Source organism: Anopheles cruzii, chromosome 3 (genome assembly GCF_943734635.1).
Source record: "Anopheles cruzii chromosome 3, idAnoCruzAS_RS32_06, whole genome shotgun sequence".
NCBI classification, from domain to species: domain Eukaryota; kingdom Metazoa; phylum Arthropoda; class Insecta; order Diptera; family Culicidae; genus Anopheles; species Anopheles cruzii.
The window spans coordinates 68,381,502-68,450,679 of record NC_069145.1 but is presented as its reverse complement, the minus strand read 5'-3'; the positions used below and the strand labels follow the sequence as shown (position 1 = coordinate 68,450,679).

The 69,178-nt window shown below is 52.8% G+C and overlaps 7 protein-coding genes and 1 long non-coding RNA gene across 8 annotated transcripts in view; 2 read left to right on the top strand and 6 right to left on the bottom strand.

The window, feature by feature from the left end:
• The window catches only part of LOC128272123 (recombining binding protein suppressor of hairless), a 7,983-nt gene extending 660 nt beyond the window's left edge, over positions 1 to 7,323 (bottom strand). The window contains exons 1-3 of the mRNA XM_053009870.1: positions 7,036 to 7,323; positions 3,660 to 4,208; positions 3,030 to 3,572 (exon numbers count right to left, since the gene is read on the bottom strand). Of these exons, the coding sequence (XP_052865830.1) occupies positions 3,030 to 3,572; positions 3,660 to 4,208; positions 7,036 to 7,323 (1,380 nt within the window). The remainder of the gene's footprint in view (positions 1 to 3,029; positions 3,573 to 3,659; positions 4,209 to 7,035) is intronic.
• Positions 1,237 to 2,534, top strand: LOC128272124 (keratin, type II cytoskeletal 1). The gene is made up of 2 exons (XM_053009871.1): positions 1,237 to 1,815; positions 1,894 to 2,534. Exons 1-2 carry the CDS (start codon positions 1,445 to 1,447, stop codon positions 2,441 to 2,443), a joined length of 921 nt encoding a protein of 306 aa, XP_052865831.1. The 5' UTR covers positions 1,237 to 1,444; the 3' UTR covers positions 2,444 to 2,534.
• Positions 7,324 to 14,258: 6,935 nt separating the features above from the next.
• LOC128275111 (ubiquitin carboxyl-terminal hydrolase 14) lies at positions 14,259 to 22,825 on the bottom strand. Its single transcript, XM_053013507.1, has 8 exons — positions 22,697 to 22,825; positions 22,276 to 22,451; positions 22,112 to 22,216; positions 21,661 to 22,055; positions 21,438 to 21,594; positions 21,302 to 21,367; positions 14,888 to 15,182; positions 14,259 to 14,812 (listed from the first exon to the last, which is right to left on the bottom strand). Exons 1-8 carry the CDS (start codon positions 22,710 to 22,712, stop codon positions 14,508 to 14,510), a joined length of 1,515 nt encoding a protein of 504 aa, XP_052869467.1. The 5' UTR covers positions 22,713 to 22,825; the 3' UTR covers positions 14,259 to 14,507.
• LOC128275112 (transcriptional repressor protein YY1-like) lies at positions 17,447 to 19,075 on the bottom strand. The gene has a single exon (XM_053013508.1). The coding sequence runs from the start codon at positions 18,879 to 18,881 to the stop codon at positions 17,454 to 17,456; it is 1,428 nt and encodes a 475-aa protein (XP_052869468.1). The 5' UTR covers positions 18,882 to 19,075; the 3' UTR covers positions 17,447 to 17,453.
• A 1,075-nt stretch (positions 22,826 to 23,900) lies between the features above and the next one.
• LOC128270850 (zinc finger protein 878-like) lies at positions 23,901 to 26,165 on the top strand. The gene has a single exon (XM_053008276.1). The coding sequence runs from the start codon at positions 23,901 to 23,903 to the stop codon at positions 26,163 to 26,165; it is 2,265 nt and encodes a 754-aa protein (XP_052864236.1).
• A 300-nt stretch (positions 26,166 to 26,465) lies between these two features.
• Positions 26,466 to 27,822, bottom strand: LOC128270849 (zinc finger protein 226-like). The gene is made up of 2 exons (XM_053008275.1): positions 27,693 to 27,822; positions 26,466 to 27,614 (listed from the first exon to the last, which is right to left on the bottom strand). Exons 1-2 carry the CDS (start codon positions 27,816 to 27,818, stop codon positions 26,466 to 26,468), a joined length of 1,275 nt encoding a protein of 424 aa, XP_052864235.1. The 5' UTR covers positions 27,819 to 27,822.
• Positions 27,823 to 28,384: 562 nt separating this feature from the next.
• Positions 28,385 to 34,013, bottom strand: LOC128271381 (ets DNA-binding protein pokkuri). The gene is made up of 4 exons (XM_053008873.1): positions 32,645 to 34,013; positions 31,914 to 32,184; positions 31,320 to 31,850; positions 28,385 to 31,238 (listed from the first exon to the last, which is right to left on the bottom strand). The coding sequence occupies exons 1-4, from the start codon at positions 34,011 to 34,013 to the stop codon at positions 30,680 to 30,682; spliced, it is 2,730 nt and encodes a 909-aa protein (XP_052864833.1). The 3' UTR covers positions 28,385 to 30,679.
• Positions 34,014 to 34,091: 78 nt separating this feature from the next.
• Positions 34,092 to 64,575, bottom strand: LOC128274387 (uncharacterized). The gene is made up of 3 exons (XR_008269301.1): positions 64,374 to 64,575; positions 46,083 to 46,168; positions 34,092 to 34,184 (listed from the first exon to the last, which is right to left on the bottom strand). It is a non-coding gene; the product is annotated as an uncharacterized LOC128274387 (long non-coding RNA).
• Between the last annotated feature and the right edge of the window lie 4,603 nt (positions 64,576 to 69,178).

Sequence of the window (69,178 nt, the reverse complement as noted above, 5' to 3'; positions counted from 1 at the left end):
CCACACCTTCTCAAAGATGTACTTTGAAGTTTAACATTTTTGACATCTAATTTTCCAATGCCCACTAGATGCTTTCAGGTGCTTAGCTAAATCGGTTAAGCTACTTTGTATTAGGGCGCATAATAGTGCCAATAAAACTCCTTTAAACTACATTTCCCTTGCACCATACAATGTTTACCGACATAGAAATTAACGATGAATTTGTATCGCATGCCGCTACAAAAAGCAAACTTTCTAAAAATACGGCAAAACATTTCAGGATTTCAGTTAGTTTGTATTAGGTGTGAGAGCTAATTAAATCGCAAAAACACAAAAGTTTTGCATTTCAATCATTTTTAAGCAGCACAAGGGTTAAAAAAGCCCAGCGACTTAAAGACGCAGTCAAGTGTCAATCATTCTCCGTTCCTACTAACCACAGCTCAGCAACCATTGTCGAGCGCAAAAAGTTCAACTTCCTGGGACAACGAAGGAAACCCCAACGATACCATTAACCGCAATACAACCGCCACTTTAACGACTTCCCCAAAAAAAAGCACAGCATAGAAAAAGAAAATGGTGACCACACACACACACACACACGCTGAGCGGGGGCCACTATAGCAACAGGTTCCCATCGTTATTAGATCGATATTATCGAAACAACCGTCCACAGTCAGTCAGTCAGTCAACCCGCCACCATTGCTGCGTCTTTTGAACTTTGCCCTCGACGGAGCAGCCACTTGGCCCCGCCCGGGGGCTGCTGGCTGGCTCAGTGCCACGCGTGACCGTAGTGCAGCGTGATGTGAAATCTGCATCGTGGGCAAAGCTTCGTGGGCTTTTTTTGTTTCTGCGGTTTTCGCTGCGCGAAGCAACAAAGAAGTTCCCAGGGAAAATACGAATTTCATTAGACGTCTTCTTTCGCAAAGAAAGTCACCCGGAGAGGTTGTGTGCCGCCCGATTCCTCCGCCACCATCGTCAGTGCTTGGTGGTGGAGCTCCTGTTGGTGCGCCGTATCACTAATAGCGATAGTGGCACAACCCCTCGCGGGCTGTGTGTGTGTGTGTCGGGAAGCGAGAGAGCCGTGCACATAATCTGTTATGAATTTTTAATTCACTCACTAACTCCCCAACCCGACGACGACAGGTGTGCTGCTGTGTGGCGCTTCGGGGCTTTCGCTGGCTAATATACACAGCTTTTGTAGTGCCTTTGTGCTGCTGCCGACCCGCGTTTCTCACGGCTGCCAAGCCGAGGGCGGTGTGAAAAATGGAATACGACCAGCGATTCGACCACTTACGGCAGATGCGCCTGCCGTGAGAACAACCCTTGCTCGCCACACGCCACACACAGCACGCCAAACAATAGGAATATAATTAGAGCACCTTCGTGCAGCACCAGGGGTTGTCTACTACCGTGACTTGCTTTCTGCGCCGTACTTCTCTCCACGGAGCCACCGGTGCGCACCACGATGGATGACATTTTTGGCAAGAAAAAGGAGGTGGTTCCGATACTGGACCTCTCGAAGTCAACGGCCACGTCACGCGAAGAGTTCAAGCGGATGATCGAGAAGGTGCCGGACTACAAGATTCGTCCGATTAAGGTGCGCGCGGACGAGATCCGGTTCAAGGAGAAGGAGTACGGCTTCAAGATGCCCAAGAAGGAGCTAAGGATGCTCATGAAGAACGGTGGCGAGCGGGACAAGCTGTACACGTACATGGACCCAATCCCGGGCGAGATGCGCAACCTGGTGATCATGGAACTGTGCAGTGTACCGATCGACTGGAAGATGCTGACCAGTCAGCGGCCGAAGACGAAGGTCGAGGAGGACTACTTCAGCAAGTGAGTGTTGGGGCCGGGCGCACGGTTCTAAAGAAACACCGCGTAATAGTTTCTTTCCCCAAACCATATCGGTTACAGACTGGTCGAGCTCGGGAAGTTACAGATAAAAACGATCCAACGGGACAAGCGAGAGAATTTGCTGGCCACCTCCATCCGCAAGGTGAAGAACCGCTCCGGGATCATCGAGTCGCGTGTCTTCACCTGCAACGAGTGTTTGGAGGAGTTCTGCAACGGGAAAACCTGTGCCGACTTCAACTACGACCTCTACACGCGCATCGTACCGAAGGTGCCACTGCTAAAGACCAGCTCCCAGCAGCAGCTGGCATTGACCGGTGGTGCTGGCGGTGCGGCGGGTGCTGGTGCTGGCCGGATGCTTGGCGATATCAATCAAAAAAGCGTCGACAGCAACTCCGGAGGGGGAGGCAGTACCGGCGGTGGGAAAAAAGGTCGCAAAGGGGCCCGCAAGAAGTCCAAATCGAAGGCGAAATCCGTCGAGGCGGATGACGATGGCAATCAGAGCTCCGGCGGCGGTGCTGCTAATGGTGGCGCGACGGCCTCCGGTGGTGGCCCCAGTGGCGGGAAGAAGAAGAGTAGAAGGTCTTCAAAGTCCAAGTCGATGGAAAAATAATGCGACACTTTCGAAAAGCGCTCGTTCCCATGCGCCGCTCGGGGCACGACCTTTGCTTGGCACAATCAGTTGTTAGGAAAATCGAAATAAATGCGTGGCCAGGGTGCTCCCCCTCGTGATCGCTTTTGCCGAGTTAAAATAAATACATCTTTAAACTTGAATTTAAGCAAAGAATTCCGTCAACTGTCAATTCCAATCCCAGATGACGCCCACTGAAGTGTCACTCACAAAGTTTTTTTCTTCAACAGGTTGAAAATGCTTTAACTGAGTTTATCGCAATGCCATTCTCTCTTCATCAAAGATTTGCATTCACCACCAATCCGACGTCATTCCGCTGCGTTCGCGCGCCGTACATCACAGTGTAGATCTTGACCGGAAACGGTACTTCATACTGCCGTCGTTGCGGGCCGGGTGATTAGATACACGTGAGAAAAATCGCAAATTAACTGACAAACGATACCGTCATGCGTCCGTCTCGTGTTCACCGCAGCTACCAGACAACATGAATCACTGTCCACAAGATTTCTATCCCGCGCATAATGCGAAATAAGCTAAGTACTTGGCTCATTCAGTGCCCCTTACTTACCCACGACCATTCGCCGCGGAACTGCGAAATATCTGGCACGACGCACAGCAACGACTCCGCACAGCGGTACATCGTTTCCGCCTCGACATCGCCGAACCAGGCCTGCAGCGAGGGCGTAAAGTTGTCACCCGTAATCTCCAGCATCGCCACATCGGCTCCACCGTTGAGGTGCAGCGAGTTAACGATTGGCACCGGCGTAACCGGCGTCCGGACTGGGCCCATCCCTTCGTAGAATTGGTACTCCGCCTTGTCGGTGGAAATGATCGTCCAGCAGGCACCGTCGTTGATCATCTCCTTGTTCGGTTCTTTCGGGCAGGGCGACGCTTGGAACTGAATGATCTTCTCCTGCGACAGGCAGAGATACATACGCTCCGTGTCCTTCATGTGGAAAGCGCACTTGTGCAGCTGTGACACGGGATCGTCCGCCTCGAGTAGCGCCATCTGTTTGTCCACTTTTCGTATCACGAGCCGCGGCAGCGCCATCCCGGTCACCGAGCAGACCAACTTCACCGTCGCCCCGTAATGGACGTACCCATCGCGCACCTATTGGATTGGGAGCGAATTGAGAAGGATCGCACACGATTAATCGCCTGGCGTGATTCGGTGACGAAAGATTCGAGACCCCCTTACCTGAAACTCTTCCGACTCGCTCTCGTTGTCGTCGAGCAGGTGGATCGTGAAGGCACCCCACTGGGTGGAGCTCGCATGAAAGTGACCATCCTCCACGTGCAGATAGCGCGTCGACACGGTTTGCGATCGTAACCGATTGAAGAGTGCCACCTTCGTGCCGCTCGCAATGCACAGGTCGGCGTTCTTGAGCGATTGCTTCTTCTTCGAGGGCTTCGAGATCACCTTGATGCGCTTCGACTGGAACACGCCGATATCGTGCCCGCTGCCGTAGAACATCTTCACCGAGAGCATAAAATGTTTGCGCTTGTCCGAGTCGGAGATGAACAGTGTCTTTGCCGCGCAGTACTGCTTCTGGTTGTTCAGATCGAGCGGTTGCATCTCCTGTTCCGGGCTGCCGATCCCGATGAAGGCACAGAGTTGGGTGGACTGTTCGCTTTCGCCCCGGCGCAGCATCTGCTCCTTGCGCATCCGCCAGCCTTCTCCGAACAGATAGATGCAGGGTGGCGGACAGAAGAACCGTTTCTCGTTGCCGTACGATTTTTGTGCAACCTGCGTCAAAGAGAAGAAAAGCGAAAAAGTTCGATTAAACGTAGGCCGATATGCGAAGGAATGGTTTCGCTGTTTTATTTTGATAGGAAACCATTTTTTCCACATTTTTGCGTGGATCAACGATCATCAACTTTGCTTCTTTTGTAATTAATGCGTATTTCGAACATCAAACAAATGGCGATTAAACCGGGACCTCATTGGATGATAAATCAGAAAAATCTCCACAACCAGAGGAAGGCAATGTTCGCGCAGCCACTCGATCCTCAAATCGGTCGTAAACCGCCACCATCCGCCGTAGCAGCGTACCATTTTTTTCCTTTATTTAAATGCACCGTCCATCACTTAATTCAATCAGCTCAATCTAATGTCATTTCCTTCTTCGATAAAATTCCCGCAAGTCGCCACCCGAGTTCCCGGTGTCGCAACGATCCGTCGATTCGCTTTCTCACGCTTACGCACACTGGAGCCCGCAGCTAGTTAGTCCCATTCGCTCCCAGCGCGGAGCGGACACATAAAACGATCGTTCCGTATGTTGTGAGAGACAACGGGCCATTTAGAAATGGATAATCTTTCTCCGAAAGCCGTTTCCGAAATATGTAACCGATGACGGCGGTTGGAATGGTTGGATTTGGGTGTCATTTTTTTAGTGTGGAGCCCCTAAATAGCTGTTGACGCAAAATTCACATAAATAGAGCACACACATGTCAGACATTACCAGCCTCAGACAATATCTAGGCCGTGGCCCGAAGGGCATCATAAATCATTTTTGTCTGAACAGGGGAAGTGCTTTTGGATTCATTGGAATGATCAGCAAATTTCCGTTTGAAGTATACGATCGCTATGGCCGTTCGCCAGTGCGTTCGCTATGGCCTAAACCAAGAATCTTCGATTGAACATCTTCCTCCATCGTAGCCCAATAGCGTCTAACGCTAAAAGAGAATCAAAGAAAATTAATTAGAATGCGTCTAACGACCACCGTTTCAACGATCTTACTTTTGGTAACTCTCCCCACCAGATTCACAGACCGTACCTTTTATCTGTCCGGTTAGTATGGAAAATTGGTCGCCACTTGTCGCCAAGCTCTTAAGGTGTGACCCTGAGATCATAACCCAATTTGAAGTACCATTGGGCCCGCTATGAGCGTTCTGACCTTCGAACAAACGCAGCTTCCTCGCAGCATAAACCAACCAGTTCCCGAGTGTGATCGACGGTGTTATGTTACGATCGTCAAGATTGCCGACAGCACCATCATCACGATACCATACCATCGCCGGTAATAATGATCGTCATCGGTAATCGGTCATCGGTTCGTTACACCATTTCCCGGCGCTTTGCACCGTCCACGGCCCGTCGCGCCACGGGAGGTACCGAGTGCTTTCCCAGACGCGAACGCCATTGCCATCAGCATCATCTGTGGATCATGGTCTGAGGTTGAATGGTTGGGACAAGACAAGTATTTAGAGAGGAACGCACCGAAAACAGAGAGGGCCAAAGCAAAAGTTGTGCCAATGAGTGAGTGCGTCTTGGGTGCGTCTCGGGGCGGCTGTTGTTGTTGCTGCCGCTGATGCTGCTGCTGCTGTTGCTGCTGTGTGATGATTGAATTTGGTTTAATCACATGCCATCACACGTCGGTGCGTTACACACATACAGCCAGCTGGTCTCGCTTCATCCGCTCCCTTTTGGTTCCCGCTCGCGATCGACTTGATTGGAACTTGGCCTTTCTGGGCAACATTTTCCCACGCTGCTCGCCGCCGACAGCCAACAGTTAGCGGGGAGAAGCCACAAAGGCTTAGGCTGAGTTCGTTCAGCACAGACGGTTTTCTCGTCATCACCACAGCCACAGCATCGCCGTTTCCCTCCCGAAAAGCAACCGACAAGATTCCCATGACGGGGCGGCACATTTCTTGCGAACCCCTCTTCGATCATCACTTTATGATCGACGCCAAAACGGAAGGCTCCTCACGCCGATGAGAAAATCTTACGCAGAGGCTTTCTTCCGACTTTTCCATCGACAAAAATTGACCACTACATCTCGAAAACCCGATGAAAGTCGGCTCGTCCCAAGAAGCTGTTTCCGTTTGGTGACAATCATAATCACGCGGTGAAACATTAGCCGATCTGCGAGTACAAACGATAGTCTAGATTGGCCGCACCTGCTGCTGGTATGGCGGGTGGTCAACACAAGCTTGAGACTAACCTTATCAACCGAAATGCCAACGAAAAGGTTGGATGCATGGTCACTATTAACGGCTGTATTTGCAACCAACCATCAACAGTTCGATCCGACATTTATTAGCTATGAACCAACACCATCCGATCTTCTAATGGACAGTTCGTGCGAACCTAATTTCGTGACACAATTTGACGTCAAATCGTTAATCGATAATGTGCAATTATTACAGGAGGAAAAAAAACAACAAATTTTCGGCAATTTTCTGTCGAGAGGCTTGAAACACAACCCGAAAAAGGAAAAACCGATTGACCTGGCCACTCGTGGCAGAGATCGTGGGAAACACGATTTTTGGGGTGGTTCAATGGCCCCACCGGCATCACGATGCGCCGCGGATGATGACAAAACAAACGAAAAATCATTAAAAACGAATCATCCCTCGATGATCGGGCGCGCGGAGACGTGTCCAAAGGCAAGCCGGTGTAATGGGAATTAGAGTTTGGGAGAAAACCACAATAGCATCCAAACACAGGGGGCAGAACGAAGCCGATGATTGACTGTGCACCCGAGACTTAGAAGCTTAGATGATCGTTGACACCGGAGGAGGGTAGCGCACTCGGTTGCAACAGTGATATTCGCTCAAAAGCTAACAATTACCTTCGCATGCAGTATGACAATGACCATGTTGTTGCGATCGCGCAGATACTTCTCCATCGCTTCCCGTGTCAGCCGGCGTTCCTCGATCTGTCCGCGGAAGATAGGAGAACCCGCCGTGGCTACTGTCGACGGAGCCATTCCGCCACCGCCGCCGGTATTGTTGGTGGACCCCACCGGTATCACGGCTCCACCGCCACCGCCAAGCCGTGGCAGCAGGGCGCCACCGTGGTGCGAGGGAGGGCTCGGTGGGGCCTGTCCGTAGCCCGGTAAGCCGTACTGGTGCGGCATCGTTTCGTCCAGATTGTGGATTCCTCTTCTACCGATGAGAATGCTAAAAGCTCGTCTTGGCGTCGAATCCCGCTTTTGGTTTTGAAGCCGTTCAATCGCTCCCCTGGCAGTTCTAGTTCCGGTGGGCAATCATGTCGTGGAATGGTGGGTGAATCGAAACGCTGAACGCCGATGTTATCATTATCCGGCACCAGGACAAGGACGATCTGTCGTTTTGTGTTATTTTTGGCAAAATTCCGAGGACGGTAACGGTCGCACCAAGGTATGTAAACAGATCTTAGTGTTTTGACATTTGGCATTGGCCCGATTTGCAGTTTGTTTTTGTTTTGACTCGCGTCCAATGCATTGCGTGCGTGTGTGTAAACGAAAACTTCCGAAAGGAATGCCTGTTATTTGGATCGGGTATTTGTCGTAAAATTACACCTTCATTTCACGCCTTCGCTGGCGATTACCCTGTTTACGGTGCGGCGAGGAATGGTATCATTATTATCACAACAGTATTATGCTCCGCATATTTGCTGCTCTCACTCTTCGCGCACTTATCGTGGCTCACTTCTCTCACCGCAGCGAGAAGCAGACCATTTTCGTTCGCTCGCCGACATCTGACACCTCACCGACAAATCGGCCGCACTCACCACCATCCTTACGCACACTCACGCACCAACGCACTCACACACCGGCCCAGTATAGGGAACATTGCACCGTGTAACGTGGACACGATTATCCTTTTTTCGAAACCAACTTCACGAACAACACAGCAATCGGTTGTCACAAATTAGCAGCGAAAAGGCTGGCGGAGGAAGCGAGTTTTGCTTTCACGACGCTCTCACGCGAAGTTTCTCATTCATCACACCGCAAACGGACCGTTCTTGGCTCACTTGGCGTTCACGTTTTGGGCAAAAGCAGAAAAAAGTAAACAACGTCCCAAAGAGCAACACACCGACATAACCTCACTCGGTTCGATCTAGCAATTGCTGGGACGGGAATCGCGATTGATTAATGAGCAGGCCGGCACGCACTGCGTAACTCCCTGGCGCGCGTCCTTTGCGACAAGTCAGCGACAGCTGTGTCCCGTCCTGCGGCACCCCGTACTTTGGTATTGCACTCGCGTGGTCACGTTAGAATTGCACCGAAAGAAGCGCAGATACAACGCACGCATCTATTTCGGCGGAGGGCCCACACTCGCCAGCAGCAGAAACTAATCGTCGGACCGATCCGATCCGATCCGCTCGTACTCAAAATCGATTAATGAGCAGGCCGGTAACTCCCGGGCGATACGGCGCGCGTCCTTTGGCGACAGCTGTGTCCCGTCCCGCACTTTGATATTGCACTCGCGTGGTCACCGAAAGAAGAGATTTTTCGATTTTACAGACTTTCGACGCCTAACATTCGTCTCTTTTAAATTCTGTACTTTATTTCTAATAAAAGTATCTATCTTAACTTTTGTTAATTTGTCGAAACGTCAAAACACGAAACGTCAAAATATTTTATGAATGTTGTTTTTATGAATTTGAACCTAACATTGACACTGCAAACCTAACTTTGATGCCGAACCTGACACCCGAGTCACTCACAGTTCATCTGGCACTCAATTTCTTCCTCGTGAATTTTGTCCACAAGAATGAATTTTGTCCGCAAGAATTCATTTTGTCCACAAGAATGAATTTTGTCAGCAAGAATTCATCCGTAAATTCATTACGTAACTCATGAATTCATCCGTCACTCACGAGTACCTCGGGCACTCAATTATGTTCACTGGGTAAGAATGAATTAGAACGAAAATGAACACCTGTGCGTTTCCCACGCACTTTTTGAAAATGAACGGTTCGGTGCCGAGGGCGCGTTTATAGTGACGGGTTGATACTCAACGCATGAAGCGCAGAAGAAATTTCAATTATGCATTGCGCTCTTCGAAAAGCTATTTTATGTAGTTTTTACGTACATTTGGTTATTCCTTTTGGTACTATGGTGATTTGACTGTTTGACGTTGTTTTAGACATAATTGATGACGCTTATTTTCAGTTTACATTTTTATTAATTACATTTTATTTTTATAAATGTCAATTGAGAGATAAAATAAATGTATCCAGTTTTAACTTCCGCCACAAGGGTTTCTACTAGAACTTTTTGTCCATTGCACAGAGAATTGGTTCTCCAGCCAGCCCAAAATCCGCTCTCGATGCCGCCTCATTCAATTAACAAACACCAAGCCTGTGGCGTACCGAGTAGGCCAAGTAAGTGGGCAATAAAAACCAATTAGGAGATCCAAATACTACATCCATACTTCCGTTGTAATGCACGAACGCGCCTAGGACAGTAAGGGGGACTAAAATTTAACAACAAAAATCCTATCTACCGGAACACCACCCTCTTTGGTCTGTCCGAGGACGAGCAACCAAAACCAAAGGAGAAAATATATTAAAAGAGAAGTTAAGAATCGAACTACAAACTCGCACACACTCAACTCGAGGCGCCCGAGGAAACCGGGTCCGCAGCTATCCGGGTGCGCAAAAAAGGCGTGGGAAAATATCAATCTCCCGCACATGTGTTGCGCCGGAGTCGTTGTGTCTCGTTCGCGTTGCCGTCGAACGCTTATTTGTTCTTCGCTCGCTTTCCGGTCCGTCTGCTGACTTCGGATGGATGGATCATGTCTTGGAGTCACGGAGGCACAAAAACCGGTCTGCCTCATCTCCTCCTGGAGCTTACGAAATTCTCTGATGGAAATTACGCTTTGGTCGAGCTCGCGGTGGTATCCGGAAGGAGCTGCATTTCCCGTTGCACTCGTCCTCTGGGTGTAAATGCGCAAAAGAGCACCAGGAGAAGGATACCAAAAATACAACAAAAACCCTAAGCTCCCACAGGCGATTGTGGACAAAATTGACGATCCTCTCATGCCGTGTCCGGACCGCCAGTTCGTCCACTGGCCATCATCGGCGAACGATGTAAATTACTCTGGGACGCTAATGGACGCCGGCAGAGTTTTCTCGTTTGCAACCGATGCGGGTTATGCGCTGGCCCTGTGTGTGGTGGTCAGAGCATAACACATCATAACATCATCTGGATGCAGCATGGCCCGCGAAATGTGCAACTTTTCTCATCGCCCATTTTGAGCATGGCCTACCGTACACCGCGGATCCCTAGGAAAGATGCGCGCCCGGCACTGTCCTGGAACGCGGCACACGTGACGAAACCGCGGTCCTGGCCAGGCTGCTCCAGACCGTGTTTTGTTTACAAACAAACGCAAATGTGTCCCTTTAAAATTGCGCCATGTGTAGGTTCCGGTGTTCGAAAGACCATTGCATTGTTTTCGACCCCTTTTTGTCGACTTTCTTTGTTTCTACTTCCTCCTCCTTAAAAAGGGCTCCTCAAGCACACCAGGAATTGGTCTTTGTTGTACACCCGGCCCGGCCCCCAGCCTAACGCGGGCTGCGTGCGAAGCGAAGGGTCTTTAATTTTTTAAAAGGAACCTTCCTTCGGCCGCTCCGACCCTTAAATTATTTATTCATAAATACATCAACCTCTTTGGCAGCTAGTTTCCCGGAGCGTTTTCTTCCCCACTCTGCGTTGGGTTCGCTTAAGTAGAATTGACAAACACAAGAAACCGGCCGCGTGGGTCGTTCTGCTCGGTGTCCCTCCGCGGTTTCCTTCGAACATTCCATTGTGTCTGGGTCGCAGGGCGATGGGCGCTCCGAACACACATTTTCCATTTCGATTGCCTCGGCCCCGTGGTACCGCTATCTGTTCCGACCATGACGACCTTCAGCTTCCTATGGATTTTCTTTTTCCCTCCGCCAAGAACAAGTTTCCGCGGGCCGCATCGGCGCTCTGTCTCCCTCACTCATCGGTACACACACACATACGTTATCCTGCGAACGCACACCGCGGCGACCAGTTGCGGGAGTTCCCACGGTTCCCACAATGTAAATTTATACGCCACGAATACTTTACGGCGCGAAGCCAGCCCGCGAACGGGCGGGAAGAAGCAATTGATGATGATGGGGCTTCTCCTACTGACGATGATGGTGGTGGTGCCCGGTTTCGATCCCGTCGGTGATATGTTGATGGTCCGTTGTGGTTAATGTTGCTGTTGCTCTCTTTTCCGGCTTTAATGTGGCATCGATGATCGATACGTTATTACATATGCAAAACTTCACCCTATGCTCCCGGACGGAGGCTTCGACTACATCCAGAGGGAAGGACCTTCTTCGAAAATCGACCACCCTCATTTACTCGTTTCACGCTGTAACTAAAAGAGAAATAATAGAATATTTTGAAAGACGTTTTTTACATATCACTTGAAGAAAGAGAAATTTTGTAGTTTGTAATGAAAGAACGGAAATTTGGTGGAAAATTCAATCCATTATTCGGGTCAACCATATTTGGGATGTTTGATGTATTATAAATGATTATGTACGAAAAGTTAAAAATCCTTAATTAAAAGTTCCTTTAATGAACTTTCTTCTAATCAGCAAAGGATTTTAACACCTCTGGGAGCTGTAATGATTATCGATGCATCGGCATGATGCCCGACCGATGTCCCAGCTCGCCGCCAGTGGCTGGGTCATTGGCCATCTCCAGCTGTAGCTTTTCCGATTCGCAATTTTCCGTCAAGTGGACGGCGGTTTGGGTACGTAACTAATACATGAAATTTCCTCCCCGATTGGCTTTTGCCCTGCCGAGCATAAGCTGTGCTCATGCATAATAAAACGCCACTCAAGCGTGCCCTTTTCCCCCTTTAAGGGTCGAGGGATCCGTGCCCGGTCCCGACTTCCGGATGAGTGTTTCGATTTGCCGCGATTATTCATTTGTTATTGCAGCCCGGTTCGACCCGCTTCGGTTGCATCTGCATATTTCATTGCGGAGCTCCGGCAATGCATCCTGTCGCCCTCGCCGAAGATTGCTTCCGGTGGCTGCTGTGGAAGTCAAATCCTTGCCTCGCCCGTAAGCATAATCGATACATCAGCTTTACACCGAGAGCAGCATCACCACTAAACCACCAATGTCGGCTACAATCAATTCAAATGTGTTACAAATTGTGTGACCAAACCATAAACCTTAGAATTAAATTTTGAACGCTTTGTTTGCTTATCTTTTATTTTACTCTAAGCATTTTTTACGAAACATTAACAAACTGGATATTTTGTCTTGAACTTGAACGTTTTCCTTGTTGATTAAGGCAGGATTTCTCAAAAAGGTATCCAAAATTATTATACCGTAATATTCAGTTCCTAAAAGAACAAAACAATTTATTTACCTTTGCCCATCATATTAAAAATGATGCAACAAGTTACTGCTGGAAACACAACCATCACGCAAACACGAAAGCGTACGGGTGGTTTTGCGTCCGGAATTGCACGATTCAGTGCGTTTTTCTCACGGCATTCGTCTTAAGAAAACCAAAAAGAAAAAAATGCCCAAGACAATCTTTTAAGAAACCCTTAATGAGAGGTCAGAACCGCGCTGATATGTAGGGGTGGCGTTGCGACTCCTACTGCGGCGCTTTCTTTCTGCGCCGGGCGCAGAGATTTTCTCATACCGATACGAATGGTCACACCTGAGGGAACACCAGCCAAGTCGAGGGGCTTCCTTGGGGTCGGTGAAGAACAAATCGGTGCCTGCTCCCGGCGCTTCTTGAGGTGTAACTCCTTGCCCCATCGTTTCGTGATTTTCCCTGTTCCGGATCACTGTTTTGCTCCGTTTTCCTCCTTCCACTTATCGAGTGGGAAAAATCGGAAGCTAAGAACCCTGGCTTTGGTCAAGGAAGTCCAAAGGAGGGGGATTCAACAATTAATAAACCCATCATTGAGAGCCCTTCCCCCGGAGGGAAATTAAAAAGAAAACAGGCCGGGCGATAAAATAACACCCCGTGAAGGTGGATCGCGAGTTCTCACATTAATTGCTCCGTCTTTCCTGCATGCTTGGACACATTGAAACTACCGTTTTCTTAGGTACGTTGATTGAAGTGAAGTCAAGAAAGTGGTCAGTGATTTTATCCTTTCGAAAAGAAACTGTTTGTTACCTTTAGAAAAGATTCGCAGACAAACGACAATATTTCAAGAAAAAACGTTCAAAATCTTGATTGTTGACCCTAACACCCAAGAAATCTGCAATTACGTTTTGTATATTACATTACTTTCTGCACCATCTGTGCAGTCTTTTTAAAGCACCCATCGCCATTCTTAAAGTTTTCTTGTCTATGTTTTGTGTCACGCTTCACGGTTTCAGTCTGTCGTGACGCTGACCACTCGAAAACCATCTGAATATCAAGTGTCCCTATTCCGTTTAATTTATGTTTCGTGTTTTCGTCTGAGCGAAGGAATTTTAAACGCGTTCCGCTTCGTAACGATGGATGGCAACTATTGATGGACACATCGCTTTTGTTAAAACTTCGATTTCCAAGTCTCTTCCAAAACGACACAACCATTTTGCTACGTTTAATTTCCTAATTTGCAAGCAGGTGCAGAATTGTTTTTAATTTGAGTTTTACGGATACAAATTGCACGTTTTGTTGCATAAATCTGGTTAAACCTCCAATTTTAAAAAATTGTCTCAAACTAAAATAAAATTTAAATTAACTGCTTTATGGCAATCTGATGTTTTATAGCAACCCACTATAAAGCAACGCCACTTTGACGTTTCAGCCAAAGTTGTTTACTTCGCGTCTCGACTAGCTTGGCTGTATTATCCCCGTGAAAAAATTTCTTGCAAATTTATTCCAAAATTTAAAAGCAAGGTTCAACATCAACGAATAGTAATAGCATGGAGTAGATAAATCAAATTATGCAAGTGACCACGTAGAGATCTGGAAATTATCATTCCCGAGAAAAACTTTACTTCTACTACTTGAAGGAGTTTGAACCTTACCGTTGAAGTTAAGTGTGCACCACGAGAAGAAAAGGATACCAAACGATACATGTTTGTTACGAAGGATTGGAATTTCACGATTCTCGTTTTTTTATTTCATCACACGGCCACGACGACGTTGGCGTTGCTGCGAAGTCAAGCCACACAAGCACGTAACTCGGGCCAACCTTTCATCCAAAACGATCATTCACCAACAAAAGCCATCATCATAATATCGGGAATATCCGGCGTAAAAATCATCGTTTTGTTTAGAAAATTAATAATAGTCCGACATAAATGACCGGAAGGAGCCGCTGGCCCGGCCCACGGCACCACACACTCTACTCATCAACCGTCATCTTGTCGCTCGTTGCTTCCGATTCCGCCGGTTCGGCCCCCGATTCGATCGGCAGTTCCAGTATTTTTGGGCCATACACCAACACGTAAGCGCAGTGCCAATCGCCGCCACCCGAGAGCTTGAGAATCGATTCCTGGTCAACCGGTGACACATGGTCATCATCGAACTTGATCCAATGATCATCCTTCTGGCGTACCCAGCTCACGTAATGACCGGACGAGCTCGAACGTCCCTGGTGCGTTAGGACGGCTTGCAGCGTGTAGTAGCCACTATTGTTGCTGCCAAGGTCTAGAAGGAGCCAAAATAAACATGAATTAGCATTTTTTCCTTTTCATTCTATTGTAACGTCACTATAGAGCCTACCATCCTCGAAGCAGTACGGCTGAGCGACAGTCTTCGGTTTCTCCTTCTCCAGTTCGGCCTTGGATTTGTTCTTGCCCTTGAGGGCGCGTTCTACCTCGGCGTTCTGCAATGCCTGAAACTTTTCCCGCACCGGGGCCAACTTCTCCTGCAGTGCCGGCGTGCACAGCTCGAACGCGTCGAATTCGACCGGAAACTTGATATCCTTCAGCACCTTCGCGTTGATTCCTTCTTTGCCCTTGTACTGGAAGCGTACAAACTGCACCGTCAGATAGGCCGGCAGCCGGCTTATCAGTGACTGCGGGGCGACAGGTTTGAAAGCACGGAAAGCGGTTAACGAAGGGACAATATTTCGCATCGCAGCGGAGACGGACCCGTAGTGGGACGAAACAGAAACGCGGACGACCAACAGCTACAAAGTAGTACAGAACATAATTCCATATTTTATTTCGTTACATTACTTTCTTTACTTTCTCCTTCTTTCTCCTTCTTTCTCTCTCTCTATACCTTCGATATATTAAACACTAGCTTTTTCGCTCTCTCGCTTTCATACACGCACACGCTTTCTCCATTCGCATTCATCTCTAATCCTTCAAACGTTACGGATAATTCAAAAAACCTTACCAAACTAATTTTAGTATCATCATTACACGGTGTTTGTGTTGTGTAAGACTACTAATGCTCTCTTTTTCACCACCCGGGGGAATATCTGCTCCGAAGAGAGGGTCGCAGGCAAAATTGGCGAATAGTGGCCACACGCATCGTTCCTCTCCCTAGACACACCTACTGTACATACATACACACATGCACACATACAGCCTTCCGGTTCCGCAGTCAGTGAGGAAAGTGACACAATCGTCGAATTGTTTCTCGCGGATGTGTCTGAGGCAAGCAACCACAAGGAGGTCCTTCGACGAACTACTCTCCGTATATTACTACAAAAAGCCTAATAGAGGATTCTACACGACTAACTGACTGCTGCCTCTGTTCCACTTGGATCTGAACCCGTGGGTTTGTTGTTGGCTCAAACCGTGTCTGATACTGCATCGGGTCTCTGGGATACCACCTATTTACAAGCTTATCGGATAGCTATCTTAAAAATATACACGATTTCTTAGGACCGATCGCGCAGTGTTTGGTTGATGTCGGTTTTGGGAACGAAAACGGGGACCCAACGATCATCTCCGATCGCTACATCGCTTCGTATCACGTGGTTCTAGCCGTTATTGTTAATCGTTGTTTTGGGCCTTTGCATTTGCTCTGATGTACTTTCCCTCCATTGGCAGATAACCAAATAATCTAATAGGGCGTGAAGAACCAAGCGGTGGCCCTTTCTGGCTTCGAGAGTTTGCGGTTTAAATCGGGGTAATTTTGTTAAAAAAATAATAAAAAAATTCTGCATTATTTGCTTAATCGCAACCCAAAACGCCGGTGGGTCGATTTGTGAGTTCTATGAGTGGCTTAAAAAGATCAATAATTTGTTAGTGAATCATGAGAAACCAAAAAAATAAATGGAAATGAAAAGCAAAGTTTTGAAAAATTATAAAAACAACCATAATTTCATGTAAAATTGTACAAATTCGAAGCTTCCGCGGCACTGATGGCCCGTACATTTTATGGGGACCTAATGCGATCGTAAACGGACCTGTGCTAACGACGGGCCACAACAAAATGTTCCGTATCGGCCACCGTTTGATCGAGTTTCCGCACAAATAGGATTTGAATTGTCCTGAAACAGCTGGATGGATGATCCCTACATTCCTCTGGGTGTCCCGTATTTGAAAAAGTGTTGTATTTACACCTTACATTCTGGAATCCTTACAAATAATGAAGATATTCATAGTAATGAAAAATGACTAAATAAACTGTCGTGTTTCCAAAGAAAGGATTCTTTGGGCCCTCTTCCAGGGTTCAGTACCTTTGTTGCGATCCTCACGTGGGATTGCTTCGTTGCTTATGATCAATATTTCAAAAGAACCGAATTACCGTGACGGGGAAAACGCAATGCCCAAATCTGACTGGATCGTGCGGCGCAAGTCCATCTCCCAACTTCTCCAAACTCTTATGAAAGCTTTAGACCGAGTATATTAACTTAAAACAAAATACTTCCGATAGGTGTTTGTTCCCTGCGCTTCTCTCTCTCTCTCGCTCGTATTAATTGCATCTCATCTAAAAAGCGTAAAAAACGTATCGCTATCTCTTATCCTGAGCATTCGAGCCGCGGTCCTTAATTCGGCTGTCTGACCTAAAAGCTACTACATTCGGTGTCGGTGTATCGCTCGCTTTCGCCCTTTCAACGAACGCTGGAGCTCCTTTTTATGGCAATAAGAATTGAATGGATGATTGATTGGAAAGGTAAACAAAACTGGAGAGTACAAGCGGCCTAAGGAGCAACCGGAAATGCATCGTATTGCGTTGATCTCTGTGCTTGGTCCATGCGTACGCTCTCCATCACTCGCTTCTCCCCCTTTCTCTCTCTGTTTATGGTATCACAGGACGGACATCATCGCCGGACACTGTCCGCCCGCCCGTCCGCCCGCCGCGCCTAAAACTCCACCCATCCTGTCCCTTAATCCGTGTAGATGATGTACTGATTGGCATCGTTCTCGATCTCCACCGCTTCCATCTTCACGTACGACGGTGGCCCCAGCAGCGGGTGGTGCGGCGAGGACGCCGCTGCCGCTTGCTGCTGCTGCTGCTGATGGTGCAGGTGGCTGTTGTTGCTGTTGCTGTTACTGCTGCTGTTCCGACTGCTGCCGCCACCGCCGCCATTGTTGCGCTTCGCTTTCGCGTGCGTGAGGATGTGAGATTTGAGGTTGGTCGATTGGGCAAACTTTTTGTTGCACCCATCGAACGGGCACACGTACGGCCGATCGCCGGTGTGTATCCGGACGTGCGTCCGCAGGTTGAAGTCGAGCGAAAACCGCTTCCCGCAGCCCTCGAACGTGCACTGGAATGGTTTCTCGCCCGTATGCACCAGCTGGTGGCGCTTCAGTTTCGAGCTTTCCACGAACGATTTGCCACACTCGGCGCACACGTGCACGCGCGGCCCGTGCGTGTGCAGGTGCTTGCGCATGGCCGAATTGTCGCGGAACATTTTGTTGCACCCTTTGTGCGGACAGGCAATGTTGCGTTCGGTTAGATCCGACGACGAGTTGCCACTGGTGCTCCTGGCATCGCCCACAGCGCCCAGCGCCAAGTCTGATCCCGACAGGTTGCTCACGTTGAGTCCGGCCGACGGAGAGGACAGCATCTTTCCGCCGCTCGAGCTTTTCGTTTTGTGCGCCGGGCGGGCAAATTCGGACAGTTGCTTCGCGTCGGACAGATCGATCCCCGGTATGCAGTCGGACTTTTTGCCCGTCCCGCCCGTCATGTACTCGGTGTAGTCTGGGTCCGGTTCCGGGTTCGAGCCATCGTCATCGTCCGTGCCGGAGGCCCACATCGTCACGCTAAACTCGCCTTCCATCGTCTTGATCTGCACCTGTTTCTGCTCCCAGCGGCGCCGCTTCGTACTCACTTCCAGCTGCTCGACCGCGGTCAGGCCTTGGTGGAGACTGTGCCGACTGTGGTGGTTGCTATGGTTGTTGCCATCGTTCACCCGAATCCGGTTGCCCATACCGAACGTGCTTCGCGGTTGTTTGAGGGATTTCCGCTTCCGCGACGATGGTCCCGGCGTCGACTCGATGTAGATCTCGTTCTCCAGGTTGATGTCACTGTACACACACATCGGATCACCGGACGAGTCGAGCACCTCTTCGTGCGTCTGCATGTCCGCCTCGTGGTGCATCATCTCCTCCTCGTCGTCGTCCGGGTGCATCCGATGGTGCATCAGCGAGCTCTCCGTTTCACAGGTCACCTCCTCGTAGTGGCCATCCCCGACGCCCACCTCGTACTGATCGTAGTCGATGCTAGCCCCGAACCCGCTGCTATCGACGACCTCGACCATTCCTGCGTCCGGTATCTCCACCTCACACATTATATCCTGATGCGAGGACATCCCGATCGCCTCGTCGTTGCCGGCACGGAACAACGGTCTCGGTCGCTTGTCTTCGTAACTCCAGCTTCCACGTCCTTCGAAGGTCTCTTCCGCCGCCGCGTCCGCCTCCCGGGGTGCTGCAGGCGAATCGTATCGTATAGGATCAAGTCGCTGCCTAGTGCTGCGGCGCTTCGAAGCAACGCTTACCCTTTTCACTCGTGTTTTGTTCCTCAGGCCCGATGGCTTTCACAGGCACCAACACACACCATCAGCAAAAGGCCACTGTACGCGCGGCGCGCAATGTACACACCACTACCGACGAGAAGGGAGTAGGGACATAGGGAAAAAAGGAACCCTCCGCCACACACAGCGGCTGCCACGGCGGAAGGCAGGCTACGCTTGAGTCCTTCCTTCCTTTTTTATCATCGACACGACAGCTGGCTCTCGCTTTTCCTTTGTGAGCCGCCGCAACGTGCGTTGATGTGTGTGTGTGTGCGCCAGTGGCCGCTTTCGTCGCAGGCGATCGAATGTTTGTGTTAGGGGTTGGTGGTTGCTTGCTTCCTTTGACGGCGTTTCGAAACGGGCCCTCAACTTTCGCGCACTTGCACCACGGTTCGTTACGTTGGGGCGAAAGTCCTGCGGCCTCGCTGCTGCGAACAGCGCTTTGTGCAAAATTTGGCTCCTGCAATTCCGGCAAAATCCTTGCACAACACAAACAAAGCTCACGCAGGTTGCTGCGATGTGTCTAACGCGTGCCTGCCCCTTCGTTCTCGAAACGTTCAGAACGTTTCGGGGGCTGAGAATGTATCGGCCGTCGCTGACCACACGCACACACACGCACGCTGGCGGTGGATGCGGGAAGAATTTGCAAAGATCCGGCGCCCGGAGAAGTACACTTTGCGCGAACTTTTACGCGTGTGTTGTGATGTTTGGAGTGCCGCTTTGATTGTGCCTTTCGCAAGTTGTACTTTTTATTGTTCCTTTATTTCCACTGGCAGATCCTGCTGCGCTGATACGGCTCTTGCGCTACGCTCGCGAAATAAACACTGCGTTCCGACGAGACCACTTGTCCCCGCCGCTTGCACGCTGCTCTCCTGCTCTTATCGAAGCGACCACCGCCGAAAAGGGGGGAAACTTTGTCGCCGCCGTCACTGGCGAATTTGCGGCCACTTCAGAACACTTCCCACAACGCCTGTCTCTGTTGCTCGCATGCTCTCTTTCGCTCGCTCGCACTGCGCTACCGTTCGATACGGTTCACTTCGATTTTCTTTAATGTGCCCTTCCGGAAAAATTACGCATCGCACGAAACCGCTGCCAACGCCCAACCGTGGCCAACTGCAAACGCAACCGGATGTGAACACTGTTTCCGATGTCCGCGTACGCCAATTCGTCACAAATTCGTCCAAAAATTTTCACGTTCTCAAAATAAAGATGTCTGCCATGAGGATAGAATTCGTTCCTCGCTCACGATACGTACGATGAGTGCGAACGGACGGGGAAACTAACAAATATGGCGTCCGTTTCGAGCGGGCGAAACCGGGCGAATGGGACAATCAGAAGCAGTGAGAACGAGATGAAATGCGAGGCAGCGCGCCGCAGAGCGAGATGACAATCGTGACTTCGTTACTGAAAACTGCTCGAATGAGCATTTCGAGCCAACGGAGGCGACTCCGTGGGGAAAACTGCATTTGTACAATTTGCTCGTTATTCAGATCAATGAGTCAGCGATTCGGAAATGTCAGTCAGCGTTGCAACGTCCGCTTTCACAGCAATCATATCTAAAACGAGCGTCATCATTGGACGATGCATTTTTTTTAGAAAAACACCAATCTGCAGGTGTTCGTTTATCGACGGTAGGCGCCGAAAAACAGTGAGCCAATTTCGCCCCTCGAGTCTGGTGCCGTCTCATTCTTACGCCGTTCTGGCTCGATTTCGAATCCGCAAGAAGGCGATCGGCGATTGTACATTCGCGTTCGAAATCAATATGGCTTCATGTGTTGAATGGCTCACAGCCCCACACCCCCTTCGGAGGGGGCAATGTTTTTAATGTTGATAATTTTTAAATCTCAGGGATATTCTTTCTCAAAGAACTATCCCAATGCAGTGGCTGCACTCCCGCATCGAACGCGATTGTGGTTGCCATTGCAACAAACGATTTTCATCCCGTATTTTAAATATGCCGGATCGACCCGGCTTCGGCCCTTCGCGGAAAGATTTGTTTGTTTGCATGCACAGCCAGCAATGGCCGCGGGCCAATGTGTGCTGGTGTGCGTGTGCCAATTGGCCAGCGATTGTTTGCCCCAAAACATAACCAAAATAAGCCGTCATTTCGAACTCGAAACTTCGCCTGTTTTAATATGAAGGTTCAAACGAAAACATTCCGTTTTTTGACAGCAAAATCTTGACAAGGAATTGCAGAGCCACAATTTGCTTTTACTTACCGATTTCGAGTACACAGCATCACGCCCGAGGGTTGAGGACAATTTGGTTAACTGTTCCTTAAGTCGCTGTTGAGAGCAATAAAACGGAGCATGATGCATACACACAGGCACAAACCGGCCATTACATTACACGTACCAATCGCAATCCCGAGTGCATGTACTTGACCTCGGTGGAGATGAAACAGCTGAGCTGGAGAAAGTTTTCCTTCGATTTGCTCGTCGGCTCGTTTTCCGCTTCGGTGCACTTCATCTCGACATCGAACGTGCCTCCGAACCACTGGTCGATGAACGAGCTACAATATGAGATCATTATTGGAACGGTAGTCCCGGGGGCCATCGCGTGTCGCAAATCATTTTACCTATGCTTCAACGACTGTTCATTCGTACTCTTCTGGGCCGGTAGCTTTTGCTGTAACATTTTCAACACCTCCGACCAGCACTCGTTCGCGTCCTGCTGCCGATAGGAGCCGTTCTCACCGGTTTGTGCAAAGTTCGGAAAGGCAACGTGCAGCCGTTGCAGAAACAGCACCGGGGTAATGGTGTCGCTTCGCTCCATCTCTTCGAACAGGCTTTTCATCGACAGCGTGATGGCTTGCGGAAACTCTAGCGAACTCGCTCCCGTCGCTGGGCCGCTCAGTTCCTCCTTGTAGTCTTTCAGTGCATCGCGCAACTCACGTACCGACCTCAGACATTGCAGTGTAGCATTCATGTAGCAGGTATTGCCCAGATTTACCAGACCAGACGGCAGTTCAAGCTGCGCAAAGGGAAATTTATAAGACTTTGCATTCTTTGTAAGTGTTGTTGGCTTACCGCAGTCGCCAGCTCGCTCTCGTTCATATCTTCGACGAATTTCGGTTTTTCTACCGGTTCCAGCGGAACCGCTTCTTGCGTGCCAAGCAGCAATAGCGTAGCACCCTGCAACGGAGATCGCGTTAAAGAGGAGAACCTACGCTCCTCCAGGCTTCCGCACTTACGCTCTTGATGGGCATGTTCCACTCTTCATCCTTCAGGTTGATGCCCTTGCAGAGAACTTTCTGTCGTTCGGGCTGCACACCGGTCAGGGTGAACAGTTGGGCTTTGAATAGGATCGGTTCTTCGTCCGTGTTGACTTCGACGTTTTTGAAACATTCCTTGCCCCATTTCACGTTCACTGCAAAGGGTGAATGGTGAAGGCAATGGTGAAAAAGTGCCGAATCATTACTGGTGTATGCGTAAGTTTCTGTGTGTCTACAAAATCACAGAGCACTACAGAATTGACCGAAGTAATCTAACTTTGTTTTGGAAACACTTGTCCGATAAATGCATTTTGTAACGAAACAAAGTTTACAGCGTGCCCTAACCTCGAAAGGGCGATGAACTGGCAGTGGCCGAGCGAAACGGGCTCGGATTGCTCACCTGTATAAGAAGGCATCTTAATAAATTACGGTTATGGTAGATGTCCGATGCAGAGCGAAACAGTGACCACTTCGAAGATATTCGCTTAATCCAGAGGCAAACAAGTTTATTCACGACAAAGATTTTCGCTGACACATTGATTGTCTTCTTTCCTTTTTCTTATTCTTGACGTTTTGAGTTCATCTTGTTTTTCATCTTCTTCTTATTGTAAACATTTGATTTTGACAGATACTCAGCAGTTCAGCAGCACAAGATTTAAATTAACTCAATAGAGTTTCATCTTCATTTCCCAGATTGTACCGCGGAAATGCTAACCTACGAACACAATATCGAACCATGATAAAAGCGTGATAAAAAGAAAAGCCCAACAATTCAACGTTCAATTCGAAAAAACTTACAGCACCCGAAGCCACAAGTATAAACGTGAGTGACCCACAACTCGCGAGTATAAACGTGAGAACCACAAGCATTTAATTTGTTTTCATTTGTTAAAAATAAAAGAATGGAAATGCAAGTTCTTGCTTCTGGTGGTAAAAACGATCAATTTTCAATCCTTTGGGGTGGTGGTGGTTTGGGTTTAGTGGATGGAAGCAATGTATTTAAGACTGTCCGCAAAGTCTGTCGGATATGCAACAATCCGGACGACGACGATCTCATCTCGGTGCAGCTCGTCCAGGAACAGATATCGATCGCCGAAAAGATCGAGGCGATCACAGGCATCCAGGTGACCAGTGATCGGCGATTGCCACAAAACATTTGCTTAGATTGCCTCGAGCGGCTACGGCTGGCGTTCGAGCTGCGCCAACAGTGCATTGAAACGGACGCCCGGTTACGCGCATCACTCGACGCAACACAGTAAGCAAGCCAAACTTGGCGGTCAAAAGTGTGAACTGATCCCCTGGTTTATTGCAGAACGCCAACCGAAGAGTATTATGTGGAAACACTCGAAGAAGAAGCCGAAGAGCAAATGGGGTGCACCGAGCAGGAGCTCCCTTGGGAAGTGGAAGAGATTTTCGAGAAGCACAGTACGGAACTGGAGATCAACGAGGATCTTTCAAAGCGAGAGTCATGCAACGACCCACAGCCAACCGTTGCATTATCAGAAACTGCAGAATGCCCCACCACAAAGCAAAGCGCTCCATGGCGCGAAGACGTTCACTACGTCCAGGTGGATTCCGAGTTCATTCCATGCTGCGGCTGCACCATGACTTTCGAAAGCGAAGACGACCTACAGGTACATTCCATCCGTTGCCATCGGAGCCGGCAGCAGTGCTCGAAGTATCCGCCGGAGCAATGCACCGTCTGCTATCAGACGTTCACGAGCGCAAAAGCACTGGAACGCCACCGGGCGGACGCGGACGGGCAGCGAAAAGAAACCTCCCTGCAGTACCAGTGCCTCATTTGCAACAGTCTCTTCACTCAGCAAGCGGAGCTGTTCGATCATCTTGAGTCTCATGTAGCGGAGGTCTCGTCGATGGAGACGAATGACAAAGTGAGTGAAATCCGGATCGAGTTGCAGTCACCGCCGCCGGGGCAAACGATGGAAGACGATGGGGACCGGATAGATGAGGACAGTGTGGCCGAAACGTTAGGTGAAGTGTACTCAATCGAGTTCGCGCCGGACGACGAATCGTCCCAGACCGAAGAATACATCGAGGTGGACGCGAAGGAAGAAGATGACGAACACGACGATGGCGAGTACGGTGACGAGGAGGACACAGATCGCGACAAGACACGGGTGGCAAAACAGGGGCCAAATTGGCAGCAGTCCAAAACGCTGCTGCGGAAAGAAATGTATCAAATACCGGAAAAGTATCTGCGGATCGTATCGAAGAAGGATGGCTATATGATCGTAGAGTTAAAGCAGCACCGGTGCTGCTGCTGTGCCCAGTTTTTCGAAACTACTCACCAACTCGAGCAGCATCTCAAGAAGCGCAACAAACGCCAGCAGCAAACGACGCCCAAAGAGCCGAAAGAGGATTCGTCGTCCACTAGTCATCGATACACCTGCGAGTACTGCGGGAAACAGTTCAAGTTCCCGGTCGTTTACCATTGCCACTTGCGCATGCGGCGGCAACGGCAGTTCTACTTCTGCACGCTCTGCAAAACCGCGATGGAGAGCGAAAAGCGTATGCTGTCGCATATGGTGCACACGCAAAAGCACGCTGCGCACTTTAACCTACCGTATGAGAATATTGAAGATCGCTACTACTCCGTCAAAATGCCCGGTGTGCGGTGCTGCGGATGCGGGCAGCAGTTTACCGACGAGGAGGAGCTCACTGACCACGTCCGTGCGTCGCATCCACCTGAAGCGAGCGATCCCAAACGATCGAGGCGTACGCATCCCTTCGGATGCGATGTGTGTGGCCGTCGTTTCTCTCGCCAATCGCAGCTCGATAATCATACGGCCATGGGAATGGTAGACACACCGACGGGCGCTCGGACGCGCACTGTCTTGCAGTACTACTGCAAGTTGTGCTCGTTCGATACCGCATACCATCGGCGAATGGAGCTTCACCAGCGCAGTGCGATCCACAGCCAGGTCCTGTCGACGATGCGCCTTTGTCCGCTTCAAAACAGTGCCATAAAGTTCGACCGGCTGCGCTATTGTTGCTTCGAGCAGTGCAAGAAGTCCTTCACGGATCTCGTTGAGCTGTATGAACACGTTCGCGACATCCACTCGGAAGCGCTGGCCAAAAACAAACGCACCGTACCCGAGCAGGAAGAAGAGAACGCCGCCACAAAAGCCGGAAGCGGCGCGGGTATGGTCGAGTGTGATGTTTGCGGTTTGCGGCTGAAGCACCAGACGGCGCTCAAAAGGCACCAAGCGTTGCAGGGCCCGCAGGATTGCGTTTGCTCGGTCTGTGGCGTCAAGAAGCGATCCCGCACCGTGCTGCTGGCACACGAGCGGACACACACCGGGGAGCGGCCTTACTCGTGCGATGAGTGCGACAAAACGTTCTCCTCGTTCACGGCGCTCCGCTCGCACCAAAAGTGTCACCAGCCGCGCAAGCTAGAGTGCGACGTGTGCCAGGAACGGTTTGCACGGCTGGAAAATCTGAAACGCCACGTACAGCTCAAGCACGGCGAAGCGACGCACCAGTGCCAGTCGTGCCCGAAGAAGTTTAAAACGCGCGATACACTCAACATCCATTTGCGGACGCACACGGGCGAGAAGCCGTACAAGTGCCGGACGGAGGGCTGCGACAAGTGGTACGTGAACGTGTCGGACCGACGGCGGCACGAGATGTCGAGCCACACGATGGAGCGGCCACACAAATGTAGCTACTGCGAGACTGCGTTCATCCGGAAGCGCCAGTTGGCGATTCACGAGCGGCGTCACACGGGCGAGCGGCCGTACGTATGTTCCGAGTGTGGCAAGGCCTTTTTGGAATCGGGGCTCCTGCGAAAGCACATCCGAAATGTCTGCCCGAATGCCGCGAGCGATGGAACGGTTGCGCCAGGATAATCTAGCTCTAGTTTGATCGAGTTAAGGCATGATTGTTTTCATTAAATATTTCGGCCGCGGTACGACGGTAACATCTTCGTAACTTTATAATCAGCTTTTTTTAATTATCGTTTCGATTTGCTACATTTATGTGCTGCATCATTTATTGGGCATCTAAGCAAAGAATCTTTGACTTGACCTTTACCGTACAACAAAAATTGCTTGTGCAAGTGGCTCATACTGGTAGATCTTAAGGCTATATTTACAGTCGACCAGCTAAACTGGACATCGGAAGCGGCTGGGCCGCACACAATATATCGCTCATTCCTGACCGTGTCGGGCCATGTGCTTGTCAAACATAGGCTTGCGGAAAAAGTGCTTCCCACAGACCCAGCACGAAAACGGATAGGCCCCGGTGTGCTTGCTGATCTCGTGGTAGGCCCGGGTCGATTGGTGGACGAAACCGGCACCACAGTGCCGGCACTTGTAGGTCCGCTCGGTGCCGTCATGAATCTTCCGGTGAGCCACCAGATGCTGCTTTCGCTTAAACTTCAACCCACACACGCCACAACCGTGCGGTGTCGCATCGGAGTGTGAAATTTCGTGCGATCGTAGATGCGTCCGCCGCGCAAACCTGCGCTCACACTGGCCACACTTGTAGATCAGTTGCTCGGCGTGCGGCTCCGTTGTGTGAAGCCGTCGGATGTGTGCCTTCAAGCTCGCCCGGCACCGAAACGATTGTCCACAAATGCCACACTCGCTTGCCGTCTGCTCTGCACTAACGGACACGTACTTCCGCCGGTGATACTTTTCGTGCAGCTGCAGCTGACGCCGATCGTTGAAACGCTTCTCGCAATAGCGGCACCGGTGACAAAGGGTGCGAGAAAGCCCGTGCACCGCCAGTGACGGACCATCGACGAATCGTTTGTAGCAAACGGGACACTCGTACGGCCGGGCATCGCAAACGATGCGTTCGCTGTAGTGCGCCACAAGCGAGTGTTCCTGTAGGGCGGCTTCCGTTTGGAAGGACAACTCACACCCGCAGCAACCTTGCGCTGTCTCGCTGACACGCGATCGCGCCGATGTAGAGTTCAGCAACTCGACGAACCCCTTCGGAAGCCGCTGCTCCTGGGTGAGGTTCGTAGCTTCCGGATTGTAGTCCGGCATCGAGCCACTGTCAACACCACCGTTGCCCCCGAGCAGCATCATCGAGTGTGCACCGACCGTGTACATGTTCTGCGAAAAGGCATCCATCGCCTCGTCATCGTCGTTCGCACGGTCCTCGGTTTGTTTCGGACTCGGAACGTACTCGGGAGCCGCTTCTTTCTGCTTCCTAGCTACCGAACCGTGTGCAATCTGCCGGAGCAGCTTATCGGAGTCGATGCAACGCTGCCGCAGTTCGTGTGCCTTTCCGAGGCTCTCCACGCACACGGTGCACACCACTTTCGGTAAATCGTCGTTCACTTCCACCTAAAACGTGAGCGTGGAAAGGGGAAAGCAACGTTACTTTAGCTTCGTCCTCGGGCCCTGCGGCTTCAGACTACTAACCACAATCCCGCACAGTTCGGTGAAAAGTGTCGCCAAAAATCGCTCATGATGGGTGGTAAAGAGCGATTGAAGGGACTCTGGCCGCGGATTAGTCCCCAAGCAGATGCGGCAACAGTTTTGCGACATCTTTCGCGGAGCGCCGAAACCCTTCCCAATCTGTCTGGAGTTTGAATTAGCTTTGTTTACAAACAGAGCCCTAGCCTCAAAATCACTTGACAGCTGTCTGTGAAGTGTTTTTAAGAAAACGCTACAGTAAACGCTTCGATATTGAAAACTGAAAATACTACCAATGACTCAAATAAATAAAATTACTCTTTTTGCAACAGGCTTACTTATTGTTTACCTTTTAAAATATCAGTGCCTTTCAAACCTTTTAATATACCTGAAGGTTGAAGGTTAAAGGCTGTACGCATAGCAAGAAACTACCGCCACTAGTAGCGCCTAACGGTACTCTTTCGATTTTGAGCTACCTTCGCAAGGCATGGTCTCCTATTATATTTTCTCACAACGACGCAGGACCGTCGAAAGTCGAACCGTCGGATAGGATCGATTTCTTTCGCGTGGTGATGAAGATCGAGGGCGATAGCGGATTTAAATGTGACGAATGTGACGATGAAACACGACGACCAAAATATTTTGATTTGATCCATTTTTATTCATTTCTTATCATTTAATTTTTGAACTGTGTGTTCTTTGTTGTGTTTGATTCTGGGCCTCGGTTTGGCATGCATGCCTTACAGTTTATAGCACAAACGATATAACGATACACAATATACTTCCTTCCTTTGTAGCATTTCTCTGATTTCGGATGATGAGTTCGCCTCGTCCGACGCCGGGCGATCTTGTTGGGACACTAGGGCACCTTCAGCCAATCAAAACAAAACACACACAAACCAGGATGTAGTATATCCAATTAACTAAAGCGTTTACTATATTTACAACAAAAAAGTGAGGGGAAAACTTGGCCGAAAACTACTGTGTGTTATAGTTCCGCGTATCCTAGGGGTGTGTGTCTGTGTGTGGAGTCAATATACAATATGGAGAATTAAAAGACAAAACATAATAAGGAAGATCTCGACTCTTGAAATGACCCTTAGAAGGCTGCGCCCCTTATAAAAGACAGAAAGCCAAACACACAATTCTGCTACTAAAAAAACACTAACCTAATGCCGAAAACATGAATTCCGAACGCATGCGGAGTCTCAGGAGGAGGGTCTCAGGCTTATCAACGATCATTTTTGCGTTCACATTACTCATTTGTTTCTCTCACGCTGAATGGGCGATCGTCCCCTCCTGGGCACACCACATGATATTCATTGCTGGTAGTGGCAACGCTTCCCACTTTCGTGCCGCGTCGCAGCTAGGAGTCCCTTGGCTTGTCTCTCTCTCTGTCACTCTCTTAATCACAATAAAATTTACGGCGCCTTAAGCTTAATCAAACATAATTTGTAATCGTCACCACACGCGCCCCGCGCGACCATGCGTCGTTCGTCGATCGCGTGTGCGCTGCTGGGGTGTGGCATCGTATCCCTGTTCCCCATACTTTCTACGGATTTCACATATCCTCTGCCTAATGGAAGCCAATTGGAGTGGTTTTTTTCTCGTTTTCGAAGGTACAGACTACACGTAAACTCGCACTACCCTCTCTCTACGCGCTTATCACTATTAGAGCAACACATACAACTTAGTATACACTACAAACCTAAGACCAAAAACGAATGATGAAAAACCAAACGAAAATATAAAAAAGTAGTCCCGGAAAATGGTGGAAAACAAATCTCGTTCACTTCCGCGCCAAACGGTGCCCTTGTTTGTCTATTTACCGTTCGCTAGTGAGTAACAACAGTGATCGTGCGATCGAGTGATTGATTGGTTGGTTCCCCCGTTATCTCGTCGTCGTCCCTAGAGCGTAGTATCCCGTAGAGGAATACGCCTACGTTCACCAGGATGGCGCCGTGTGCCTCGCACATCGTCTCCCTTCGCGGTCATTCTCTTGGTCATTTTAGTTGTACTGTTCTTAGAATTTATACTTTCTACACGCCGCACGCCGTGACGCCAAACCGTCTGCCAACACGTCGCGCGTTCGAAGCGTACCGGGACGGGAACTACGGTGATCGATCATACGCCAGCCACACAACAGCCGCAGCATACACACCAACACGCATCCCGAGCGGGAGGGCCGGGTTAACAATTTAACTAACAAAAATGATTTGCAGGAAAAAGCAAAGTCCAATTTCCTACAACTAAACACTAGAGCTGTACAATGGATCCAATAAAGATGCGTGGCGTGACGGGTGATCGTGAAAGTGTGTATGTCGCGCGGGTGGGTCGCGGATCGTGGGGCCACGTGCCGTTAATATTAGAAAAGAAGAAGAAAATAACACTACCAATCTACATCCCTGCGCGGCTGCCGGCCCCGTTGGCCGGGGGGCGTTGCGTCGCTCCCCGCACAGCATTGCCGTTTGCGTATCTCAAATATCCCTTTTGTGTGTTTTTTGTTTGCATGTTTTTGAGAGAAGTTTTTGTGTTTTTTATACTACTTTACAGCTTCAGTCCCCTTTCTGCCTCACATATAGCCACCGTCATCCCTCTCTTTTGTGTGTTTTCTCTTTTTCACCATTTTTTAGCTTCTTTCTTATGTTTTTTCATATTCTTCTCTCCCTTCCCTTTCTCCGAATAAACTCTGAAAGCGATAAAAAACGGGTTGGTAAAACAAATCCGATTGGCACATAGTTTTTCTCTCTCTCTCTCTTTCTCGCTTGCATTTGACTGCTTTCCAAACTCTTATCATTGCAGTGCACCGCGTTTGCACTTTGTAGCTGCATTGTGTGTGGGGGGTTCCCGGCTCAACCCGGCTGGGGATCGTCGTTTTTCGCTTCCCGTTAGTGCAGCAGCCCGAAGCAGAACACGTAATTAATCTCACGGACTCGCGGAGTGTGCCGTCCGCGCGTGTGTGTGTGGCAAAAGCCGTTCACTCCGACGGGGCTTCACTTGTAGTACATTGGCTCGGGTTTGCTCAGATCCGTCGGCATCATGCTGTCGTCGTCGCTTTTGATGTGCATGTGGTGATGGTGCTGTGGTGCCGAGGACGCCACCGCCACCGACGACGAAGGATGCGAGGCATCACTGTTGGCCGGCGACGGCGTGTCCCGGTCGCGATCGGCGCCTCCACCACCGGCACCGCCCGCTCCCCGGTGGTGATCGTGTTCGCTGCTGCCGCTCGTGCTGCTGCTCCGGCTGCTCGTGGTGCCACCATTCCGGTGCTGGTGATGCTGGTGCTGGTGGTGAAGCGGATGGTGTTGGTGGTGGTGGTTGTCCTGGTCGTCCTGCTGCTGGCGCGCATCGGCTGCGGCCGCAATCGCCGCCGCTGCCGCCTGCGCCTGGAGCTGCTGCTGGTGCAGCTGGTGCAGATTGCTGCTGATCGTGTGGAGGGACTGCGAGTTGATCGAGAGCGGCGTCGGCGAGGACGGCGGTGACCCGGCGTCCGACTGTTGCTGTTGCCGCAGCAACTGAATCGTCGTCAGACCGTTTGCATTCCGGATCAGTCTGCGTGCGGCGAAAGAGAGAATAGGAACCCCGTTCAATACAGAAGCTGACCCCAAAAGTGCGCGCAGCGTAGCAACTCACGGGTAGCAATCGGTGCCGTTGACCGCGGAGCTTCCGTAGCTAAACTTCCGATCGTTGTTGGTGCTGAGATCAGTCGGCTTCAGATCGTCGAGATCGGTTTCCATCTTGATGTTGGCGCGATGGTGCAGGTGATGCGAAAGCTGCTGCTGCTGCTGTTGCTGGTGGTGGTGGTGGTGCTGGTGCAGGGCCGATGGCGATGAGGACGCCGAGGAGGACGCCGACGGTGAGAGGGGTCCCCCTGCGGCTGCGGCGGCAGCGGCAGCGGCGTTCTGCGAAGCGGCGGCCGCAGCCGCAGCCACCGCCAGGTGGTGAATGTTCGCTCCGTTCGGTAGCAGCGACATGAGTGAGCTGGCGGCAGCGGCCGAACTGTTACCACCGGTGCCATTGCCGACGACACTGCCACTAGCGCCGCCACCGGAGGCGGCCGCTGCTGCGGCGGCGGCTGCTGCCGCCGCCTGACTCGCGGCCATCGTCTGCCGGAGCAACGAAATGTTCTTGATGCTCTTCAGCTCGGTCGGATTGCGGAGGAATCTGCGCAGAGAACAGAGATTTAGTATCTTGCCTCCGAAGGGGTGCCATGTGCCGGATACTTACTGGTAACAGTGGCGCTCTCCCTGCACCTTGCGCAGTATGTTGACGCGGTAGTAGTAGCGCAGGGCGCGCGACATCTTGTCGTAGTTCATCGAGAGGTGGTTCTTCTGCTTGCCCCACAGCTTGGCCAGGCCGGCCGGGTCGACGATCTTGAAGACGCCCGTGTCGCGGCACTTCCACGCAATGTAGCCCCCGTACCGCTGGCTCGGATCGTTCAGCAGCTGCTGCAAGAAGTCCCACAGCAGGCGGCCGTCTGAAAGCGAACCGGACGAAACTGTGACCCGGTGTGTGTGGACCAGAGGTCGGATGGGTGGGCAGGAGGAAAGGGAAGGTCGGGTGGTGGTGGAGGTTGCGTGAAGCGAACACGTGGGGCACACGATGGAAGAAGAGAAGGCAGGAGAAGAAGGGCGGTATTCCCGGTTGTTGTATTAAAATGTTTCTTTTTTTGTTTCAGTTGTTTTTGCACTAAATGTGTGTTGTGTGTGGCTATGTGTGTGTGATGGACGATGTTAATGTGGTGTCCCCGCGGTGTCGCGTTCCTCCTTTCACGCGGCTTAGTAGCTTTGAACCGGGAAAGGAGTCTTGGCACCAGGGAGACCCCGTTTGTGGTAATGCGTGTTTGTGTGTGTGTGTGTGTGTGTGTGTGCGTGTGTGATCACAAACACCGGTGTACGTGTGTGTGTGTGCGTAAGAAAGCGAAGGAATGCACGCAATCCACACTCGCGGGTACTTACTCGTGTTGGGTTCGGGGTTGTCCGGGAAGAACTCGCGCTTGACGGGCAGGAAGCCGGCGCCCGATCCGCCCGACAGGCCGTTGGGCGATGAGCAGGCACCGGTGGCCGGTGGGGACCCGAGGGCGCCGGCGGCCCCCTTCAGGCTGAGCACGGCGGCGGCCACGGCTGCGGCGGCGGCGTTCTGTGACGACACGGAGCCGTTGTCGCGGACGGACGCCGATGCGCTGCCGCCGCCGGATGATGGCGACGTGGTCGAGGACGACGTGGAGGTTCCGTTCAGCAGCGAGGACACCGGGTACTGGAGCGTCTTCGTGTCGAGCAGCTGCAACTGGCCGAGGTGCTGCGTTTCCTTGGAGATCGGGGTCAGCGGGGGGCTCTGCTGCGGTTGGTGGGTGCCCAGCAGGGGCAGCTTGCTGTCCGGGTGGGTCAGTGGCAGCGGGTGGAACCCATTGCTGGTCCCAGTGCTGGTGCCTCCTCCACTGCCACCGGCCGCGCTGGACGAGGTAGCAGTCGCTCCTCCGGCACCACCGGCTCCGCCGCCGTTATCTTCGTCGGAATCGGACTGATTGCTGGCGGTGCTGCTGGCGGCGCTGCTAGTGCTACTGCTGCTGCTGCTGATGTGACTGCTGCCACTGGCGGTCCCATTCCCCACGGCAGCACTTCCCCCTGCCGAACCATTTCCGTTGCCATTGCTGCTCCCGGGGCCTCCGCCGCCGCCGCCGCCACTGGATGAGGCCGTCGAAGAGACGGACGACGAGGAGGACTTCTGAAAGACGTTCGCCTCACCGTGGCTCTGCGACGGGGGGCTTCCGGCCTGCGAGTCGATCGACGGGGCCGGGCTGAGGGTGACGGAGTTGGACGCGGCCATGAACTGCTGCAGGTGCGAGCTGTGGAAGAACGGGCTGTCGGGCGGCGCCAGCGCACTCCAGTTCGGAGTCGGCGGGTGGCTGTGGGGCGACAGCGGGTAGCGGCCGGTCGGCGTGACCGGGCTGCTCGGGAGGTGCCGGTGCAGGGTTTGCGCGTCGCGGATCAGCATCTGCAGCACGTTGTGGAGCACGTCGCCCGCGCCCGGGCTGCGCTCGGCGAGATCGTTCTTGGTCAGCACGCACAGCGCCTTGCCGTTCATCTGGAACAGGTCCAGGTCGAACTTGGGCAGGTCGAACTCGCGCTCGCAGAAGCGCAGAAACACAACCACCTCGTCCCGGCCCCAGATGCGCGGGTCCGTGTTGAGCTGCGGCGGCAGCTGCGTCTTCAGGTCGGCCAGCGGACTGGGCGGCGCTGGCGGGTAGCGCCACAGGAGCTCCGAGTTCCACAGCCCGAGCGGTGGCGGCGCATTCAGCGGCGACAGCGGGATCGGTAGCAGCTTCATGGCGGCAAATGCGCGGTGCTGGTGGTGCAGAAGCTGGTGCTGGTGGTGTTGCTCTCCGAACTCCGGGTGCGAAGCGAGCACTGCCGGTGCGTCCCGTCGTTCGCGAATTATGGCGGATTTGTCGTGCCGGGCGATGACTACGCTAGACACGCTAGGACTACGCGTTGGTATCTGCAAAGCGGAGAGAGAAGGGGGCACAGGTTAGTCACATGAGGACACGAGTTGACGTGAGTACGACGGAGGCTTCGGAGCCGGCCACCAGAGGGCCGCCGGCCGGATCGTAAATATGATCACCCAGCATAATGACAGTCTCTCCCTCTCACCCTCTCTCGGTTGGGCCACAAAAGCCAGGCCAGCACAATTATATAGGGAAGGGTCAAAAGGAGAAAACGATTGGAGCGAGGATCGTGGGCTGGCGGGGGCTTCTTAAGATGCTCAACATCCGCCTCCAGCCGAACGAAAGCCCCGCCGGGCGGGCGGGCGGTGGGCTGTTACTGGGTGAGATTCTTCTCACATCCCTCTCTTTCTCTGTCCGTGCCCCGTTCCGTTCCGCTACGATTCCACCAACGGGGCTGGGGCCGTGGCAAGAGAAATTGACGGCCAGCGACGGGCCGACTCGTCTACAACGATGATGATGATGAGGAGGATGCTGGCCAAGAACCCATCGCTCGCGGGGAGCCATCCATCGACGGAAAGCGGTTGACCCAAGAGGCGCGGCGTGACGCGGCGCGGGCCGGCCGGAGAATGTATTCAAATAACATCCGCTAGTTCAGGTTTTCAGCGGAAATTGATTTTTTTCCTGCTTCTTCTCTCTGTTGGAGGGATAAAAATATTTCTCTCTCTGCGCGTCTTCTTCTTTCGTTCGCTCGTTCGTTCTTTGTCCCGATCTCCGGCCGGGCCGAGATCTTGTTTCCTTTCAGAAGAACACCAGCTCCGGGAGTCCGGGACAAACCCCCGGAGACAGAGAGGGGAAGAGCAAGAGAGCTGGGGAAGAGAGAAAAGGAGTAGTGCCGCCGCCTCCGTGCCGGCGATCGGTTCTCGCTTCACCGACCGACCGAAGACGACGACGATGATGATGACGATGATCGCTCGTGTCTCGCTCGAAAGAGGTCGACCCCGGGCCTAAGCAGCCGCGCCGCTTTGCGTTGTGTTGTGTGTGCCTTGGCTTCATCCCATTTCCTGTGTGTGTCCGTGTGTGCCGTGTGTGTGTGTAGACCTCCTTTTCTCGTTGTCCGTGCCCGCGCGCGTTCGCAGCAGCACTATCTTCCTCCCGTTAATTATTTTTCTCATCATTGCTTTTTAAACACAGCGCGACCCGACCGCGCGACACGAGAAGAAGTCGGTGGTGCCCGCCCCGTGTTTGTTGAGTTGGTGTTGGGCGACCAACCCCGGCAAGCCCGTCCAGCAAGTGCAACGATCAGGCGCCCCATGCATACCCCAGCATCCTTCGGTGTCCGCGGTACGAGGAGCAACAATTATTGTCTCTAGTTTTGTGGATCCGGAGTTTCAGTTTATGTTTGCTAAAATATCTTCAACCGTTAGTAACGTTTGTTGTTGCATTCAAATGGCCTTAGATTGGCGGCTCATGGCTCTTAGACTCGTCGCAGTGAAAAACAACATCTAAATTCCCACTTACTCATCACCCGAGGGTGAACCTGAATCGCGACACGCTTCTTTTGCCTGCGACGATCACAGATCAGGTCAGGCCTCCGGAACTATCGGTATGGGAGGTGCTAGATGAGGGCTGCAGCAGGATACAAACAGAATGGCAAGTTGTTGATGGACCCAAACTCAACTGCGTCACCGATTCGGATCACCCGACGCGATTGCGACGCGAATACTCTAAGGAATCGGTTTCATCAGAAAGAGCGAGAGAGAACGAGAGTTCCGAAGCAAGTCACGCTGTGTCATCGATCACCGCGTGCGACGCATTGGAATTTCAAATTTAATTCGCTCCTTCCGGTCGCGTCCTGAGCGCGGAGTGAGCCAGGTTTTGGGGGGTTTTTCCGCAATACTTTCGAAACCGCGTCACGCCACGTGCCCAAGATCTGAATATCTGGTCGGTCTGGTGTGGTCGTTTTTTCGCCGGAAATACTCCTTCTCGCGTCCCCCGGGGGGGGGGTATTGCTCAAGCAGAATTGGGAAAATATTGATACGATCCGATCCGATCCCTGTGTGCGCTGGGGCAGCGGCTTGGTCCGAGATGTATTTGGTTTAACGGAAATAATAAACATCGCCCGTCATCGGCCAACACAATCCACCGTCCCCGCCTCACAACCTTCCCTTCCCTCCCCGGTGGAGGAACAACAGAACTTAGCGCGTTCGCGCGCACACAGGAAGAAGGTCTATTAATAAAAACCCGCGCGCGGTCGCACAACACAACAAGTTCATCGCTCATAACCCTAGAGAGGGCCTCCCACCCTGTGTGTGTCGTCCTTCCTGCGGCCTGTGTGTGTATGCGACGCGCGCAAGAAGATCGCGCAATCTTCGCGCGACCAACAATCGCAACAAGTGGAGACGGAGGGCGCGCGATTATTCCGTCCGTTCCGTTTTTCTTTCCCGCTGATTGCCCCATTCTCTGCCCTGCACACACACACACACACAGCAGTTCCTCAGGGCCTGATCGAGATGCACGCAGGCGCGCGCGCAGCGGGAGCAATCGCAGCACGGGAACCACGATCAGGAAGTGAGTATTAATGTTGATCTTCCTGCCTGCAGGCGACGGCGACGGCCATCGTGCGCCATCGCTGCGGTCTCCTCGGGGCCAGACACACACACACACACTCTCTGCAGGAGCGCATCCTTCTGCTCGCTGCGAATCTCAGTTCCTTTTCAGCGGACGCAGCAGGCGCAACAGTTTCCCACACACACGGGAACAGATGGTGGGGCGGCGGGGCAGGTCATCGGGAACGGACGGGACGTCGAGTCCTCCACCTGACCTGATGTCATCTCTCACAGTGGGCTCCGTCCGTTCCCAACACTCGCAGACCTCGGCAGAATGGAACGATGCAATGCAATCTTAGCCTGACCGGCCCTCATCCGGTGGGTGACCGGAGGGTGGTGCTCAATACTTATGGCCCTGTGGGGTGGTGAGGTATGTTGCCCCCCTCCCAAACCGGATGGAAGAAGGAGTTACAACGGCGAAGCAGAATGATCATACTTTGGCCCACGGTTTCAGTTCTCTCTCTCTGTGGTCCGGTTCCGAGTGAATATGACAGATGGGTGACGGGTGGAAAGCGGATACACAGAACCAAGAAGGAACGGGAAGGAGCCGGAGCCGGACCCACATTCCATGGCTCGGCGCGGAAGAAGACTCGGCAAAATCTCGGATCGCTCGGGCTGGGCAAAAGGAATGCACGAGAGGAAGTCCCTCCGGGCGCGTAAAAAACAAGGCGCACCGCAACCGACGAGGATCAGATTGTCCTGTGGCGGTTGCTTTCCGGTTTTAAGAAAGAAAGAGAGAGAGCGCGTGATTAAGCCGAGCGCCATGACGCGCCATAATAAACGGCCTCTCTTTCTCTCTGCGACATCCCCGCTCTTTGTCCACTCCCGAGTCCAAGCCATTTTTGGGGAACGGAAATTGGTGCCCTCTTTTGGGTCTTTCTTGGGTCGCGCATGAAATGGACCCCAACACGAGGTTGTGGTGGGGAAGGTGGGCTGGCAGCCGACCTGTGGAATGCCAGCCGGATTCGCCTTCCGACCGTTGAGAGCCTTTTTTCCACCCGTTCCCCCCCGCACACACAGAGAGTGGTCTCTATCTCTGGAGCTTCCTTCGCCTTCGGTTTGTGTTAATTTTGTGTTTTCCTCTATTAAGTGTGTTCTTTCCTGTTTTTACGACCCCTGGAGAGGGGATTGGGGCGGAGGGGGCCTCAGAAATGGGAAGAACCCCCATCATGCGCCACTGCTGCTGCTCCGAGCGATCGCCTTTCTTTGTCGAACTCACCTTCTTCCCCACTAAATATGCGGCCAGTCTCTCTCTCTCTCTCTCTCGCTCTCTCGTGCGGTGTCGCTCGCGGGTGTGTCTGGCTCGGATACAGAAGTGAAGTGTTGGCGCTTCGCAACAGGAGCATCGCCAGGAAGCTCTCCTCGATCGTGGCCCCCCACCGGCCTTTCTCTCTCTCTCTCGCTCATCTGCGAGACTTCCTGAATCACTGGAGGGCCCCGGACAATTAGGCGCGCACCCCGCATCTTATGGGATTCCTGTGGCCCGGGAGTGTGCGTGTGTGTGTGGCGAGGGATGGACTCTGATCGTTCACCGCCGCAGCCGCCGCCAAGAACCTGCTACCGGTAGCTGCTGATGGGATAGCAAGGCGAAGAGGAAGAAGAAACCCGAAGGGGAGCATAAAGGAGCACACGGTCGACCCACCGCTCCTGGACCTCATCTCCACCGGCCGCCCTGGCATGCCACAGCACAACCGGTTTAAACGGAAACTAAAATGATATTATAAATAAAGTTCGTACCCGGAGAGTGGAGAGCCGACGCCGCCGCCGCCGGCGGCGGACGCTTCCCGTCTTGGGGCCACACCTCCCCACCCAGCAGCCCACCAGCCTGCCCGATCTCCGCCCCTCTCCGGCGGGGGGTTCTGTTGCTTGTTATAATTATTTTTTCTTATGCTAAGAAAGCGCCGTTGCCAGCGGAAAGAGCTGTTTGCGCGGCGGCCCCCCCGCGGGCAGAAGAAGCAAGAAGAAGCGCGCGCAGCAAATCTTATCTCCGCGCGGATGAACGAATGAAGTTATAACTCCTCTCGTTAAGGCCCCGCGAGAGCTCGATCCTCGGGATGTGCTAAAATTGATCAAAAACGGGGGACCATCGATTTTGTGGAACTGAGCCGCTTCCGCCCGGCGATCGGCGAGAGTGGCGCGCGGAAAACGGACCGATTAAACGATGATAGCGATGCGCGGCACTGGTCGCGAAGTGGGGCCGTTCTTGGCCAGCTTCATCCTCCCCATCAGCCGAAAACCCATCTCCGGATCGAACGGCGCACCGGTAATTAACAGCGAAAGGACGCAATCACGGCGGTGGTGATGGGGGGGCAAAAGGAAGTCATTAAAATAAGTACAGCGGCAAGGTGAGGACGCAGACCGGATCATTCTGCCACGAGTGTGTAAACACTAAATACCGTGGAGCAGCATAAGGGGGGTTCGGGCAACGAGGACCAGTAGCAGCAGCAGCAGCAGCAGGATATTGCGAGCACTGATCGCGGTGGCGATGTAACGGTGGTTCGGTTCTGCGTCACAACATACATTAAATAAATGGCGCACCGAAGGTGTACACACACGCGCGTCCGTCCGTCCGTCGTTCTCTGGCCACTCTCTGAATATTTACAAAAATGCTAAACCCGCACCACCGGCGCAGAGATCCCGCAGAGCATTACACGTTCCGGGCCGGCAAACAGATTGCTTGAGATGAGAGATCCGGCGGTGGTCCCCTCCGTGCTTCAGGTGAAAACCGAAAATTGCACGACGACGACGCAAATTTCGGTAAAATCGCCCCAAAAGCGAATGTTTAGAATGTCCGGCAACTCATTAAAATCAAGCGCCGGGTGGGGAATTGATTTGGTTTTTTTACGGTCGCTACGGTGGAAAGGTATTTTCGACCGATCGACGACGAGAAGCAGCAGTGAGGCGTGCTCCGAAAAGCGTACACACAGGAAGTGCGCGTTAGAAATGCGGTGGCCAACGATGAGAGGCCGGGAGATGGGTGGCTCCCTCCCTTAATTGGGTACCGGAGGGAAAGGCTGCGAGCGGGCGCGATAACCGAATATATTTACGCCGTTTCCGTTCCGATGTTTAGTTTAAAAGGCTTTCATTTTTCCAAACACCATCTCTGGGAGGGATGGTTTCAAACATCAAATTCCATACGCCCTGTGGTCCACTCGAAGGTTACACCAAGATCACTTCTCGGAGCGCACATCTGAGGATCAAGATGGACTCGGAGTGTCTGGTGAACTTGGTGGGATCTGCTGGGGGTTATCCACTATGAGCTACTGGACAAGCAGCGGACGATTAACGTGGTCATTAAAATCTTGGCCTACACCTAGTGAAATGGAAGTTACAAAAGGCCAAACGACAGTCCCCAGTTGGGATGCTTTGCATTAATAACCAATCTCGTGGACACACGGCAACAACAACGTGTGACGCTACCTGAGACAGGCATTCAGGAAGCAAACGGATTAGGCGCGACTTTAGGAGGCGGCCCAAAGAACGCCAAGCGCGGTCGCTTCCCATCCCTCCCTATTCTCATCTCATTTGCATATCTCGTTAAGCTGGCGATCGTGGCGGCTGACTGCCAGAGAGAGAGAGAGAGAAGGAGAGAGAAAGAGAGGTTCATGCGCTCCACAAAGCGCTTCTGTGAGCGCCAACGCCAAGCACGCCTCGGAGGAGATGCTGTCTGGCTGGTTGGCTGGTCTGGGGGGTGGTTAAAGAGAAGAGCATCTCCGAAACCACCCGTCCCGGCTGGTGGTGCCCGTTTCACGCATAGTAATGCGCTGCGCATCCGTTAATCTCTCCGGCTCATCTCCTTCCCCGGTTTCCTTCGTGCGCCCGGAGGGAACGTTTAGCGGCACCGAGACTTTGAGCGATCGGTTTTTTTGTTGTTGCTGTTACAAAGATCCTCTTTTACGTGCGCGCGAGAGAGAGACCCAACTCACCACCGAGATTTGTAGGGTGCGTGTGTGTGTGCGCTGCAGGTCCGGAGTCTGGTGAACAAACAACACCCCGAGACCCAGCGGAGAGATGCTGCGCTGGTGGCTGGTTCCCATAGAACTTCCCCGTTGTCTTGCGTGACGTAACGGTCGGTCTCCAACATCTTCGCTCGACACACACCCGCGCCATGAGTGGGACACACACCTACACACACGGCCAAACACCCGGAAGCAGCGTGGTGGCGTGAAGCGAAAAAAAATGCGACGATGACGCGGATTTATGTGCCTTCGGCTCGGGGCGCGGGTTGGGTTGCGAGAGTGTCAGGCAATATTCGAAGTGCGTTAATTATATAGGCAACGGAGGAGTTTATAAATCGATGACTGCGGAAGTGATGCTGGATGATCCCCCCGATGCCGACCGAGGATCGCGATGCTGATGTAACTTGCCTTTTGGGTGACTCACAGCGAGAAGTGGCCCGTTTTGGCTTTCGATTTGGCCCTCAGATCAGAGATCGCGCCATAAATGCCCTTGTTTTGGTTACTTTGCCTCACACAACAACGTCACCAGACGATCGGTCAGTATCGCCCATTGAAAGATCATTAACCATTCGAAGCGAACACAGGACCGTGTGCTATTTTTATGGTCACTTTACGCACCATTTGAGCGCTTCGTCCGTCGATCATCGGTGAGTTCGATGATCCTGACCTCGGTGATCGACTTGAGTGTCAAAAATCCGTACGCTCCCTCCTAATAAACCTAGTCGAGAAATAATTAGGCCATCGTCTCAGAGTCACATCCATTTTATAGCGTCTCCCGGAGCGGGAAAGATTACGTCAATGAGCGGGGGGGGAGGTGATCGGGTAGCTGGTGAAACAACGCGGCCACTCGAGGATCGTGGTATGATGATTGTTCCGCTCTCAGCGACGACGTTGCAGCTGCTGTGCGCGCGTGCGTCGTAGTGAGAAAGATGATAACGCCCGGCCATTGTGAAGGAGCATTACGCCACTGACCGCATCGCGATCGGATCGGGTGGGGATCAAGCAGCGCAACAAACGCTCTTGCTCTCTCGCTCTGTCTCTGCGATTGGACACGGCGCGTAACGATCTCCGCACAGCAGCAGCAGCGGCAGCAGCGAGTAGTGTGTGTGGTTGGTGAAAGAAAGTGCCGAGGAAAGGCAAAGGGTCCGGCGGAGGAGTTGGCGAGCGCACCCGGCCACGGTTACGTCATGGGCTTCAGTTTTCGTTTTCCGTTCGTCCGTCAGTCTCCAGTTTGTGGCACACACTCACACACGGGAAACGAAAGACACGGTCGACACGCGGTGCAATTATGCACCGCGAGCGCAGCCCACGGCACCACCGTGGCGATTGGCCGCGGCCTGGTGAAAAGTCGGTCAAAATTTTAAAATTCATATAACACGATTGAGTAACAACAACAACAACACCGGAGACAGCGCACCGCGCGCGATGACAGCAAACGAGTTCCGTGAGTTCCCACGCAGCGATCGGGGCCGCAGCAGACTGTGATTTTCCACCGGTTCCGCCGTGCCACGCGTTCCGTTCATCATTCAGCGGCCTCCCGCGATCACGTAATTCATCGATTACGCACGGTCCGGTCGATCGATGGAGTGCGTTTGATGAGTCAATTTTTCTCATCGCTCACCGCGATCGGCGTGAGGTGTGATCGATCGAGCTCACCTCGTTTCGCTGACTGATGGGGGGAATGTAACGCACCTAATTTATATCGGAATCGCACAGGATCATCTCCCCGTTTCTTGGGAGGATTCGGGTTCGGAAAACAGAAAGAAAGCAGCGATCTGATCGAGACACACGACCTTGGCGGCGAGTAGTGTGGTGAGTGAACTACTCACAGACTTCTCACCACGCGTGCCGTGTTTGACAGCTCGTTGGGCAGTTTGTTTTGTAAACAAAACGGGCGCAGTCTCCAAATATAAATGCATGTGCGTGGCGGGTGGTATTTCCGTAATGCGCAAACAGCATACAGTGGCCAGGCCCGGCCGACGGGCCCCCCACACACAGCATCATCTGCGCCGCCCCGCTTGTGTCTGGGGCTTGCGATTGGAACGAATGGAATGTATTTGCTTCCACCACCACCGAACACGGTTTCACGAATTTCACGGAGAATTGTGAAGAAAATTAATGGCCAACCGACCACGGCGACGTACACATCCGGGAAGCTGGGCACCCGCCGGGGGGATAGGAGATAAATCCTCCGATCGTAGCGGAGCGCGCTCGTTGGTTACGACGGCCCGAAATTTCCTTTCACTCCGAGCGAGCGAGCGAGGATGGGCCCCGCGGGGCAATTAATGGGCCGGAAGACGCTGTCGAACGTCGTGGTCGTGTGTACAGGGCCCCGCTCCGTTCGTCGCTCCAACACATCCCCTCGTCGGCGGATTGGATTCGAGGTCAACCGGTTGTCGCGCGGGCACGAGAGAGAGAGAGCCGGCCCTCCCGCCGGTCGCGGGCCGGAAATGGCAAATAAAAGTTAATATTTCAATTTTTCGAACCCACTCGTTTAGCCACCACCACTCCACCTCAAAGGGGGGAGCGCTCCATTCCTCCCCTTCTTCCTCTCCGACGGCTAATTAATGCAATCAACACTCAGCTCGCCGGGCCGCCGTTCGGGTCCTTTCGGCGTCCATTTCTGTTGTCTTTCTCCAACGGGACAGGAAATGGTTCGTTCGTTACATTCTCGTGCGGCGGACGGCGGTTTTCGTCGACACACCGATGATGGCTATCTCTGCGGTCACAACGCGCGCCGGGGAATCGCGCGGACGGGCTGCTTCGGTGGGGATCAAAAATCAATTTCCTCAATTTATCGCACTGCGGACCACAGTCACCAGTCACCGCACACACACACAGAGGGACTGACCCCGGACGCGACGCGGTGCCGTACAGTTGCCTGGGTCGCCGGGAGAGAAGGGTTCATCATCACGGGCGGGAAAAAATGGCAACCGGATATTACCTCCTCTCGGCCATACCATCGTCCCCTCGGAGCGAGACGAAGGATTCAAAGTTTCAGTTCAGAAACGTGTAAATAAAGGAAGGCGGCTCTCCTGGGGGCGAATATGCTTCCCCGGGGGGGCCTCGGGGCCAAGGGGAAGGAAGCGAACCGAAATACAGGAAATGGAAACCGGACCAGACCTGGGGGTTGGGACCGACCCCCAATTCACATTATGCACGCGAGATGCTACTTTTGAATGGCCATTTGGAGCGAATAATCCCCCTTGGGTTGATGATGGGTCAGTGTGTGTGTGTGTGTGTGTGTGTGTGTGTGTGTGTGTGTGTTAGGCACTGGGAAGTGGGTTGGATGCGTGCAAACAAAGAACACAACAAAAACATGCCCCACACACACACATAATGCACCTACGAGGGCGCGAGTCTTTCTCTTCCGAGAGCCTCTTCCCTTTTGGTGCGTTCATCGTGGCGTAAAATGCATCGCGCGAAGTGGCCAACAGTTCCACCAGGCCCCCCACCGACCGCCACACAATTATAGCACAGAAAGGGAAACTCATTTTCATACATTTACTATTGTTTCCACGGCAGGTTTCCAGTGCTTTTTCGCCCAAAACTGGCCCCATTCCGGGGAGGATTTTCGCTATTTTGAATGTTTTATATAAAGGTTGCCGCGGTGGTCGCGGTTTTTACTAACCACCAGGAACAGGAACAGGATACGCGGCGCCCACTGCCTAATGTGGAGAGGTTTTGGTGTGCGTGGTTCGCTTCCGGTTGCCTACCCATTTGCGCGTCCTTTTCGATTTGTGGAACCGGAAACGGCATGCACACACACCGGAACGATAACGTGGTAATCGATATCGCGCGCCCACACGCCATTATTCTGCCCCCGCGACCGACGGGGACACGGGACGTAAAACGCTAAATTAATGATGACACAATATTGGCGACAGATGATTATATGAAACGGTGCTGTGGGCCCGGAAGTCGGTCCCGCTTGGGGAGCATACATAAATCGATGCCGGGTGCGGCGGGACAGCACAAAAAAAAAGGGCTGGTAATCCGGAACACGCCCGAGGTCCGGAAATGGGAAAACTCGCTGACCTCAAAGCGGCTGCGGTGCTGCTGCTGCTCCACATCGGTACATCCGCCGTTCAGAGCGCGCCAAGCGGAAGCGTCGCGCGAAAGGAGGAAGATTTATGGACCCCGGAAGCGATAAGTTCTTGTGGCCGCGCGACGACGATTCTCGTGCGTAAAAAGATCGCGCGCGATACGGCACAACAAGAAGCAAGCACCATTCGCTTTTAAAGTGTCTCCACATCGGGCGGCCCATAAAGGCGAAGAACCCTCTCCTAGTAGGCGAGGCGTGAGCGTGAGAATCGCCGTTGCTCACTCTCACTCACTCAGCTCACCATCCTCCGTGGGAGCTGCCGATCGATCGTTCGCTCGTTCGCGGTTCGAAGGTCGTTCGTTCGCTCGGCAACAGGGTGATCGTCGATATATTTACTTCCGCTTTGTTTGGCCGCACACCGGCCGGAATAAGGAAGAAGGAAAACGAACACACACACACACACAGGCAGCACCGAATCGAACGGGGCGCCGCGAGCATGCAAAATCCACTGCTCCAGCAGCGGAAGTCACGACCGAAAGCGCGGCTAAGTGGTTTGGGGCTGCCGTTGGGAATTAACACAACGGTACACCGCAATGTAGTGTGTGTGTTTCGTCGCCTACTTTGTTACTGCCCAGTTGTGTGTTGGCGTCCCTTTCTATCGCGGAACCACCGCGGAACGGTGTCTTACGCGGCGCAATCCGTGGCGACGGCGGCGAAGACTCTATCGGTCGATGGTGGCGCCAGTGGCACTGTTGCGACATACATCGTGCCTCACACACACGCACACACAGACGGACAGATTAGCAAACTGGTGGGTGGTGGTTTGAAATTGTTTGTTTTTGTTTTGTTTCCATCGCCGTTTTTGCTGCGTTCGCAGCGACTCCTCGGACGCGGATCGCGATCGATGGCGATTAAGACGATCGCGGAAAGCGTTAAACCCGAAAGAAATTATCCAAGAAGGAGAGGCCGATCTTTGTGAGCGACCTCAAAAGAAAAAAGAGTGAGAGGGCGAACCAACTAATAAAAAACTCCACCACCAATAAACCCAATTAGGGCGGGCAAAAGAGCGCCGGCGGTTCCGGTGATCCCCACCGGAGTTAGTTTTCTTTTCCGCTTCTCGATTTCTTTGTCGCCTTCGTTTCGCGTGACATCGCTGTGGTGTGGTTGCGTGGCAGACGGAAGTGCCAGGCGGCACTGATTAAAACACACACACTCATGCGCGCTCGCCCCAAATCTTAATATGCCCGCTTGGCAAGACTTAAAAAACGGCCGATTCTTTGGGGCAAATGGGGAAAAAACTGATGGAATACGAAAAATGTTGTATCATCCCCGGACACTTACCGACTTTCTCACAGACTGCGTTCCGGTTCGGTGGCGGCAATGATGTGCCTCGCCATCGGCCGCACGTCAATGCGCTCCGTCGAGTCCTGGCGAAAAGGAGATAATTATGATACAAAATTAGAAAATTGCAACCGAGCAGCGGGAGGATCGGTGAAAGAACCGTCCGCGTAATGAAGCTTGCGCATCCGACACGACCGAAAGAGACACTCGACTCGAGGAGTCGGTCGGCCGGTAATTAAACATGGAGGCCTCTACTGAAAGCCACACTCAGTTGGCGACGGATTTCTTAACCGCCCCAGGTAGACTTTTGCGTTTACACGATTAAGCACACACGTGCGGACCGGTCCTGCCCCGCATGGATATCCCCCGAATGGCGAATGTGTAGCGCATAATTTAATAAGCGCACCACATCTCTCGTTAGAACTCCGGTGCGCGCTTCCAAAAGTGGGTCCTCTCTCGGGATCCGATGAAAAGTGTGACGAACATTAATTACTGGCGGTCCGGACGGTGGCCCGGACCACCCCCAGCACCACCGCACCGCGCCCATCAGTGCCCCGGTTGCATTATTATTATTTTTTAATTTAATATTTCCTTCCTCTCGACGACGGGACAACCACAAGTGGCCCGCGCCGCAGTAGCGGCCGCAAAGTTGCCGCTCGGGCGATCAGAGAGGCCGGGGGTCAGGTCAGGTCATCGGGCGCGATGCACCAGCATCCTGCGGCACTTCAAAAACCCCACTCACTGTGTGAAAGACGCCAAACAGGAAGCGAAACGTCGGCCCGTGCGGTGACTCTTCACAGCGAAGACGCGGAAATATGATTCGCATCACACGCGACCGACGGTGGCGGAACATTGCGGACTGACTGTGACTGGCTGCCACCCACTCTGCGTCGTGCACCACCCGCACCCCGGGGCGGGTCCCTAAAGGGTGGTGAGTTTTATAAATAGAGGCCGTGTGTTTTCGCTTCCATCACAAAATTGTGGCTTCCTCCTGCACCACCCGTGTTACATACCACCCGCCACCACCATCACCCGGACACGGTCCGCGTTCCCCCCCTTCGGCAGGGATGCCGCGCGAAACGGAAGCCATAGGCCGGCCCGTCTGACTGACAGGCAGAAAGTCAGCGGAGCGAACATTTCTTGCGCTGCAAACTGCAATCGGAAGTGTCTGCGTGTGTCTGGGTGTGTGTGTGTGTGTGGTGCACGATGCGGGCGGCCGCTAGAACGCCGACGACGGTCAAGAACGACCGGCGGCGGCGGCGGTAGCGAATGGGAAAACCGAAATGATTCACGACATTTTTAGCTCCTTCGCCGGGTTAGGTCATAGACCACAGTGTGCAGGAAGCAAACAGGAAGTGGACACCACGGTGAGGCCGCCGTCACACAGCCACAGACCCCGCATCAACACTCCCTCGCCGCGCTTACGAGGGCGGCTTAGGCAGAAGAGAATTGGCCTGGCCGTAAGAAATCGGACACCGCGCCACCAACCAGAGCGTGATTAGCATAAATAAATTAGCATGCCCCCTCCTTCCGTTCCCCGATTGGCACACTAGGCGGCCGAATGTAGGTTGCGCTCGTGTGCATTTCCGGGTGGTAGCAGGAGACGGAAGTGAAGCGCCCCGCGTGCGCCGTCGTGCACGTTTCCATAATTCATACCCCGCGCGACGGCGCGAGGAGTGCAGGAGAATGCTGTTGCTGTTGGCCGGCCAACTCCAAGAGACGCCGCCAGCGGCCTAAGCAGCCCCAGGGTGGTCTGGGTGGCCAACAGGCTTCGGCGCGCGTGTGCTGAGGCGCTCTCGCTTCCGGTTACTAATTCCCGCACGTTTCGCAGGGATTAGAAACGAAGGGCGCCGGCCCCGGCCGGGGCGAGGGGAACCGCAAAAACTGTAACTATTAAAGTTTTTCCCCTCTTCTTTTTTTCGCCTGCTTCACGAGGCTGCAGTATCTTCACCCGTTTTGTTGCCACCGCACATATGCGCCGACGACAAACAAAACAAGACGGCCGACGGATGGGGAAAAACGTTACCCACGAGGTAACGGCTTTATTACGGGGCCAAACAGGAAGCTCCCCGAAATCGAACAAAAACACGACACACGTGGCGATACGCGGCGGCGGGGTGATTCTTCACCCCTAAAAAGACGGCGGAAGTTTTGCGCGTCCCAAGGCCAAACGTGTAATTAGTTTCCAACAAGCTTCGCGAAGTTAATGTGACCCCCAGGTGGGGTTCCGTTTCGCAGTCCCCCCCGCTGTCAACAGGTGTGTGTGTGCGGCGTGTTTTTTGGAAGGCAAAAAAAAATAGAACGACCAAAAGTGACGAACTGTCTGCGTTCGAATACTTAAAATGTGCCGGAACCCCGTCGTGGCACATTATAAATTCTGTTCTGTATCTGTCCTGCACAAGTCCTACATAGCAACGGTTAAAAAAAGCGACGACCTGATTGGTTGAACGCCGGGGGTTCTCATCACGATACCGTTGAAGTGTGTGTCAAAAACTCTGCTACCCAACTCCGTTTGCTAGACATACCCCAACTATTTCTGGGATCATCTTCGGGGAGATCTTGCCCAAGAATCAAGAATTGCGAGTAGTCAAACAAGCTGGCTACAACAAGCTTCAACGTGATACTTATATTTCGGATCATCCGCCAATGGCTACTTTGATCCTTTTTTGTGCGGCGCTATCCCTATCAAAGTTGTGGCAATTGTGCAGGGTTGTGTAGTAGGGTGTTGTTCAGGGTTGGCACATATCGATCGAAGCACCTTTGCAGTTCCTGGTTACTGGTCAAATATCCAGTGGATTGCTAGCGTGTACCACTTACGTGGTCTGTTCAATGGTCTGTATTCATGAATATCTATTTTGTAAGTAATCCCCATCAGATATTGTGTACACTTGTGACAGTGTTTTTTTCCAATCCACGAATCCCTTCAAAAAATCATTATTCGTGATCTTGTTCAGCTCTTTCGTCGATGCCCCTTCAGTTTCCGGAACAAGAAAAAGTCACATGGGGCCAGATCTGAGAAATTTGGTGGCTTTGGCATTATTAGTGTGTTGTATTGGCCGAAAATTCGGCCAGAAAGATTTTTTCGATTCTTTGCTATCCATTTTTTGGAGTAGACAAACGATCGACGATGAGCCAAAACATGTCCAAGCAAAACAGCTGTTAAAAATTGATTAATCACTACGAAAATGAGAAATGCTACGAACTAAGAGAAATGCTTCTTCAACAATTGCTCAGAATATTTGAGCAAAGAACGGATCGTGCCCGGACGAGGAACCCGGTACTCGTGTTTATCAAGGAAGCAAATCGCAACCCGCTGATTAGATTACCATCTCCCCGGGGGCCGTGAGATGTGTGAGAGCAAGAGAGACAGCTTGGAGCATCTTCGCCGTGTGAGTTTCGTACGATTACGAATGCGGAAATGGGCACCACACCGCCGGCCGGCCGTCCGTTCGTCTCCTCTATCGATTTGAATAGAGGGCAGAGCAAACAGAAGAGAAAAAAACCAAACCCTCAGCGCTAGCGCCGCGTCAACAAACAGGCAGCCACCCAAGCCGGGTTCTCGGAGAACGAGGATCGGAGTTCCGCGTTTCGCTTCTCTCTCGTCCGATTGTTTTTTCCAAATAAATCATAATCAGCGAAGATCGGCGAGCGCCGCAAATGTCAAAACACCACCCGGCGGCGACGATCTTATCCCCCGCAGAACCGGACAAGCACACAAGTGTGATCTACACACTCACACACTGACACTCAGCTAAACATCGTTAGATCCCGCGCACCGGTTGGCCCTTATTAAGCGGCACGGAAGCGCACCGGGCGCGCAGCAATAAACCGCCGGCGCGCCCCACCACCACCGAACGGTGACACAAAATTCCGGTTTCCAGCGCTGGCGGCTCCACTCCTTCGCGAACTGATTGACGCACGTATCCCCCCGTCCGTTCCCTCCGCCGCACGCAAGGAAGTTGCACCGGAGAACTCGCGACTTGCAGCAATCGCGTTCGGGCCGAAAGAACAAGAATGTCAGGCGGGCGCAGGGGGCTGGTTGCGGTGTATGTGCTCTCGAAACCTGTTTGCAGATCGCTGTGTATTCGCAGTAGCACCAGAGCACCGTGTGTCGGTAAGCGCAAGCAGGAAGTAATCGAAATGCCCACTCCGTGGTGTGTCCCCCCACCGGGCGAAGGCGATAACTGTACAACGGCACCACCGCCGTGTGTAGTTGCCACGAACAACAACCGCCACTTGGCCACAAATCAAGCGGGGGCTCCATCTCAGCTCAGGCGCAGCAAGCTGTTCTGGCGAGACCGGCCAATAAATTGCTTCATCATCGATTCACGCCTTCACGCGGGGAGTGGGAAGGGGTGCAGAATTCGGAACCGGAAACCGGAAATACTAGGGTGTTCATTAAGTTTCGCGGGTCGATAAGTCGATAAGCACACATTTTTATGGTTTGAAGGAGACTCCAATTTATAAGTTCCATCCCTGAAGTGAGAAACTGGAAGCGCAAAATACGCTTCCGCAGCTGTTATGACGTCATCATTTGAAGAAAAACGCTTTTCACGGATGTTTTTTTTAGATCTGAAAACAGATGGAAGTTGCTAGGAGCCAAATCTAGTAAATACACGGTGCATACTGCAACAATTCGAACTTTAATTCATGGATTTTTGCCATCTTCAAATTGCTCTTGTGACACGGTGCATTGCCCTGAAGAAAGAGGATGTTTTGTTTTGGAAACCTGCTCTTTTTTCACAAGTTTTCTCTTTCAATTGGTCGAAAAGGTTACAACAACAATCGAAATTTATTGTTTTACCAGTTTGCAAGTAATCCGCTAGCAAAATTTCATTCGCACCCCACAAAACTGATGCTAACACCTTTTTGGGCGATTTCTGGACACGAGCTCGTTTCGGAGCCGAAGAACCAGGTTTACACCACTCTTTAGCCACTTGTTTTGACTCAGGATCATAGTGATAGACCCAAGTCTCATCCACAGTGATGATTCAATGCACAAAATCCACTTTACCTGATCGAAAAAGCTCAAAAACTGTTGTTAAGAAAGACGCATTCGAATGCGTTTTTAGCGAATGCGACACCCATTTTGCAAACAGCTTTCAGGAACCAAAAACTTCAGTCAAAATATTGGTTATACTGCTCAATGAGATGGCTAGGCCTTATACTAAATCTCTTTCAGTGATTCGACGACTTTGTAATACGATATCTTGTATTTTTTTACGATTTCAGGTGTTGTGTCTGTTTTTTTACGTTTTAAACTCAAAACCCCTTTTTAAACCCCCTAATTGAAGGTGAAGAGTCCTTATACATTTTCAATATTCGTTCATAATTTTCCATTGCTTTTAAACCATTCAAAAATAAAAATTCAATCACTTCGCCATACTTGATTTTTTCCCATTGCAAAAATACTGTGACATTGTGTTACTAAATGGCTTGTAAAAAAAAATTAAGTGACCGATTGAAATGAAGCTTTACATACGTTTCATATGAAGATATCACCCAAAAACTTTAGGCTCGTTTAGGCAGCGCCCTCAGGCATCGACCCGCAAAACTTAGTAAATAACCTAGTAAATCCCGATCTTTAAAACGGCCTCAATCTCTGTTAAGCAACACTTTTTCGGGTTCGCAATCGTCGCAATTTTACTTCTCACACACACGCACTGACCGGGATTTCGCGCTGCGTGCGTGCGGCGGCGGAGATCGGAACATGTCCTTGAAGCGCGAGACGACGCGACGAACGCCACGCAGTAGCAGCGCGAGCCAATTTCCGTTATTTGTTGTCTTCGACGCGGCGCGCGGCGCGACAAGGTGATTTTCGGGGAGGCTATTGAACTGTGCGCCTGCACCGCCTTCCGTCCGCCCTCGTGCCACCCTAGAACCAGACATCGGTGGGTCGGCACCACAAGGCAATGATGGGGGGGGGATCGATCCGTCACACGGCGCCTCGCTCGGGTATCGTCGGAAGATCTAATCATAGGAAGCTGCTGCTGTGTGGCCCGAGCGAGAGAGCGAGACAGAGCGCGCCTTCTTCGATGAGAGCCGCGGGTGGCAAATCTAGACGAAATGCGCGCGCGAGATGGGCACTCACAGCATTGGCCGCCGACGGTGGAGCACGTGGAGAGCGCACTCGCCGGTCGAGAGTGCCGTCACCGCAACCTGTTGCCGCCACCGAACCGGTGCGCGGTACTTGTTGCCACACACCTTGGCCACCGAATCGTTTCGTTATCATCCGCGAGCTTGTTGTGATCCTTTTTTTCGGATCGTGGCTCCCCGTCGGTGGTGCGTGTGTTTTGTTTGCTCGAATTTTGGAGCCACGGCGCGCGGGGTGCTGGGGGCCGCACCCTGTTTGTGCTGCTACGTGCCCCACCACCACAAATTGTTAGGTGGCCACCAGAGAGCAGCGCTAGAAGCGACATAGTCAGCCACGGCGACGCGCGGCGCGGTACGTGAAGGAATGTGGGCTCCCGTGCGCGGCGGGAAGAGGAAGCAGCTTCACACACGCGCGCCCGCCAGCCATTTGGCCATTATCGATAACCATTTTTTTTCCTTTGGTTTTTTTTTGGGCTGATCCGCCGCAAGTTCTTGAGTTCCGTGGTACGCGCGCCGCGCGTGTTTAGAAGCCATTTACGGCGGAAGAGTGGCGTTGAAGAAGCACCACCACGGGGAGCGGCGTTAGTTGGCCGTTTTCCTATTTGAAAGCTCCGCTTCCCTAATTACGATCGCCGGTCCCGCGCGCCCGGACGAAACAAGGCTTTCGCCTTCGCGCCGGGGCCGGAGCGGCCCTCGTTAAATTCGTTTCAGCTTCGTCTTCACGCTAAGTGGTCTTCCGGGGAGGGGGGCCCAGCGGTGACGACCACAGCATCTATCCAGCCCGCCAGCCAACTCGTTCTGCTTTTCTCCAGTTTCTCCTTCCTCAGCCTTCCTGTTTTCGTGGTTCGTTCGCATTCTAAACACAGTCCAAAAAATGCCCCGAGATGGCCCCAAAAAAAAACCAAGAAGAAGGCTGATCACCTTTCTCTCTGTAATCAGCTTCGGAACTTGGGCCGGCAGAAGGGTTAAGCGCAGGGCTCCTTGAGACCGCCCGTTTGAACCCCGGCCTTAAGCGGCCGCAGCCAGCAGTAGTCTTCTCCGGGAAGCTCTTTTTATATGATGTGGGGGGTTTTTAGATAAGTTCTGGCCAACACCCGCGCGCGTGCAAGAGAGAGAGAGGTAATGAAAGGCTTCGCGCGCATCATTAGCCTTGAAATGTCAGTAACCTCCCCATCGCATCATGGCGCTGTTGCTTTCTACTTCGGGCGAGGTGAAATGTTGTTCGTAAGCTACAGGATATGGGGAAAATAAACCATTTCGACGATCGACGATTGCCCCTAACTTGCTCGAACGTAAGCTCCCCGTAAGAAGACTGATAAGCGCGGGTGAGGGGACGCGGCGGGGTCGTCTGGCAACACTGATCGATGGCCGTGTGTCACCTCGGTGTCAAGATAGGGCGAAAAAGTGTAACCAACAATTGGAGGAGCCTCCTGACCTGGCCAGACCAGTCGCGCTTCCTCGATGGCACCGTTTCAGAAGAGTGATAGCGACCGAGACGGATGCTGGGACGCACACCACAGCGTGGACAGTGCCGTAATCACACACACACATTGGTGGCGATTAGATAACGCGCTATCGGCGCACGCAGACAGAAGCGCACGCAACGCGGAAGAAGCTGATAACGCGCGACACACGCACCGACCGGTGTGTTATCGGGCGCCGAGTTGCCACCAATACACATGCGCACACGAATGAGTCGCCCAAAAAATGATAACACACACAGACAAGGGAGTGCGCGTATTTTGCAACGTCCCGTGGCCACTGGCCCCGCTGTGTTGGTGTGTTGGTCAGTCCGAATTCGCTGACATCGGCGCGTAGCGTTTCCGGTCGACGAGGAAAAAACGAAGAAGCCAAAGAGTAAGTGGGTCTCCAATCAACCGAGCGCGGCTTATATCGTCGATCGACCAGTCGCCGAAGAAGCACAACAAACCCCGAGCCTGAGCTTTGTTCCGTCAATCAACGATAAGGCGGCGTGCGGCGTGCGCATACATCGATCACTGGAGTCCCCATAAAAAGACTCCTCGATGTAAGGGGGGGGATTAGCGATTAATCAGCTTTAGATTAGACGATCGGCAAGGCAATGTGCTTGTGTGTGTGTGTCGGCCAACAACCAAACTGCTGGGGCTACTCGAACGGATCCGCCATCTGTCGCGTTATCAACCCAAATCCGGATCCGAAATCGTCCGCTCCGGGGTCCGGAGGTCCGGACGATTATCTGCTGACACGGCTGGTGTGGGTCACCACCAAGTGGGGTGGAGCGCACTCTTTTGCACAGCGAAAAAACAACAATGATTTTTCGATTCCGATAGCACAAACAAATAGAATACTCGCCACCGAAAGGAGACAAAAAAACTTGGAACACCCAAAATCGAAGTTTAGTCCACGACGACGCTTCGAGGCCGCCAAACCAGCGAACACACGCACACACACGGGCGGGAGGACGGGTCGAAAAAACTATGCTTTATGTTGACATAACAAAAACAAAGGTTTGAAAAATAAAATAAATAAAAAAATAGAGGAACCAAAAACTGAAAGCGAATTCCCGTTCTCTTCGTTGCGTGTAATAAAATATGGTGCTGCGCGCGCCCGCTGCGCCATTTGCATCCCCTCTCTCTTCACAGTACCCGGGTACTGGCCACCACACACCCGGGACATGCCGGGTGACGGCGGCGGCGGAAGTTATTTGCCCAATAGCGGTTTTTCACTGTCGAACACCACACAACACGACACACCGACACACTCTAGGGCCGCCCGTGTGTTCGCCCGTGTGTGTGTGTGTGTGCACTTTTTGGTGCATCCCTTTACGCAAAACCCCACCACACGTCCCCTGGTGCAACGTTGTCAACGTTTTACTGCAAAATCAGCGAAATTGTTGTAATTTTATTAATTGCAAACACAACCCGGGACCCGCGCGGCGAACGGGGAGGGCTCAGAGGACTTCCGACCAACCGAAACCAAAATACCGTCACACCGTGCACATAATCAATGCCCCCCAACACACACATACAAAACCTGCAGCAGTAGAGTTTGTTGCATTTTTTTATGCTCCAAACGCGCGCACGGTGCACGTCCTTTTTGCCCCGTCCGGATCACTTCCGTGGGCCGAGGGGGTAGGCAGGACGTCGAAGGGTGTTGCTGATGGAATCACTTTTCAGGCACACCGCGGAGCCGGCGCGGCCAGTGAACTTCGCATCGAATCAATCGAAACAACCAACCAAGCCGGGAAAATCGGAATCGCGCGGAGCACAATATAACATAGTCGGGGAGAGCGAGAGAGAGAGAGAGAGAGAGTGAGAAGTGCCCCCCCAATACCAGAAAATAAATTGAGCATTTTCATTTAAAGGCGTTTAAGGCCGTCGGGAACGGGGATCGGGAGCGAGCGAGAGGGCGCGGGCCCATAAGGGCCACACCACAGTCGGATGATGCACAACCGAAAAACACAAATCAATTATCCGCGGGCCTTGCGCTGACCATAGGCGCCTCCTCTGGCCAGTGGGGCGCGGAAGAACCCGAATGTAACTCAAAACATACGCCGCCGAGAGAGATTAGACACACGCGCCGTTCAAAAGGTCATCATACGGGGAAGAAGCTGCAACGTCTCTCGGAGACACAATCACAGAGTCCGAAATCCCCGCTGCTGACCAGGTCCTTCCCAGACCTAATGAAGCGCACACGACACGACACGGTCAAAAATACCCCAAATCGTAATTTGGGGAGGATCCACAGACACATAAAAATCGGGTGGCGCTCATCCATCGGTCCATGCTCTAGCCCGACCTTACTTCAGGGGATAGGTCAGACGCCGGACCAATCAAAACGATCGTGAGTTGCTGTGCTGAGACATCGCCTGCACTTGGTGGTGGGATCGGCTGGCAGTTGTCCATTATAAACTGCTGGACACTGAGCCCCTGATGCGGCCTTCAGTTTCGTAGAACCTTCCCGAGAAAGAGGGCAACGATCTGACCCCGACGACGACGACGACGAAAGGGCGAAATCAATCATAGATCCGATTTTAGCATACGATCGCACGCGCGGAGCGACGAACGCAAACGCAGCACAAACGATGAAATATTTCATTTACAGCCTCTGCCTGCCTGCCGGGTGGATAATTCGGGGCCGGGTCAGCGGCGGCGAGCGGGTGGTCAGCCACGAGAAAGGAATTCCGGGAGAAAGAAGTCAGAGCTCCCCCCGCCCGAAAGAAACGAAGACGCGAAGCGACGAAGATCGACGAAGATCTTTCTCTTCCCGAAGATCGCCGCGCCACGCCTCGAAGGGTTGCTGATGATGGTGGATGGTGGTGCAGGAAATCATTTCCTGGATGCCCCACCCGTCACCCGGCCGCGGCCATAATGGCCGGTTTCGGTCATGTGCGGCGGCCGGCGGCGGGAAAGGTCGGGGGGCCCATAAGAAGACCTCTGCCCAGCAGAACGTAAAACGTAAACACAGAGAGCGAACGGCGGCGGCGAAGACGCGAAAACGAGACGGGGCTAGAAAAATGGAGCGAAAGCGGCCACATCCGCCCCGGCCCCGGGAAACCCGCGCGGTGGCTGGCGCAAAAGGAAACCGAGAAATTGCCCCGCGGGCCTCATGTGGGGAGCAGACTGGAGTGGTAATAACAATAGCACCAGCACCACCACCAGCATCACCATCGTCCGAGAGATCAGGAAGAAAAGAAAGGAAATGCCGACCGACCGACCGACCGGCCGGCGTGGATGGACGACCATCGATCGTAGGAAATATCGCGAGCCGTAAACGAAAGAAGACGAAAACGAAACAGGGAAGCAAGAAGAGCAGAACGAAACAAGAAAAGAGTGGAAGAGAGCGAGAAAGAGAGGGAAAAAGGCACCAAATCAAAACAGAAAACAGAAAACAGGAAAAAAGAGAAAATGCGGATGCCGGGAGAGAACAAGAACAGAGTGAAACCAACAAACCCACCGAAACAACAAAAAAACACGCCAAGAAACGGATAAGATGAAGGCGAAAGAGTAAACGGAGCGAAGCAGCAGCAGCAGAGGAAGATAAAAGGAGCCACGGAGACGGAGAACCGATTTGCTCGGTGGTGCAAAGCGGACGTAAAAAGCGAACCGAAAAAAAACAGAAAATCTTTCCAAGTCTTTTGACCTCTCCTCTCCCGTGCGGTGGCGGCGTTTGGGCCCACCTCGTTCCGATCCTTTTCCCCCTACACACACACGCACAGAGAGACGGCAACCGAATCCTCTATACGGCCTTCATCTAGGCCGCGGGCGCGCGGCGCAACAACCCGGGGTCGCCTTTCCGGGTGTTGCGCAGCGCACCCGCCCGCCACCGTCTGATCTTCATCTCACCACCAAGGGACGACGACGACGTTAATTCTTTTTCCTTGTTTTCGTGCCGTGTCTTTCTTCGTGCGTCCGTTCTTCACCTTCGCCTTTCGCTACGCACCTTCTCATCTTCCGTCTGCCGCCTTCCTCCCGGCCGTTGTTCCTTCCCCTATCTCTCTTCCTCTTAAGATTCCGACGACGGACACACCACCACGCGGCGGCGATGGCTCACAATGGACAAGAAGATCGGTGCTGGAGAGCGAACGGGAGAGAGAAGGAAAGATCACTCACAGCGGGAGAGATGCTGGCCCGGGGGCTGGGTCCGAGGATCGCGGGAGCTTCTTCCTTCGTCGTCCCGTCGTCATCGACGTGTTGGCCTCTTTTAATTCCTTCAGATCACCTCCCGACGACGACGACGATGAAAAGCCAATGATGCGTAGCAAAAGAGTTCGTTCGCTTCGGGGCCGTTTCTAAAACCTCAGCCTCATCAGCACACACACACACCACCTTGACACCCTGTCGGGTCCGGTCTGGGCGCAATAGGTTGTGAGGGCGCGCGCGCGCGCGAGAAGAATGTTCCACAAAACGTTGCGGGAGACACCGGGGTTCGTGTCTCTCTGACAGGCGAAGGAATATAGACAAGAAAAAACGACGAACAGTGAAGATCGGGTGTGTGTCCGGGGGGCATAACCAAACCCTTCCTCAGGCTCAGGAACTAGCCCCCGGGAGAGGGACATGATTTGACACAAAAATCCGCTTCTGAGACCTCCTCTTCTCGGGAGGACCTGTTACAGTCGACGATCTACTGACTCTCGGACTGATCTCGGTGGCGCGTTTTCGGTGCCCGATCTGTCGCCGTTTGATCGCGAGTGCGACGTGGCACACCACCAAGTGGCCATCATCCCAATTTGCTTTCCGACCGGGACCAACGCGGAGCTGCGCAGAACCATCATCCTCGCGGCGACCGGGGCAAGAGCGCAAATGAGAATAGAATAGGATCTCCTAATGGGCATTCTGGACTCTTTATGGCCGCCCCGGTGGGGACCAACCAGATAGGAAAGCGAAGCGAAGAATTCTCCAGCCCGCTGGAACCTCCAACTCGCCGTAATTCATCTTCTTCGTCTAATGAACCTTTTCACCTATTCACTCGTTAGGCCCCACGGTCGACCTGTTGCCCGCCCTCTCCTCAGGGCATCGTAGAGCTAGAGCTAGAGCCGGAGAAGGAGGCACCCTTTCCTTAACGCGCCGGAGGGCATTAACATTTCTCGTTGGAACCCGCGCGCGAGATCTCCCAGATCCGACAGATTACGGGGATGAGTCGTCGCTTCTTTGTTGGCTCCACAGCCAACCAGCAACCGCGCGCGGCCGTGGACCAGAAAAGTAGCCTCGGAATCTGGCTGCCGATCGTGGGGCAGCCATTCGATCGTACAATTCTACAGTATCTAACACGTGTCTAAATAGTGGTCTTCACTGGTCAGGTATCGTATCGACTTCGTGTTCTCGACGGGACACTTACTCCGGTCCTGGTACAATTGGCGGATTGGATTCTTGGCGTTACAACGCGTTCTGTAACCTTCACAGGACAAAAGGAGCAACACTTGCGCAGGGACCCTGCGACCCTACGAGGCCAGTACCGTGGTCGGCCATCCTAGCGAGCCTCCTATTTGTCTCGCACGCACTCCTCGGGGATGGAAACAGGTCAACGGCAAACCGTAAAAGATCCTCCCGGGGCGGATGGACACCCGCCGTGCGTCCGATGGGTGCGCAGCAACAAGTTTGGGACCCAGTTCTGTCCACAGGGACAGGTATAGAGCCGACTTTCGTCGGCCGGATGATGATGGTCAGCCCATCTCGTGTGAAGAAAAGGCAGAACTCTACGCTCGCCTCTCAAGAGATTCACGAGCCCCGTGCCACTTCGGGGAATTTGACTTTCTGTTGTTTCGAGAATCGGCTGAGGATATACCTCGAAGAAAGGCTGAAGTGGTCCCGGGCCTCGAGAACGGACGCCCGGTCCACATATTTTATGTGTTTTCCTTTCGGATGGTCCTCTCTACACTTCCCGGAACGATGAGTTTGCGCTCCCGGACGGCGAACGCATTCTTTCCGCTCGCTAGAGCGGGCCTAGAAAAATGCATGTCCCGTCGGCTCTCTGTCTCCATCTCGTTCCTCGTATTTCCAAAGTGGCCGCTGGAAACCTGAAGACTCCGCCGCGGTGTAAAGTGCATCATCATGGGAACAACAAGAGCACGGAACTTCTCCTCGGATAGTGTTGACGGCGTCGTGTCGGGTTTTGGACCTGTCGCAATGGAGTGTGCCCACTTCCGAGAAGCCGATAAGATAACCCGATCCAAATATAGAGTTAGACACAATAGTCGAATCAAGATAATCGGCGGACGAGGATTATTGGGCAAAGTTAGCACATTAGAAAAAGAAACGTTCGATTGTTATCGGCAGTCATCACCAGAAACAGAGAGAGAGAGAGCGCCAATTAGGGCAAAATTACCTAGGGCAGCGGGACTCTAGGTTCCCAAGATATAGTTCCCAGGACTAGAGAGACTGTGGTGGTTTGTCGATTTCTGGACAAATACTGGGGCTGCGGTTGCTGTCGGCGTCCACAATGAAATATTGACCCGACCCCGTCGGGTCACACGGAGGATTCGTAGGAGTCGCGAATACACAATTGGCCACATGTGTTCCGAATGATCGGCGGGACCGGGACGCGTCGTATCGCTCGGGGTTTCCAATGCCAAATGGCATCAAAAACGGTTTTCCCCGACACCACCCCCGAGGGACACCACGCACGAGACACGGCACAACAAGTGCATTGCGGCAACAACAACACGAGGGCACGCAATTTCCTGTGGAGGGTGGAAACTCATTCTGCTGCTGGGCCAAGATTGGTCATCGAGCGGCATTTGTCGAGGGGGTTAAATACAGGCGTAAGTCACACGAGAGCACGACACAGACAGAGAGAGCTTTCCCCTACGACGCCTTTTTCCCGGCACGAACCAAGCGCGACAGAGGGGTCTATGTGCGGCTGAAGGGAAGGTAGTGGTATTCACTATTATTGTTATTGCCCAAGGTTGGAAAATAATCGCGTCACGCCTCGCGGAGGGGAGAGAAGGGACCGCACCGCACCGCATGTCTCGACAACATTTGGGCATTTCACGCACACGCCCCGAGGAGTGTCGCGTCCTTCCGGTGTGTGTCCTTGTGCGGCGGTTCCGGAAAGCGGGAATCGAGTGTGAAGCAAGACAAGGGAAAAAACGCCCAGCAAGAGGGGTGCCACCGACAGAGAGACCGGAACCAAGTCGAAGAGGGGTGGCCTCCGCTCTGTTCTATTGCATGAAAATCTGTTCCGATTTTCTGGCCTCTTCTCGGCCGCCCCTTCGTCGAAACTTGTCGTCGTCGTCGCATCAGGTGACGGCGGCGGCGATGGGCTGCACTTGTCCGGCGGAACTCGAGGGATTTGTTGCTTAGTTTTGGAGGGGATGTGGTTAAAGGACCAACCATCTGTGCCTGTGCCGGGAGGAGTCTCCGGAACGTCCGGATATCAACCAGACTCGACGGGGAACCCCCCACGGACGTCCGTAGTCGGGGTTGGGAAGGAGTTACAAATAATTAATTTTGCCCTCCCACTTGGCCCGGCCGACCAGTGACTCAGTTGGACCGGAAGAACTCCCCGTCCGACTTCCTTCGGGACGAGAAACCGAAAAACGATGTAATGTGTTGACGACGCGCGTATTAAATTCGTTTCACGGAGCGTCGGGGAAGGGTGCATCCCAGCAGAAAGGGTTGCCCCGTTTGCCGCGCGAAAGATCGGATTCGATTCTCCAACTAATCACCTCGCTCTCTCAATGCTTTCCCTAAATTTAAACAGCACAGGAACAGCAGCGGAGCGTCGTTCGTTGGTTCGCCGGTCGATTACGATTTCACACCACTTGAACGCCTCCTAATTCCTCTTACGTCCAACGGCTTAACGGCACCCAGGTAGCGTCCTGAATAGGCTACTCACATGTCCTCGGCAGCAGCAGCAGAGAGAGGCTCGTAAAACGATTAAAACCTCCGTCCGAAAACCCTACGCCAAATTATTGGCCAAAGAGCCCAGGTACGCAACACGGGAGGAAGTGTGTTCGGGAGTGAGTGACACGATCACCTCGAATTCTGCTCGTTGCGGGGTCGGTTGGTCCAAAAGAAACCAAACAGCACCAAGAGAAGGTAGCAGACCGAACCACAGCCCTCGAACCAAGAACTCGGGCAGGCAAACACTTCCCATCCCCGAGATGATGATGGTCAGGGAGAGGTCAATAATGTCGTCTTCCTCACGGTGCGGCCGTGGTCGTGGGGTACAGCAGCAGCATCCTTGGCATCGGAAAGGATAATGGTATCACGCACAAACCGCGCCTGCAGGTGTAAAAAGGTTCCGGGGACCCGTGGGACAGGGACCGGGTTTTGCCTACCTCTGCCGAGAAAGCCGAGGATCCTTAAAAGAAGGCGAAGGAGAACAATCTTGGGACGCAGAAATAAAACAAAAGAAACGAACCCGCCGCTGGGGCAAGGAGAATCTCTTGCCGAGAGGTAGGAGTCAAGGGCGCTGCGAAAGTTCCCGTGGTTCACGAGGAGGACTGAAGTGGCTTCCATGCGACCTGCCGAATTGTGGCCCTCGTCGAGTGGCGGACCACCAGAACCTCCTTTCGGTCGGTCGGTGCCACTTGTTGCACCGAGAGAGCAAATGTATCGGTTTACGAGCTTCTTGAGATGTGGATTCATATGTAAATGCGGCTTCGAGAGGGCCAAGAATGGTGTCCAACTACCTGTTTATTATCCTGGCGAGAAGGAGGTCCACTTGAAACCGAACGGCCGCGTTCTTTTCCATGTTCCTGTGTGTTCGCATTCTTCTTCGAAAAGGATGCGCCCATCGTCACTTATAATGTCCGAAGTTTGGACCTTGGACATAATTCCCGGGTGGGACTGGGGCCCGGAAACCGACACCACCGACGGGTTGTTTTCCTGTTGTTGCTCCACTTTCTTCGACCAGCCGCCGCCGCCGGCCACTTGGTCATTTCTCCGCCGAAAAGGCGATGATTTGGCAAAAGCAAAAAGAGCACACACAGCGCGTTCCGTGGCCACGGTTTCGGCGTGCGTGATGCAGCAGCAGACCCCACACAGCCTACTGCTGTGGAGCCCACCGCTTTCCCCGGCCACCGAATTTAATTATAAATAAGAGCGCGCGACCCCCACAACGGCCAGCGCAACGGTGTGTCCTTTGGCGCAAATTGGACGCCGCAAGAAAACAAATGGCAGCGCCAAGCAAAACATCGCCCGCGGGAGCTCACACACGCAGTTAGCTTCTTGCGCGCTTCCTAACCAACTTGCGCGTCCGTACCGCTCTCCCTGTCGGCTCCCCACACAGACCCAGCAACGTTACGTGTGTACCATCAGGAAGGAAAGCAAAACAACAACGGCAACGACGCCGACGGCGCTGCAGATATGCAACAGTTCGCGAAACGGAACCCTTTGCTTCGAGAAGTCATTGGACGCGCAGCGCACACACACACACACACACACGCAAGAAATGTGCTGAGCAGGAAGAACTCGTCGTTGGCGACGTCCGTCTCCGCGTGTCGGGCACAGTAAAATGCAAATCGGAAGCGCGCGGCTTGGATCCTACCAGCCGCCGCGAGAAACCGTTGTCGCGGCGCAACGCGGCGACAATATATTCTTCCGCCGGCCGCTGGGTGGCGTAGGGGGGCGCGGTGGTCCCAGCGAAAATGATGCAAGAGTGGTCAAGCGCAGGGAATTGCGCACTCGCTGCACTTTTCGGTGCCAGCCGGGGGTATATTATGTTCCCCAGCAGTTACGTGACCGGTTAAGCAATAGAGGAGAACCCGATTTCATAACCTTCACCGGACAAGACTTGCGGGAATATTACGCGTCAGTCTGCTCGATCTGTCTGTCCAAAAATGTCTTATCTAAATCCGTGGCAAGAGACAAGAACAAGAACCTGGATTGGTTGACCGCTCCCGGCGCCAAGTTTATCGTGTGTCCGGCGAGGATCTCATCATCTCAAGACGACTATTGTTCTGTCATTCCACCGACACACACACACAGCAAGTAGCAGCAATCGGGCGCAGGTTTTTGGTCAAAGTAAAGGAAGTCGGACATGAACTCAAACTGGGTGCTCCCCACCCCAGATTTGAAGAGAGACCAGAACCGGCCTGGTTCACGAGCTCCTTTTTTTCCATTCCCTCACAAATGTCAACACTTTATCTCCTTATCTACGCGCGGCGGGCAACACCCCAACACCCCGGGTTCACCCAGAAGTCCCTATGCGGTTCCGGCCCATGGCGGTTGGGACGACGAGTCAAAAGTCGGCGATTTTTTATGCTCTTTTTCCGTGTGGCCGTTGCGAGAGCGAGAAAGAGAGGGGTAATGTCTCATCAATCATAATTTATTATTCAAATTCCCAGTGGCGTGCCGTGGTGCGGCGGTGCTCTAACCTCTCTGGTGGCGACAGCGAGCTGCCTGTGTCTGTGTGCGGGGGGCTTTTGGGACGTCTTCCAAAGATCTGGCCGCCGTTAAGTAATTGATCAACCCCAGCAGCAGTCGCCAGTCGCCAGTCGCGCGGCGGGTCGCGGTTGACAAGAAGAGCTACAACAGAAAGTGGTTCCACATGTTCGAGCCCCCTGTTGTCTGTCTGCTGTGTGTCCGCCAATTGGGCGACGAAATCTTCCCGCATCGACTCGGTTTAAAGTCTTGTGGCAGACTCAGCCAGTCTTTTTAATTCCTGTTAATGATCGCATTTAAAGTACCGGACGCGTAACGCGGACTTGACTGATTGGGATCGCTACTGTACTTCCGAGGATCAAAGGGTGCAGTGTGTAGTTGTGGTACGTACCTTCCGAGTTCGCTTCGGGGCTGCTGCAGCACCGTAGCAACTTGTTGCTGTATGGCTTGTCGGTGGCTTACTCAGTTTCTCTCTCTCTCACACACACTCCCGGAAGGCTGTGTTTCTCCGCGGTTTCGGCTCTGTTTACTTCTCGAGGTCCTTTTTCCACGTGCCGTTCGAGTCCTGCCTAACCGAGCAGCTTCTCGATGGTTGTTCGATGGACTTTTCTCCACAACTTTTTCACGTGTGCACCACCACAAAGACACCGCACACGTGGAACCTCCGTACGCTCCTCGTGCTACTAGCACCGTTTTGGTTGCCTCTCTTTTGCCTGGCCTTTTCCGCCAAGCAAGCCGGTGGAGTAATCACACCAAACACTACACACGTACAAACCAATACACATACACACACACAAGAGCACTTACACTGTTGATGCTGTTAGTTGCTGTTTTCGATTCCCACAACAATTCCGCGCGTACGGAAGGTGTTTGTTTCTTTCCTTTCTCGCTCTCTCTCTCTCGCTCGGTCGCGAGTACGCCTTTCCGCCTTTTCCGCGCAACGGAAATTAACAGCAACGGCACAAACACACACACTCACACTCGCTCCGGGCCACACACGCCAAAAAACACACGCGCGAAACCCTCGCCAAGCTGAGGAAATGCAAACGCGTGAAGAAAATCCGAACCGAACCGGAAATTACGGCGCTACGGGTAGCCGAGGCGCGGTCTGTCAACAACAGTAATAGTGACCGGCGGTAGTAGTAGCCGCCGCCTTCGTCGTCGTCGTCGGTTGTTCCTGGTTGTTCCGGTTGTTTGGCCGTTTGTTTCGCTGCTCACCGCTGCCGGCAGGTTTGTGGAGCATTTTTGCCGCACACACACGCACGCACGCACACTCGTACACCGGGCCGGTAAACGAAGGTTTTGGGGGGCGGCGGCGTGTACTTCCGCGATGATCACGCACGCCGGATGCTGTCAGTGCTGCGGGCTGTCACTGTCGCCGTGTGCTGCTGTGTCTCACCACTGACAGCCTCTAGAGTGGGCCCGCGATTCGCACTCGCCCCGTTGACACTTGACACCACCGCCGGCAAGCATTTCCTTCCGCGTGCGTCACACACCCGCACCGTCCGTCCGTCCGGCACGCTGTTCGTTTTCCGGGTTCCGTGTGCGCGCCCTCCTTTACCACACACCACTACACAGCGCGGCGCGGTGGACTTTGCCGAGGCACTACTACTGCTGCTGCTGTCCGTTGGCGTTCTCGTCGTCGTCGTCGTATCTTCCTGCTGGCTTTAAAACCGGTTCTCTTCGCGCGTCACTTTTCTCACGCCGCCGAGTGGCTCTTTTCGGTTGGCTCCTTCTTCTGCCTTCCGGCTTCTGCTGTGATTTTTGCCAAAGCCAAAGGAGGCCCGCGGAAAGAGTTACAATCACCCACACATGCCCAAACGTATCCGGGGGGGCTTCTTTTTTCGGTTTCACCCGTATCCACACTGTTCACTGGATGCCGACACGCCGCGCAGTCTGTCTAAACGCGTAAAGGGCCGGGTTTTGCTACTCCAGCTCGGGGAGGACCTGCTGCGAATTGGCTGCCTGTGACGGACACGCGAAATTGGACACGCTCTCGGACCGCTTTTACTCCGCGTCGTGCTGCGCCAACGACATTCCGAATTGAATTGAAAACGATTCGAATTTGATCGCGGCCAACGCGGCCAGAGTGCGCTCCGGTCGCCGCTGAGTGCCCCCAGCGGCGGCGCTCACCCAAACGATGGAGTGACAGCGGGTCGTCTCTTTCGTTCCGACGGCGGCACTTGCTTCGTCGAACCCGTTCGGTCGACGCCCCGTCCCGCTCTGGTCCACGCGGAGAGCGGTCGCAGTGAAGCGGTTACGTCGTCGTCGCGTTCCGGAGAGAATGTAAACATACACACGAACGGCCGAACGCGAGTAGAATGTGAGTGCGTGCGAGAGAGAGAGAGAGGGCGACGGACGATCGGGACTCGAAAATGCCGGAAATGTGTGCCATGGCGACGGAGAAAAGAATCGTGTGCCGCGTTCTCTTCCTTTCGCCGTTGCGAAACCGGCGACCGGAGGCACTCACGGCGGCGAGTGAACCGGTTACGGCATCGCGAACAGCCTGCAAACAGGTGCGTTACGCTGCGTAACGTAACGTAAAGCGCAGAGAGCTCAGAGCGCTCAGAGAGAGAGGGAGCTCATCAATCTCGGCAGAACACGCTCGCTCTCTGTCGAACCCTGATTCTCTCTCTCTGTCTCTCTTCCCGGAACTTTCGGAGAAGCGAATTCTTGCTTCCGCGTCGCGCTTACGACGCGCCGCGCCGCGTAAGAACCAAATAGCGGGACATGGTGCGCGATCGGTCGGCGGCAAGGGGTAATGGCCGTTCGTTTCCGTGTACGGGTGTTTTATAAATAAACCGGCGCGCACACACAGGCAGCGCCGCGCGGAGTCGTCCGGTTCTATGTCCGGGTTTGCGGATGCGGCCCGAATGACGGAACGTCGGCCATTAGGCGACAAGGAAGCGAAACGCACATACACACAAAATGTCGTCCATCTTTCGCGTGAAATGAGGATGAGACAGAATCCGGGAGTTCCGTGTGCTCCGCCGCGGATCCCCGGCCCCCTCTCCTAGCCGTTGGATGAAGAACTAGAAATATGATTATGACTTCGCGCGAACCGCGTTCACCCACCACACACGCCGATAGCCCGATCGTGACACGCACTGATAACCCACGCGGCAGCGGCGCTTAAAGACGCCGCGAAAACAACGCAGCTTATTCAAACAAACGCCGTGTCGTAACGGACAGAAGCACTTTTGTAGGAGCATGAGCCACGCGAATTTCTTGAAGCAATAGAAGGGCCTTATTAAGCACCCGGACACAAATCACAATAAGATGAAACGGTAATGCGAATGCAAATATAGTTTCAAATGTGTGTCACGTGACTGTCGGAGGATGCGCACGATTGGGCCGATCGAACTGTGCCGATATTTTCGCTCTCTTTTCTACTGTCTTAAGCCCGGTCCACACGCTACGATGCATCGTTACGATGTGTCTGAAACGACGAATCGTAACGATATATCGTAGGCAAAGTGGAGCGTCCACACGCTACGATCGGTACGATCTACAATCTACGCTACGATGCATCGTAACGTGTGGACCGGGCTTTAGATCCGAGAAGCCCTAGCCTTTGCATTGGTGGTGCCCATAGTTCCAAGTACCAGAACCATGCTCTTGGAAGATTGCAGTACTTTGAGTGGTATGAAAAAAATTAAAAATGGCGATTTTGACTTAACAAGCAAAGAGCGTAGGATTACTCTAAAAAAGGGCTTTTTAAGGGACAGAAAGGTGTGGTGTATCACAAGCTCCTAAAATCTGGTGAAAACGGATGGACCACAAAGACATGGTGCGGTAACTTGGGTCCATAGGACACAAAGCAAAACTGGTTCACGATACAATCAAACAGACTTGGGCCCTTCCGAATATCATTCATTTTCATCGATGAAACACGCATTGGATGAGCAGTACTTCAATTCCTACGAAGAAGTTGAAATTAGATGACTAATTGGTTTGCTTCAAAAGACGAAGAATGCTTTCGCCGAGGAATCCTCGATTTAGCAGAACGAAGGGTGAAATGTATATCTAACGATGGCACATACTTTGAATAAAATAGATTGTTTCATTTCAATGCAATAAACATTTGATTTCTTTGGAAAAATTCGGATTTCATAGTTGCAGACTTGGTACTGATCCTTGTCAACGGTTCATAACGCTAGTTCTAAACCACAAAATGGTGCTTCTAAATGATGACGGGCCACTAATCCCAACCAGAGCGCGCGCGCGCGAATTATTCAACCTCACTTTCGTTACTCGGTCTTTCCCAGGCCGCGGGCCGGGCCGGGGTCTGGCCCGTTTCGTTATTTCCTCGTCAAACGCGCGGCCCGTGTCTGGCACACATCTGTTCGCAGCCATCACCATGGCCGTGCCATCGTTGCGAATTATTGCCAGTATCCCGGCGGTTCGGTGTCGGTGAAGAAAAGTCGAAGGAAAACCCTACACACACACACACACAGACACGATGCGACGCGTCCGCGGAAGAATGGGACGATCGCGCTCGTGGGAAGTTTTCCCAGTGGCCCCGAGAAAACGCACCAGCAACAATCCAGCACCGGCACCGGCGGCATGTGGGGGCCATCCCGGGCCGTGTGGGTTATATGATTTTATTTGAACAAATGGAGCTGCCGCAGGGAAAGACACCCGCGAGGTTCAGCCCATTTGCAGCACCGCACGGGAATCGAAATCGAAAAGAAGTGAAATGAGAATGAAAATGAAAGAAAAAGAAACGTAACATTTGGCCCAAATTTGCATTTTTGCCTTTGCCTCGCGATGGAAGATGAAGCGAAAAAGACGAAGAAATGGTGGTGAAAATGAGTTTTTCACCACCACCTCCACCTGCGCACGATTCGCGCGTGGCCCACTGCGCCGTTACGTCACCGGCGCAATAGCGGCCACAATTACGGCGGGAACCGACGCCCCGGCGGGCAGATAAGAAAAAGATGAACCAAAGACCAAACAATGGCAAGACGCGCAGTTGTTCCCCCGGCACGGCATCATCTTCTTGCCGCTGTTCGGCGCGAAAAGTGTATCAGTGGAGCGATGGATGGTACGCAAGAAGTCGGAGAAAAGTGAAACTACTTGCAGAATTGAAGTCAGCCTGTGATTCGGTGCATTTTGGACGCAATTGTTTACAAATTGTTGTTACAGTTGCATTTAACTAGTTGCACCGTAAGTAGTGTAAACTTCAAGTCTTTC

Coding starts and splice junctions, on each gene's coding strand:
- LOC128271381 (XM_053008873.1), bottom strand. CDS start 34,013: ATGAAGCTGCTACCGATCCCGCTGTCGCCGCTGAATGCGCCGCCACCG. Junction 32,185..32,644: donor CAACCCCGAACCCAACACGA/GTAAGTACCCGC, acceptor ACCGGGTCACAG/TTTCGTCCGGTTCGCTTTCA. Junction 31,851..31,913: donor GGAGAGCGCCACTGTTACCA/GTAAGTATCCGG, acceptor TTCTCTGCGCAG/ATTCCTCCGCAATCCGACCG.
- LOC128270850 (XM_053008276.1), top strand. CDS start 23,901: ATGACTTTCGAAAGCGAAGACGACCTACAGGTACATTCCATCCGTTGC.
- LOC128272124 (XM_053009871.1), top strand. CDS start 1,445: ATGGATGACATTTTTGGCAAGAAAAAGGAGGTGGTTCCGATACTGGAC. Junction 1,816..1,893: donor GAGGAGGACTACTTCAGCAA/GTGAGTGTTGGG, acceptor TATCGGTTACAG/ACTGGTCGAGCTCGGGAAGT.
- LOC128270849 (XM_053008275.1), bottom strand. CDS start 27,818: ATGTCGCAAAACTGTTGCCGCATCTGCTTGGGGACTAATCCGCGGCCA. Junction 27,615..27,692: donor CCGAACTGTGCGGGATTGTG/GTTAGTAGTCTG, acceptor CTCACGTTTTAG/GTGGAAGTGAACGACGATTT.
- LOC128275112 (XM_053013508.1), bottom strand. CDS start 18,881: ATGTCCTCGCATCAGGATATAATGTGTGAGGTGGAGATACCGGACGCA.
- LOC128275111 (XM_053013507.1), bottom strand. Junction 21,595..21,660: donor GAACAGTCGTTGAAGCATAG/GTAAAATGATTT, acceptor CTCATATTGTAG/CTCGTTCATCGACCAGTGGT. Junction 15,183..21,301: donor ATGCTGTGTACTCGAAATCG/GTAAGTAAAAGC, acceptor GTCGCCCCGCAG/TCACTGATAAGCCGGCTGCC.